At 43.0% G+C, this 71,211-nt stretch overlaps 4 protein-coding genes across 8 annotated transcripts in view; all 4 read left to right on the forward strand.

Moving 5' to 3' along the window:
• The first annotated feature begins 6,257 nt into the window (after window positions 1-6,257).
• Window positions 6,258-42,447, forward strand: LOC118777743 (seizure 6-like protein). 3 transcript variants are annotated; one of them, XR_005004975.1, is made up of 18 exons: window positions 6,258-6,575; window positions 26,121-26,579; window positions 26,772-26,911; window positions 27,785-27,980; window positions 29,096-29,281; window positions 30,132-30,300; window positions 30,430-30,596; window positions 31,406-31,600; window positions 31,943-32,081; window positions 33,631-33,827; window positions 35,605-35,799; window positions 36,250-36,441; window positions 38,462-38,656; window positions 39,517-39,552; window positions 40,479-40,593; window positions 40,974-41,079; window positions 41,661-41,774; window positions 41,877-42,447. XR_005004975.1 is itself a non-coding variant. In XM_036528878.1 (17 exons), the coding sequence occupies exons 1-17, from the start codon at window positions 6,491-6,493 to the stop codon at window positions 41,688-41,690; spliced, it is 2,802 nt and encodes a 933-aa protein (XP_036384771.1). In that variant the 5' UTR covers window positions 6,258-6,490; the 3' UTR covers window positions 41,691-41,810. The 3 variants fall into 3 exon arrangements, 2 of the variants coding, with proteins under 2 accessions (XP_036384771.1, XP_036384772.1); XM_036528878.1 differs by lacking the exon at window positions 41,877-42,447 and having other exon boundaries at window positions 41,661-41,810; XM_036528879.1 differs by lacking the exon at window positions 41,877-42,447 and having other exon boundaries at window positions 40,485-40,593; window positions 41,661-41,810.
• Window positions 42,448-43,304: 857 nt separating this feature from the next.
• Window positions 43,305-52,806, forward strand: tpst2 (tyrosylprotein sulfotransferase 2). Of its 3 annotated transcripts, XM_036530199.1 has the most exons (7): window positions 43,305-43,393; window positions 45,901-45,958; window positions 47,465-48,023; window positions 48,884-49,201; window positions 49,558-49,756; window positions 50,300-50,350; window positions 50,952-52,806. In XM_036530199.1, exons 3-7 carry the CDS (start codon window positions 47,527-47,529, stop codon window positions 50,982-50,984), a joined length of 1,098 nt encoding a protein of 365 aa, XP_036386092.1. In that variant the 5' UTR covers window positions 43,305-43,393; window positions 45,901-45,958; window positions 47,465-47,526; the 3' UTR covers window positions 50,985-52,806. The 3 variants fall into 3 exon arrangements, with proteins under 3 accessions (XP_036386092.1, XP_036386091.1, XP_036386093.1); XM_036530198.1 differs by lacking the exon at window positions 45,901-45,958 and having other exon boundaries at window positions 47,462-48,023; XM_036530200.1 differs by lacking the exon at window positions 45,901-45,958.
• Window positions 52,807-54,886: 2,080 nt separating this feature from the next.
• Window positions 54,887-57,062, forward strand: LOC118777564 (polyubiquitin-B). Its single transcript, XM_036528622.1, has 2 exons — window positions 54,887-54,981; window positions 56,076-57,062. The coding sequence occupies exon 2, from the start codon at window positions 56,083-56,085 to the stop codon at window positions 56,998-57,000; it is 918 nt and encodes a 305-aa protein (XP_036384515.1). The 5' UTR covers window positions 54,887-54,981; window positions 56,076-56,082; the 3' UTR covers window positions 57,001-57,062.
• An 8,904-nt stretch (window positions 57,063-65,966) lies between these two features.
• Window positions 65,967-71,211, forward strand: part of scarb1 (scavenger receptor class B, member 1) — a 15,922-nt gene continuing 10,677 nt past the window's right edge. The window contains exons 1-4 of the mRNA XM_036529434.1: window positions 65,967-66,086; window positions 67,630-67,790; window positions 70,511-70,652; window positions 70,859-71,062. Coding sequence (XP_036385327.1) covers window positions 65,967-66,086; window positions 67,630-67,790; window positions 70,511-70,652; window positions 70,859-71,062 — 627 coding nt within the window. The remainder of the gene's footprint in view (window positions 66,087-67,629; window positions 67,791-70,510; window positions 70,653-70,858; window positions 71,063-71,211) is intronic.

The raw sequence follows: 71,211 nt of genomic DNA on the forward strand, positions 1-71,211 counted from the left end.
AAATCTCTGTACCCCAGAGAGTTGACAGTGGTTTTTCGGGTTTGTTGGCATCACTAACCGACATGTTCCGTGAAGACCCTGAAAACCGTAAAAATACAAGTTACTTGGATTCAACGGTATGCACGTAGAGCAACCGCTCAGATAAACTGCGCCTTACCAGAAAATACGCAGTTTCGTTTAAAAACAACCCGCACAGAGAAAACGGACAACCTTCCAAATTAGATGATTATAAAGGGAGAAGTCAGGTGAGTCTAATCAAAATGACGCGCCACGAAAGCCCCACACCTGAATATAATTTCACCCGGCTTCTGTGAAAAGAGAGACAGCAACGATGTAGTCTATGGTATGCATTAGTAGCCTACTCCGAGCCCAACATCAGTCTATGTTGTGGAGGTGCGTACGACAGTTCGCTAATTTGGGTAATTTTACCAAAACAAAGCATAAATGTTGACGATATGGTAAATGTGTTGTACTTTAAGAAACGTTTGTGGAAATTATTACTTTTACAAAGACGTCATGCATCCATGAAAAGTAAAGCTGTTTTTTTTTTTTTTTTTTTTTTTTTGCGATCTCACCGACAGAAGAGGTCAAGGTGGCCATTCTCATAGATCTGATAGATATGACACTTCCTCTTTCGGCGGGCACTCTGCAAAACCTCGCTCATAGTAAGTAGCTGCGGGCTGTGGGGAAGCGCAAAAGCGGAAATATATTAGCTCACTGTTGAGCTGCTTTTCCCCCTGTTACCCTTGACCAGAATGGCTTGCGAACATCCACTGTAAGGAATGACAGCTTGATGAGTCACCACTTGAAGGCATGTCAAATAACGAGTATTGTGGTATTCGTAATATTTAGCAAACTCACAAAAGTATTACGTTAGATTTTTTAAATATCCTTTTGACTCATGGTTATATTTGAGTTTAAGCTGAAGGGTGACTATCATTTCACAATTTTCCCCTATCTGACGTTACATGTTGCTTGCTTGCACTTTTAAGACGTATCCGTCCTGCAGCTGCCAACAGATGCGGTTAGAGGCGAACATTAAATTACTGACAGGTTTGCCCAAACCTGATGTGCTTTTGAAATTCGTCAAGGAAAAGTATTAAGATGTTCGAAGATTGGAAAACTTCAGAGAAGCTTTTCCTCATAACCGTCGTTTTCTCAACTGTAATCGCTAACTAGCCAGCATAAAGAATGCCGACCTAAAACGCAATGTAGCCTATTTTATTCTGCCTTCCAAGTCTAAAAAATGACCTTGATTAACAACCACAATGTGTAGCTGCATGGTTCACCTTTTATAATGGGGTTATATACGGTTATTCAGACTGCGTTTATGTCAGTGACATAAAAGCAGTCTGACTTAGCCTCATGTAAAATGTTAGGCCAGTAAAGCCACTGATACTTCTTAAAATTAAGGTAATGCTTTGCAATATTGTTACGCATCCTTACTGACATATTCTTTTTCATTTGTCTTGTACAAAATGATGAAAATGTCTTGGGAATGCTTTGTTTTATTGTGCTATTCTCCTTCAGGGTGCAATAGGGAAGATTGTGGCAAAATCGGCATTTTCCATGCGCTCGGCTTGTATTCTAATTTTTCCCATTTATTTTTCAAAAAAAAAAAAAAAAAAAACACCAACTGGATTATTACATTAGGTTACATGCCGGACATGTTTTATTACAAAAAGTGTTCGATTTCTAATGGTCGTGGGCCTAATTACGCACCGCGCGTTACGTTTTATGCTACGGAAAAAATAATGCATAATGCTCACGCTTGTATGTCACCTGAGCAAGTCGCGTTTGCATGCTTTTCAGCGCAGCGGAATGCCGTGGGGACCTTCCTATTCATATATAGTTAAGGACTGCGGCAATTTTGAAAACCTGCTTTTCCTCTTAAACGATCAAGAATTTATATCGCGCGCGACTTCTTGGAGGTTTGAGAATTACCTAACATCTTGATTTGCATAATCTTCGACGATCCTATAAATATCCTTAGACAATTCATAGCTCAAAGTCCCAGCAATGCGAGTCTTAGGCAAGCGTTTGATAAATCTGCCCCACGGTGCTTAGGGTGTTTACGGGGTTGCTTTAGATACCGAGCGAGTCAACACTGAGATCAGACGAGAAGAACTATACACACTGCCGTACACATGGAGGTATAAAGATATTTTTGACAGTGCCATTAAGTTTGAAACATGCGTCAGTGTAAGACAAACGAAGATAACCGGGCAAAATCTGGAAGGGGAACGCAACTGACGAATTTACTCATAAGATGACCACAAATAGAAACGTGGGTAGATGGTTGGACCTATAAATAGATTAACAAAAATTTTGGCTAGAGTAAGTTAGTGGAGAAGCTGGTGTAAGAGTTTGGTTGTATAGATTTACTGTATGGGGTAAATTTCTGTGTGTGGCAGTGTGGCATCTGTGAAATGCTGTTTGTGCGTGTCAGTCGTTCTGCATAGTATTAAGACAATGGCACAGTACCACAATTTTATTCTTCAAAATGACAATTATGCTTATCTGTGTCAGTAGACTGTGTTCTCAAAGTCTTTCACACAACTGCTCCTCTGTATACGGGATTTATGAGTGTGACTGTTTGTGTTGTGTGTGTGTGTGCATGCACGTGTGTGCGTGTGTGCACCGTGACTATAAGTTATTCTGTGTGTGTACTAGACAGCAGTGTGATGTATAATTAATGATACCCTCTGGGTACAGAGCGCTCAGCCCCTGGATATCAGAGTGGGGAGAACATGAGCTGGTAGTGTGACCGCCATTCTCCTGGGGACCAGAGACAGCCCCTGCCTGTCATCAAAGACTAAGAGGCTGAGGATATGAAGAGAGAAGGAGGAGGAGGAGGAGGAGAGAGGGCTGAAAGAGGAGAAAATGAGGATGAGAGGGAAGTAAGGAGAGACGAGAGGAGAGGAGGGAAAGAGGAAGGTATAGGAAAAGTGAAAGTGAGGGGCAAATAATTATTATCTCGTTGACACAGTGAAAGGAGATGAATGCCAAAAGCTGTGTGGCCACCCTCTCATTTCAGGAGAGATATTGCAGCTCCTAACCTAGATTTTACATTTTTCCATATGTAGAGATGTCAAGGAGAAGAGGTGGCACACCTGAAGCTCATGGGTCAGCTAAGGACTCAAAACCACACATCTGATCTGTCGTAAGGGTGCCACAGGTTAGTCCAGCCATTGAACGTGGACGTTCATGGTTGAGCGAGCGACCTATTGATTGCCCTTTCCACAGGGAAAGCTTTGTGGTGTCACCATCCATACCCACAAGTGGGATTACTGCCTCTGGATCTGGGCTACTGATAAAATGTAAATGTATGCTCATGCCCCTTTGGATTACAGGAACGCCTCTGAGCAATTTGACGTTACTGCTTGTTGGATGGATCATACCATTCCTCCCTGGGAGCAAAGGTGAAACAGATTAGATTGTGCCCGCAGATGGAGATCTGATGTTATTTTATTCATTGGGATCTCTTTCTCTCAGCCTTGCTCCCATACGGTTCTCTCTCTCTCTCTCTTTCTTTCTTTCACTCTCTCTCTCGCTCTCTCCCACATTGCTGGTGTGCTAAGAGGTGAATCCAATCTGCTTATAAAGCATGTATGATGACGAGATAAACCCGGCACCGTATGAGCCGTCCGGGCTCTGACAAATCTCCCACATACAGAACTGCACAAGGCACAGAGAAAGAGCTGTGATCCTCTCAGTTTTTCCCAATATTTTTCTTCTCCTTCTTTTTCGTCTCTCAGTGGGTGCCTCTCCTGTGGAGGCTTATTAATGTGTGCTGGGCAATGAGCCAATACGCACGCCATTCGACAGATTCTGTTGCCCATTTTCTCTATTTACCCCCCAGCGAACCCCCCCACCCCCCACCCCAACTCAACATAGTGGTGGAGTTACAGATCAATGGTATGTGTTTGATTTACACACACACTCACACTCACACACACACATACACACACACACACACACTCACACACGGGCACATTCAATCTATATTTATAAACCCCCACTGCATCCCTCCCTGTGTGTGTGAGCGAGAGAGTCTCCCTTCTATCTGTAGACTCATGCAGAGGAAACTCTTCAGCTCTGCCCACGCCGCACTCCACTTCACTGTGTGCTGGGAGGAGGCCGTCAGTGTGTGGGCATGCCCGTGGGATGGATGACTCTAGCTTTATTTTTTTTATTTGTATTATTATGAGTATTATTGTCAGGGGTTTTTTTGGGAGTCGCTTAGAATCTGGCTCCTACTCCAGGAATCGATGGTACCAATCCTAATTCTGCTTCTGGTTTCACAGATGCATGGATTTCTGTCCCCTGGGGCTGCTGGGAACTTTGTGTCTATCAGATGAGGTTAAGAATATGGAATGGCTGTAAAATTATGTAATCAACTGTAATATTTTTGTATCGATTTCATTCAAAGTCTTGGAACTAAGACACATTCAGATTGCTTTTCTTTATACAATTTCAACTTTGGGATTCAAGATGTAGTGGTGTGTCTTCTAATCGTTGTACAGTTAATGATCAAAGCACTGGACTTTACTGAATTCAGTTTGGTTAGATAATACCAAAGGACCTGGTTTTGTTATGTGAACTAACCGATTTGTTTACCCAGGGCTGCCCACTTCTCATCTATCAGCACCATGGACAGATCCATCAGAGCCCCACTCCCCTTTTCTTTTGTTTGTCAGGACCATGGTCAGAACAGTCCAAAAAATCCCTGCTCCTTTCCCTATTAGTACCACAGTGGAATGCTTGTTCTTGGACTTTGTGACAAAATGATTGATCACAACACTATTGGTTTGTTCAAATCAATATGACTTTTTGTTTTGTTTTATCAACAAAATTACACCTATGACAGCATACACTACAGTACCAAACAACATGGGACAATTAGTTATGAATAAAACATGTCTTATTTCAAAACATTAATGACATGTTGGTCCACCTTTGGTCTTAAAGGCTGCCGCCTTGCATCGTAGAAAGCTGTCTACTAATTTCTGGTAGAAAGCTGGTGGTATTGTGATCCACTCCTTTAAAGCATTTGTAGGCTCCACTACTAAATACGGCTTTCTTTGCCTTGTCCTAATTTTGCATAGCACCCCAGAGATGTTCTACTGGGTTGACATTGGGGCTCTGGGCAGGCCACTGTAAAGTCTCAGTGTTATTCTCTTCAAACTATGTGTAGTACAGCCATTTTCCTGCAGTCAGATGGGGTGATCCATTACTTTTGGTGGGACAGTATATACCTGACATAGAGAGTCAAGGGCTGAACTGCTGAAATAGGTCTGCGTGAGTTTGACTGAACATCTCAATCAGCAGTACGAATAAGGAAATGCATTGAAGGGATGTTAGAGCATGACGCAGTTCATGAATAGAGTTGTGAAACCCTCTCAAGCCTGCCCACCTCTACCTCTTCGCATCCCCTGTGAAAACTCCATTCACTATTGTTGTTTGAGGTGACGGCAAGCATCACTTTAACTCCTGCAGAGAACTTATGATTCAAATATTTATGTACATGAAGTTTTCCCCACATAGTAATGGTGAATAAAATTGAATATTTTGCCATCTTATCGCTGGATCCTTTACAAAGAACATTCCCACCTGCTGTATGCAAGCAGTGCTGCAATATATGCAAGCATTTTATTTATAATACACTAAGGCCACCCATCACACTCAGAACAGTGATGTTTAATTCACTGTTGGATGTGAAGGGAAGCCCACAGAGCTATTTGTTTATTTGAGGAAGAGGACAGAAATTGCAGAAATATCTGGCAAATACCAGACGTGGGGAAACGTGTCCCACAATGTTTTTAGATTATATTACTTTTTCCCAGGTTGTAATGTTAAAGGGACTATCATCAATCCAAGCCAGACAGAGCATAAGGCATGTCACCCTAATGACAAGGTCTCTAAAAACTTACAGAAAAATTAGAAGATGCTCTGAGGTTAAGGCTGACCTCTCAAACATGATGTATGATTTAACGTTTCTCTGTAGTACCGCCAAATGTACACACTCTCTGCTACTGGTATTTAAACTGCTGTCAAACTAGTCCATGGTACGAGAGCAATCATAAAAGTGTCCTTCCGCGGCTTACATTTAGACACCACTGAGCTCATGTAGAATACCCCCAAACCGGGTTATCACTGATGGAGCCATAAATAAAGTCAGCATCTTTAGAGGAGGTGGGAGGGAGAGAGAGAGAGAGAGAGAGAGAGAGAGAGGGGCGAGTTGGAAGAGTAAGAGTGTAAGAGAGAAACGCGCACACTGCGGAGTTCAGGCGAGGAGAGGGATGACAGGCAAACAACGGAGAGAATACTGAAGCACAACACGCAGTGAACACGCGATTCAGCGGTTGCTCGCTCCATTACATCTAAGGCTGTAGTGACAGCGACCCACCCGTTGTCCTGATAAATACTGCAGGAATCACCCTTACTTTGCGTGCGTTTCTGGCTGGAGAAATCTGGAGTAGGTTTGACTATGCTGCCGGTACGCTCTGTTCAACGCGGGGCTCCGAGAGCCATCCTCGTGCTGGGGACGCTATGGGGACTTGGATTAGCCCAAGGTAAGAACGATCCACGTTCGTTAATCTGTGAATTAACTTTATATTTAGGGGTTGCAAGTCCTCACAGCGGGCGACTTCACCACGGCTTTGTTTACTGGGGGAACACTTGGTTTGTTGTTGTCGGAGGAGGACGCCATGGGCTTCGAATTAACTTTGATTAAGCAATAACCGCGAGGAGTAGAAGCTGAATGTGACTGCCTCTCGTTATGCAAAGACCTGTACCCAAGTAGACACTTTATCTCACCGCTAACCAAGTCTCTGTGGCGGCTGATAAACTGAAAGAGAACCGCTCAACACGGGAACACTGCAGCCGTTTGTTTATAACAAGGGTTCCCGAGATGCAGGGATTTTAAGTAAACGGAGATATTTTTTGTTTAATAACAATTATACATTTGTCATTTGTATAACTGGTGTGTTTTCGTGACGCGCTGCTGCAAAGCGGTTATGTTTTGTCGCCGTGTCTGCAGCAGGATGCGCACATGAAGAGCAGCGGACACTGCGGGGTCTTAACTCCTCTGCGTGCCTTTGTGCAAGTCAGAGTGTGCATTGAGAGGAGGAGGGCAAACTGAATTATAAATCAGATATCGCCCCACCGAAACAGACCGCCAATGAGATACCGGGCCAGGACCGTTTCACGACCTTTGATTGCGCTTATTTAATTACATATGGGAATACGGCGCGTGGTTAGATTTAATGCTTGGGCTGCATTTTAATTCAAGGCACCTGAATGTTTTAATGGTCATTATTGATGTCGCCGTATCACGGAGAGGTGAAGAGATATGTTCTCATTATGAGTGTGCCAGATTCGTATTTATCACGGCCAAATAGCTCCTGTTGGTTTTGGCCTGGACTGTCGCCTCAGTTGTTTTTCCCATTAATAGCTGCCGAAGTAATAACGAAAAAATGCCAGCGCGTCTCTGAATCAGCCTGTTTTTTTTTTTTTTTTACAACACCGCAGAACTTAATTGTATTGAGAAGGTAAACACAGGTTAATATGGCCCAGCTACGTAAAATAATAATAATCGTTACATTAACCTCTTGTAATGATGAAAAGAATTGTTGATGGGGAATTATAAAGAATGGTTGTGCGCGCTCCCTTGTTAAAAGCCAAGCCAGTATAATTAACTCACAGACTCCTATGGAACCGTCCTCGTCGTTGAACATATCCACCCTGCCTGGTGCGCACACGGTGATCGATTCTCTCTACACTGTCGCCTTGTAAAATCAGTTCTTTCTGGCGCACGGGTACTTGGTAGGAAAAGGCAGCACGCTGAAGCTAACAGTGTGCACGACTGGACTGGCCTCGTTACAGAACACGAGAGATTATGCCACTGCACTCATTTTGTCATTTAACTGAAATTGCCAAACTGCAATTAAAAGCGACAAAACAATGCAGACATTGCAAAATTAAAACATTTTCCATCGCCCGCCGTGTTGAGAAAGGAGACTGTACGATCCCCGCGGCTATCACACGCGGCTCAGAGCTCTCTCTCGGCTATCACGCTGCTCCGTTCCCTAATTACCGAACCCTCGTCGCATCTCAGCGCAACGTGGCCAACCTGTGTGAGACAAATTTGAGCTGAGAGTGCAGTGTCTGGGAAACAGGAGTCTGGTTGGCAAGCGCGTCTTATTATTTGAAATCGCTGCCATGTCGACAAATCCCTGATCCGAAAGGAGTAACTGGTGAGAGACAATCAGATCTCTTTGTGTGAAACCGATAGGACGAAATGCCACGCGGTAGTTGCACTGATTTCGAGAACCCTGGTGTACCACTGTCCTTGTTACTTGTGTTAAATAACGCAGACAGACAGCTTCGTTCTGGATATGTTTAAAACTAGCAAAAACGACAAAATAACAAACGAATATAGACATCAGAGCAAAGGTGCTAGAGTGGATTTCAAGACCTATAAAGTGTTAAGATTTTCCATGTTTACACCAGTTACACACGCTGCCTTGGATGGTCTAGACATCGTTAGTACTGTGTCAGCTGTAGCACACCATGGGAAAGGAGATGCTAACCATCCTGACTGGTTTCACCCTGCTGAGACCACCAGTCTAGAACAGCACCAAAGACTTTCACCGTGAACACCTCAAAATGATTGCTGAGCTCCCAGGAAGCAGTCATTTTCACAGGCCCAGACAGATACCGCTCAAGTGGGTTGGTTTTCTGCGCTGAGCTCTGTAAAGTTTTCTCAGGCGAAATGCGTCTTTTCCCCTCTCATCGCATCATCCTTCTCAGATTCTTATCCATGCCCTCTCCTCGCCTTTCCGAAGCAATGAAATCTGAGAGAAAAAGAATAGAGGAGACAGGCACGGTTTCGGTGAAAAACTCTTCCAACAGGAACGAGGAAAGACAGGCCCTGGAAAGACAGGTCCTGTGTTGATATAGGGAAGAACTAGAACTGCAGTCTTACCCCCTTTCATTTTTAGCACACTCATTTCTAAAGTCACTTTGGCACATTTGTTGTTTTGAATGCTTTGGCCAGGAGAGCAAGACAGTCATGCCGATAAGGGCTATTTTAAGCTGGATAATTGCTGCAGAGGGAGAATTGTGTTTCTCATTTGTCTTTGCAGACAGCAAACACAGGTGTCGCTCCAGGGGGAGGCACAGGGTAGGGACACCACAGGAAGACTGAGCTTTATCGGAATGGTCCACAGAAGCCCCAAATCCTTTCAAATGTCTGAGAATATTCAAAAGAATTTCCTAAAAAAAAAATCTACTGTAATTGACTGACAACAGTTTATCTTAATCCTGATGCTCAGGACTGACTGTGTATGATGGTTCTCATTAAAGATGAGCTCTCAGTTAATGGTTTGAGTGAGCTGTCGATTGAGAACTGATTCAGACTGGGCATGTCTCGACAGGTGTCTGCTGTCAGTCCCCTGTGACTAAAATGCATGGTCAGTGGTGTGTTTGTGCTAATAGAAAGGTACAAGAAAATGTACGACTTCTGCTTCTGTTTATTTGGATATCTTCAACAAACTGGTAGTGCAGATTAGACATCCAGGTAATTGATTAATTGCTCAATTATCTTTTTGGCAGATAGGCCCATTAACCAAAATATACTTAATAAACTCATTTAGTTGTATCTTTGAAGTAGCTCCAGCAGACCTCTAATTTCCATATTTTCTCTGTACTGTTGTGATGAATGTTTATATAGCTATTACAATTGCTTTTGTACAAGTCCTGTGGTTGCTCTTATGATGTCTAAGTGCTATCTAGGTTATGAGATTAGAAAGGTTTTACTTATGGTCACTTTAAGATGTATCAATGCACTTACATCAGAATGGCTGTTTGCTTATCTTGTCTCTGCTGTTTAGCTCTTTGCTTTATCACTTGCTACTTGCTGTTCTGTATCCATGCCCTTGTTCTTGCAGCTCTTACGACAAGTATTAAATGCATCTTGGTATGATGGCCTTTGTAAGTTGCTCTGGGTAAAAGCATCCCCCAAATTAATACATACAAGTAAATAAATATCCAAAAGGAGTCACAGCCAATTAACTGCCTAGAAAGGGCAAGTGCAAGTCAGTTTTACTTAACAACCTGCTCAAATCTTGAAAGCCCATGTTCAGCATGCAGAGTGGGTAAAAAAAAAAAAAAACTGGGCAGTGTGTATGACTATAAAAAATAGGATGCACACATTTAAAGAATTTAAAGATTTAAAGAAATGACTCATTGACTTGAGATTCGTGAACTGGAAATAGCAGACTCACTACTTAATTACAAGATTTACAGTACTGGATGAATTGCTAGCACCTGGACAGATGAAATGTTTACAATATACAGTGGGTGTCGGACTCTGTTTTGCGCATCTCTTGAAATATGCGGAGAGACGGTGGCCATCAGGGGGGCCTAGTTGTTAGTTGTTGATTTATTTGATGTCTTTTTAGTCAGTTCAAGAGGTGCAGAGTGATCTGTATAGCAGGCTGTTCTGCTGTGCCAAATCAATGGTGACTAGGGAATTGATCATGTTGCCGCAGGAAAGATGTGTATTTATCTGGATGCATACTGCAAACTCACCTATCCTCGCCTAGAACCACAGCCTCAGCCCTGATGTTTAAGTATGCATGGGCTTACAGCACATTAGATATTCTTGGATCACATAGTCATTAACAATCCCTTTGTTTGCAAGGACACTGTAAACTCCAGTCACTGAAGAATGTGAATGAACAAATTGCATTTATAGTGCCTCTTGTCGCTTTTTTGAGGAGCTCAAAGTGCTTTAAGATGAAGGGGGTGGGAATGACTCACTTCAACTAACACCAATGCGTAGCACCCACCTACCCTCGGCAGCCATTTTGAACCAGAAGGCACACTACAATCAGCTGAGCTGGAGAGGGAGACAATAATTTAGCCAATTAGAATAGGCTAGGCTAGGTTAGATGACTAGAATGGACAGGACATTGGGGAATCCCATACTCCTGACAGTAAGAGCCGTGAACTCTTTAATGTGCACAGTGAATAAGGACATTGGTTTAATTCCTCATCCAAAAGATGGCACTTCCTACATCACAATCTCCCTGTGGTTTTCTGCTTAGTCCAGAAGGAAGACTGCCCCCTACTGGCCCACCTACACCACTTCCAGCAACAAGATGTTTTTTCTAGAACAGCTTCCAACCAAGTGCCAGCCAAGCAACATAGCCTCAGCCACAATGCTAGAAATGGCTGAACTGATTTCTTGGAGAAAAATTCAAGAATCAGTTATCGAAAGATCATGTAGTTATTGAAGTTGGCAGTGGAAATTAATAGGGCAAAGATCAATTGCAAATACTGATAAATGTTTCAGTTGTAAAAATACACAGGTATAATGGTACACTAGGGTGCTTGAGAATAGTATTAGGCCCACATCTTCTAACAGGATACAGCTAGCTGAAAAGCTACTCTGTCTGATTGAAAGCCCTTTTATACTGAACTGACATTGATTGGATACTGCAAAATACACTTAACAAGTAGGCATTTTATAAAAAAAGTGCCGTCCCTTGTTTTTTGAACAAACTAGCAAGTCTGAGGCCTCTTTTCAGACAAAGTACAGCTTTATTCTCAACACTGAGTGACAAACTTAAGCAAGTGAATCTGCTTTCTTCACAGCCATTTCCATTCAATTCGGAGAATGCTGAAGTCATAATGTTGTGCAAGAAGTTAAAAAATCTTTTGAATGATAATTGTAGTTAGGTTGAATATAGGCCTAATTCTGTGCTTGTATTCTTCACAGCGGCAGTTCGGCAAGTTCAGCATTGGCCAAAATGAAAGAAAAGAGTTTTGTGTGTATTGAAAAGAAGTAACACTCACATTTACTTGTTTGCCAAAGTTAAAAACAAACATTGATTGGCTTGATGAGCTTTCTGCAGTAGCTGTGAAGAATAATTTATGCCTCACAAGTACCAGAGTAGTCAGGTTTCTCCATTACAGCATCAGTCAGTGACACAGCAAATCAAAACAGGCTCCATTTTTGTTTTTCTCCCTTTTTAGTTACTAGCCCCTCCTTGGTTGGAACACCCTTGCACATCCCTTCAGCTTTCTCTCCTAGTTGCATAAGGGTACATATGCGGCTGTTTAACACAGCTGGGTCCACTGTGTCCTGACAGCACTGCAGAACACTGAGTAACTCAAGGCTGCAGGAACAAGTGAATGTGAGCAGCAATTGCTATGCACATCGATGGTTTTCTAGGCAAGTGCGGATGATCAAAGTTGAACAGTATATTTGCTTAATTTGAGGGGCTGTGTTGTACCTGCATTTTCTCTATGCAGTAAAATCACTGATGCAGTACAGCACAGTGCAACTTGATTTTTCCCACAGGGGCCATTTCAGCTTTGGGCTTCAAAAAAATGTTGTCATATTTATTGCTTCCATCTAAAAATGCAATTAATAGATATGGTGAAGCATATGATTAAGGCATATAAAAAATTCACATCAGTGTTATAAAAACAGTGAAGGTGACCTGATAATAATAATCTTCATATTAGGGAAGACAGGCTGAAAGAATAGAAGAGAATATCTTTGTTATGTCACTGGTGTTACAGTCACCTTCCTGGTCTGAAATGTTTTGGATCTGTTACCATGGGTAATGCACAACTCAACGTGGTGTCTCTTCTGAGGTTAGAAGCACTGCTGCCAAATGGAATTAGACATTCCATTTTCAGGCCAAAGTTTGCAGGCTGAAAACAGTGTCATCTTGAAAAGTGATAGTTGGGCATTGTGTCTGTGTGTGTGTGTGTGTTTATGTATCAGTTTTATTGAGGAGATGGCAGTGGTCTGGGAGATCTCACAGTCACCTTTTGAAGGTGCTTGCTTTGTCTGTCCAACAGCAGATTCCTTTAACACAACAGGCACTCTGTCATAAATGCTTATTTTAATTTCATCATGAAATGTTCATGAACATATGAAATTGGATGATGGAGACATTGTGGGAGAGACAGAGATACACTGGTGGCTGGCTACACTGGCTTTGCGGTTCACACTTAACAAATGTGTAGTGTTTTTGTGCTGATGATGGAACGACGTCATTTTACGCTCTCCTGACCCATCGGTCTTTCCACTGTGTACGTTATTCGGATATGCAAACGGGGGGCCAGGGATTCACGGTTTGTTTGCCGCAGCGCAAAGCCGGCGCTGATAAGAATGTGATTTGACGTCCCGTTCACGCTCACTGATTTCCGTTTGAATCCACGCCGACCCTGCCTCTGAGGTGAGGCCTCCGCGTGAGCGCAGCGCCGACGCTCGGGCGTGACTAGCGCGACCGCGGCAGGTGGCGCGGTCATGCCTCGTCACGCAGGTGGGACAAAATGTGTTCAATTCGGCGGGGGCGTCACGCCGCCGCCGGCGCGCGGCTCTGCGCTCGCCGCCTCCGTTCTGATTTGCTTCAAAACCAGAGGCCGCGAGGTCCCTTCTTTGGAAGCGGCGGAGCAGGAGGAGGAAGAGCTTCCCCACAGATCTCATCGCATCGACTTCGGGGGCCCTGTCTACACGGCGATGTCATTTGCGGAGATTAAGTGAGAGCCCCGCTGAGTTTCCAATCTTCACTGCAACTCGCTTCGGCTTGCCTCAGAGTGGCCACGGCTCTTGGTAAAGGCAGGATCGTTACATATTTTCTGCATGGTCGAATAATTTTGTGATATTGGATAGGATTGACCTTTATGAGGCAGTGCTGTGGCAGTCAATGAGTTGCCTAGATGCCCTGAGGTGTGTATTTAGTTTCTTGTCAGATGCGATACCGCAGATAATGGCAGATAACCGTGAGAATGAATTTCATCCCAACTAAACAAAGCTGTTCACAGATACTGCTGTGTGTGGCCCCTTCTCAGAATGCTCAGACCGAACTGTTTTGTTTGCTTAAGGTGGCAGATGTTTGTCACAGGTTGCAGTGTAGTGCAGTGATCAAAGGACTGAACTCTGGACCTGCAGTTAGTGGCTGTCTTGGGTATTCATGGAGAAGGCCCCTGCTATCATTCACTACATACCCACAATACCACACCAGAGTTTATGAGATTATTTAGTACATGACAAGAGGATTGTAGTACTGTAAATTCCTAAAATAAGCTATACTTGTGGGGGTTTTTGTGTGTGTGGAGGGGAACTACCTCATGGAAGCAAATATAACCACAGGTGAAAATCAAGTTAAGAGAGAATCTCAAGCAGTGGTCAAGTTGTGCTTGAGGTGAGCTCCAGTCTAGTCACAGGTGAGGAGCGTGCATGGTTATGGAAATGATGTCAAAAGCGGGACTTTAACTATTCAGTTGCTTAGGGACATAACAGAATTAGTGTCTGGACATGTGATTTGGATGTACATTGTGGTGTGGGATTAAAATGTGGCTAGGAATTTAAATAAAGGTTTAATTCTTGTTTAAAGTCTAAAATCCTCTAAAATTAGGCACACTTTTCACTCCGTTATTATCTGATCCTTCAAGGGCTCTCATAATTGGCAGGTGGTCTGAAAAAGGCTGGCGGAGCTTTTGAAAGTGAATCGAGCCTCTGTTGTAAGTGGCCTAATAAAACAGGTGACAGTTTTCCATTTTCACCTTTGACAGACAGCTGCTCAACAGAATGAGAATCTTACGACAGTCGATCAAGTAAGTGTTTGGCACCTAGCTGGTAATTGCAGACCATATGTACTTGCATTTGGATCACTGTACACCTCTGAAAAATGATGTGAAAACATAATTCATAATTGTTGATACACTATAGAGGATTTTAGGAAAAATGCGCCATACAGAATTTGCTGTTTAATTAACTGTGAATTCCTCTGAAATTCATTCAGTAGTTGATGTACTTGTAAATATTATGGACAGTCTTTTTATATTAGAAGTCATTGATTGGTCCCAGGCTTACTGGACTGAAAAGCCAATGAGAGAGAATCTCATTGGACTTTCACTTACAAAGATGTCCTGAGGCCAGTGGAAAAATCCCAGTAATGAATTAGCCTCCTGTCCCTCAGTTGTGTTAATTGTTTTTGTTATTATTATTAGCTTTGTGGTTGTTAAACGATGTAGTTGCAGAGGTTAAAATAATAATAATAAAAACTCCACAGAACTCATGATGGCTCAGAAACTAGTTCAGTTTTTTTTAGATTTTTAGTATTTTTTTCGCTCAACTCTAAAATTAATTTTTGCTACTCCTCCATGGCACCATGACCCGACTATCTAAACCGCGGGCAATGGGTGTTCTTTGCAGCCACGCCATTTGGCGTAACACACTGGGCCTACAGTCAGGTGCCCAGGAATGCATGGCGGCGGCTCTGTAAACAGGAGGAAATGAGACTGCACACCGTGCCGCGTGAGAGGAGACGGGGATGTGGACAGAGTGCTCGGGATCTGTGCGTGGCTCTGTGCTTTGGCAACACCCTGGTTGTTGTCAGGCCCGGCACAGTTCAGAGTCTGAATGAACTGGCTGATGGGTGTTTGGGGGGGGGGTATGGGGGGAGGTTTCTTGGCAGGGGAAGACAGAGCAGTCTCAGTGCCTCTATGTGGTCAGCAGTCATTGACACACTGATCACACTCCTCCCCTCCTCACAACCACCGGGGGTGGCGGGGGGATTGGAGGAGGGAGCCAGGAGGGGAAAAAAAAGCCTTTGCTGTCTCTATCACCCGCAGGTCCAGATTCATTTCACGTTATTCTGCTCCAAATACCCAGAAATAGAGAACATATTCCCACCGGATTTCAAGATCCGGTGGCCCTCTGTGATTTTCAGGATGGAAGGAAACAGTGCGTCCAGTCTGGGAGAGGAGACGCATTGGCAGGCTTGGCTCTGCCTCCAAGCATACATCTGCCACAGCCACAAAAGCTCTTCACGGTGACCAGATCTGTCAAAAGAATAATAATAAATTAATTAATTCAGAGATAACATTTTAAAGGGGTAGGATCCAGTGCTGGGGAGTGGAGAAGTCAAGAGTGACCTGCACGCAAATGATGTGGTTGTCATGGGAACGCATGTGTCAACACAGAACGCGGCACGCATCACGCATCACAGAGGAAGGAGAGAACGTTGAACTGTCGGGGTACCTAGTACCTACCATGCACACTTTTAATCTTCAGATCAATCATGGATATCAACACTAACAGGTTATGTTTCCATCTATTTGCCAGTTTAACTGTACATCTGTAAATCTATCCATCAATATGTCTAACTGTCTATCTATTTGTCTAGTAGTCAACAATCTGCACAATTGTAAAACTGGGATGTAACTTGCTGGCAAGTTCTTATTGCCATCTTGCTAGAAATATGCTAACATATGGAGTTTGACAATACAAAATGATGTGCTAATGTAGGTTTGCTATCTGTCTGGGTCTGAAAATACAGCAAAAACATGTCATATATTAACAAAATTTCACCTAAAGCAACACTGTCAGCCAGTAGACCACAATATATATGACCACAGTATACAGTATATCAGAATTACAAAATATATCATAGAGCATATTACAAATGCAATGGATACAAATACAAATGAATGTTACTTTAGTATATGTAATCCTGTGCACATATTGTAGCATATTGAGTGAAATTGCATCAACAGCACATCTTGAGATTTTCTCATTTGAGAACGGCATGATACCAAGGTCAAAACTGTTGCAATCTGTTCTGTGCAAAGATGGAAGGTACGGGGGGGGCTGGGGGTGAGTGAGGAGGCGAGATTTGGAAGTGGAGAAAGGGAAGACAGGTGAAGAGGGAGAATGATAGGGGGATGGGTAGAGGACACTGAAAAGAAAGATGGAAAGAAGGAGGGAGAGCAGGGCTGTTGAGGAGAAATGCAAAGGAGGAGAGAGGGAGAGTGGCACAGCTGTGCTGACAGACTGCGCACACCTGTGAGCTGCTGCTGGAGGGAGCCGAGGGGGAAGCAGGCAGCAAGCGCCATCTGTTCCCTGTGTGTGCACCAGTCACTGCCCAGGGTACCGAGAGCTCAGCTGGGACACGGGGCCCTGAAACGCAGGGGCCTGGAATGCAAGAGACTGTGACTTAGAGCTGTCAGAGCACACAGAGCCTAGAGATCCAGCCCAGACTGCTTGGACAGAGAGACATGGGCCATTAACACAGGCCAAGGGCACAGAGACCAGAATGTAGAGCCGTGGACTTGGAACACTGAGATCAAAACACAGAACCCAAGAACCCGGAACACAGTGTCAGCAATCAAGAGCACAGTAAACAAGAACATAGGGATTTGGAACACAGAGAACAGGTTTTACGAATACAGAAAAGCAGATCATCGATTACAGATAATGTTGTTGAAGGTATTGGCACCCCTTAGCAAAATGTCAGAAGAAGATGCATCCATGGCTGTTTTTCTGAATCGCTGCATATGAGGGCCCATTCCATCAGCTGACCTGGCACTCATGAGATGGGGGTTTCCAGCTCCATCGACCCTCTGGCGCTAGCCGACACGCTTTAGCTGGCCCCGTTTGCTTACACAGGAAATCGTTATGCCAGCACTGCACCCCCCCCCCCCCCCCACAGTCCTGCCGGCGCCAGCAATAGTCTTTTTTTTTAATAACAGTCATCAGAAGTAGATGTGCGGCTGACAGCTCAGTCCAATCACTGAGGGCACTGGAGGCTTGGCTGTGTGCCAGGGGTTACCGACCTACTGAATACTGAAGTGTTAAAAAAAAAACAGAGTGGAGCTCTACCAAAATGAGAGAAATGGTAGGAGTGGCATTATCTCTCATCCACAGTTACTGGGGGGAAAAAGGCCACCAGCATCTCTCACATTACTAATAATGATTAAGAGGCTGTTGTGTGAATGCTACTCTAAACACTCTTGTAATGATGCCAAAAGCCTGTGCATGCACTGTTTCCCATGGAAATCCTCATGGATGTAGATTTGCCACCTTAGACATAGCAAATCTATAACTAGCAATGTAAATCATAACGTACACACAGTGTGTATTTTGGCCAGAACGGTATATTTAAAACAGCTGAAGGAAAACTAAATAAATACTTTTATATATAAATTAATATATACTTTATAAATGATATAATTTATACATTAATATGTATTTATGTACACCATATATAAATCATTCAGTAAACCTGGAAGCAACCATTAGCAGAGAGAGCCACAACAAAACCAACTGCATATTTTCCCTTCTCTCTCTCTCTCTCTCTCTCTCTCTCTCTCATACATACACTGACATACACACATACCCTCTTCACAGGCACATTTACATAGACATTAAAAATTATAATTAACTAGTTGGTTTCATCAAAAAAGACCTTGATTAAAAGAGGTCTTAGTGACAAGATGGTAACCTGCTGAACATTGAAAGGATCCTCAATTATATTTTAAAACTTATTCCCATTCCCATAAAAAGATTCAAACAAAAAGATTTTAGTGACTATTTAACTAAATATCCTTAAAACCAGTGCAGTTATAGGGGACAAGTGAAGGTTAATCCTCCATACAGACTTCAGGAAACCAAGCATTTTGACACGGATTTGTGGAAGCATTTCTTTAAGTAGTTTATTACCCTTTCACAGCCCTCTCTCTTTCTCCCCTTCTCTGTTTCGCTGTATCTTTTACTTCCCCCCTCTCTCTCTCCGTCGTTCTCATTCCCTGTCTCCCTCTCCCCCTCTTTATTTCACTCCCTCTCTTTCTCCATCCTCTCCCTCTCTCACCGTCTCTCTGTAGTGTGACTCTTCACACTCCTAATGAGTCATTCAGTTGTGCTAATTGTGATAATGGAGTGAGGTGTGGAGCAGGGGATGTAGGATGACTGGAGCAGTGTGTAATTGTGAGGGGGTGTAGGGGAGCTGGGATGACTGCAGCAGTGTGTAATTGTGAGGGGGTGTAGGGGAGCTGGGATGACTGCAGCAGTGTGTAATTGTGAGGGGGTGTAGGGGAGCTGGGATGGTTGGAGCAGTGTGTAATTGTGAGGGGGTGTAGGGGAGCTGGGATGACTGCAGCAGTGTGTAATTGTGAGGGGGTGTAGGGGAGCTGGGATGACTGCAGCAGTGTGTAATTGTAGAGGGGTGTAGGGGAGGTGAGTAAAGGTAGTGTGTAATCGTGATGGTGTACTTGTGTGGTTTCTGGGAGTGTGATTATTTCATGCACACCCTTAACTGGGCAAGGTCTGTTCATATTGACTCTATCTCTCTGTGTCACTCTCTGTGTCTTTTGTATTCATGAAAAATTTTAGATGCTTTGTTTTAGTTCAGCATTTCATCTCATGTTCACGGCGTTTCTCTCCATTCACTCCACTGCTCTGTGTCAGTCTGTCTTTTGTATTCATAAAAATCCAGGTTGCTTTGTTTTAATTTACTTTTTCATCTCACACTCAGAACGCTAAAGGCTGAAGTGTGCCCTTTTCACAGCATGGGGCGACAGCTTTCTCACGCAGTTTAATCAAAATCCTCTTGCACTGTCACTGGTTAACGTGCAGCGATGTGACAACCAAGGTTATCGCCATGTACACTTAGCACAAGTCCATTACAATGTTGACCTTGTGAAAGCGGTGTATCTCGCTTTTTGTAAGAGTAGCTGAAGATTTAGTGGAAGTGTCAGTTGGTGTATCAGTTAGGGGAGGGGACTGCCTTCCTCATTTGTTGGCTGTGGTCTGTAGCCGCAATCAATAGGTGTCAGTTGTTCTGTTGTTCAAAGTTAGGATCAACTGGTGTCAGTTGTTCGGATGTTGGGCCTTGTGACCCAATAAACTTTGGCAAAGTATGATGTCATTTCCTGAGCTCACCCCCCACTCCATGCTTTCAATAAACAATCAATGTTTGGTGGGGCTTCTGAATTCAATGAGAGGTCAAAGTTTGCAAAGGCTGGTATGTCTCCCCTTTGTAATTCTCCGCGGAGGCTGGATTAAGCTCTTTCACTATGATGCTGCAGAAAGCACTGGCAACTCCACTATCTACTGCCTCTGAACTGCAGCCCTTGACTCCGCTGTAGCACCCCGTAATAAAAAAGTGATAAACTCAAAAGCGCACATAAGGTCATCAGCCATTGTTCTTACTGATTGTTTACTACTGATGCCTGTGGTGTCTCAATAACCAGGTTGTTTATGGCTGTGCAAAGCCTGATGGGATTTTTTAATATTATTTAGACTCCTAATAGATGAAAAACTCATTGCTTCCCCCTGCTGTAATGGAGTACTTTTTGTTGATGCAGTGTGCACCATAAATATGGAGCACCATAAAATCATCTCATGGGGGATGTCAGTTCAGTGTGCAGGTCCCTTTAAGGGTGTCAGACGACTGGACCTCTTCAACTATAAAGCAAAAGCTTTGGCTGGCCATTAAGCAAATTACACTCAACAGAGTTGTGAGGGCTACAGAGATTGAAACTGAGCAAGTAAGTCATAATCCAACAAAAACCTTTTTACCCCCAAAATGAGAATCTTCCCATCCCAATGTTGACCCAATGAAAAGGAAAACCATCGGGATGAAATCACTGTGAGTCTCATAGCAAGAACGTCACGGGTCGTAAGGCATTTTAACAAATATAGGATCAATCATGAAATGTATTTGGGAAACAAACTAAAGGAACATAGTTTGTTTCATCCCCCTCTTCCAAATCCTACTCTTGGAATTGGCTTGGGTGTGAACTCCCTACATTGTTTACAGTTATAGCAGCCAGTGGCAGAGCAGCCCTGGACTGACCTAACCTCCTGATCTGTTGCTGGTGTAGTTCTGAGGGTGTGTTTCCTGCAGGTTATCCCTGTGATCTAGTGATAGCCCTCACACACACACACACACACACATCTTAGGTCCTGCACACCTCCCTATAGCACAGTCTCCCCCTCCTACTCCTTGCCTTTACAGCCCTCTCTTATGTAGCTCCTGACAGAATTTTCTGTTTGTATAAGTAAGTGAATCTCCAGAGAGACATTTGTATTGGTGCTGGGTGGATTATGAATGTTCAGAGGAGAGACAGAGGAATAGGGAATGAGAGAGGTGGGGGGTGGGGTGGTGGCTAGAGAGAGAGAGAGAACAGACTGAGTGATCAAAGGGATGATGTAAGGAATAGAATAGGGGAATCTCAGCTGAGTTTTCCCTCTCTCTTTCTCTCTCTCTCTCTCTCTTTCTGTCTCTCCACTGTATCTGTGATGGCTGGTGTGCTATAATAAAGGAAAGCCTGGATCCTTCCTTTGTTTGATAGCTATCCTGAACCTGCCTCATTAACGAGCACACCAGTTTTTGTATGGATCACCAATTAGCAGCTGATTCCTTTTTACTTGATTCCATCAGTGGTAGTGTCTCCACTGCCGATTTCACTTGACACAATTGTAGTTGAAATGGGAAAAAAACAAATCCCAGACCGCTTTGATATAATCTAAATTATTTAATGTAACCCAATCTCTTTGTCATAATTAAAATGATTTAATGTGAAACTCACAAAGGCCTTATGCAAAGGCACTTTGCTACAACATTAGACATGAATAAGTCAAAGGAGCCAGGCGCAGATGGGCAAGCCTTATTTTAATTGGTAATCTTGTTAATTATGGAAAACAGTCAAAAACATGTTCAGGGCTGTTATCAGTTAAAAGGTGAGTTCTATGACTCCCCTGTTTCTAGTTTACGGGCTGGTTTCATGCTGTATTAATTATATCATAAACACAGTGTATCACTGACATGGTTTGAGTACACCTTGTACTTAACTGATAAACCAGCAGGGTTGGGAGGGTTACTTTTAATATGTATTCCACTACAGATTGCAGGATACTTGCCCTGAAATGTAATTTGTAACGTATTCTGTTAGATTACTCAAGGTAAGTAACGTAATCAAAATACTCTGAATTACTTTCTGAACACTGTTTTTAATTTTTAAAAGTATGTAGCCTAAATAAAAGTGTGAATGGTGCATATACTGGTTGGGTGATTCTCATGAACTGTGTCCAAGTGATGTCAAAATCTAAATAGCTAAACTTGAGTGATTTTTTTTTACTGCAATACATAAAATACAGTCAATTATTATAACATTTTTTAAAGAATGTTCATCCAACTAATGTTCTGAATGGTTATTTTTAGAATGTTCACTTAGCATTGTTGTGGCTAACATTTTGGCACCCCCAAGTCTGTGGGCATTTAATCGCAGTTTCTTCAGAATTGTAAATGTTAATTCAAAAACTGTACATTACACAAAAACATGAGATAGAAAAGGCACGAGCCATCCTAAATACATTGTGAGTGAGAAAGAAGTAACTTAACAATTTAATGTATAATATGCATAGTGTAAAATTGTTAGAGTAATCGCAGTTTTGAGCATGTGAAATTTCACTTGTTTTGTCACTGTATCTACTCATTAGCTAGTTAGCTTTAATACTACTAGCCTACTACCTAGCTGAATAGCTAATCCAGTGCAGCCAAACTATGTAAGATAGCTAGCTGGTGATCAACATTAGCTTAAATAATGAAAAAGAGAACTTACTTCAAGATGCTTCTTCAGGTTAGAGGTCGACTCTTTTGAAGCGGATAGCAGTTTGGTTGCTAGCAAACACAGCGTGCATTGTACTGTTATGTTGCAACCTTTGCCGAGTTTGAAAGTAAAATGGTCCCGGTATTTCCATGACATAAACGCGTTGCGCTGGTTGCTGCACGCTTTTTTCTTCTTTTTTCTTCGTGAGGGGCATATGGGATATACACCCCGGAGATGCCTATCATTGGATAGATTTTCCAACTGAATAAACATTAAATGAAAAAAATCCAATTTAATCCCTTCAATAATCTAAATATTTTTAAAATGTAACTGTAATTTGATTACCATCCATTTAAGTGGTAACTGTATTGGAATACAGTTACTCATATTTTGTATTTTAAATACATAACGCCGTTACATGCATTCTGTTACTCCCCAATCCTGTAAATCAGTTACCAAATGTCATAATTCTATGACACCAAATTGTCTGTCTCAAAGTTATTAGTCCTGGACTTCAGTGAAATGAATTAAGAAGGCTGACATTTCAGGCTGGATCCCAGATTCTGGGGCATTCAGAATGACTATCAGAATGCTGCTGGTAATATAATCATTATGTTATGAGCATATCTCCATATCTAGGGGAGCTTACATACTGTGGATTTCATTTAAAATAACCATTTTTACAGCTGGAAATTCACTGAGGCAATTGGGGCTTCGGCTTCTTTGTTCAGGGTTAACAACAGCAATGTCTCACCAGGGTTTTAAACCTACAACATTATGATTACAGAATTACACCCACCAGAATTCCACATTACATGAGTATGAAGGGTATTTATTTGTCTGAGGCATAAATGAATGTCCTTAAAAACTACAGGTGATCTCATTTTTCCTTTAGTAACAGACCTATCAGATCAGATGATTAATATATGAAAAATTAAAGCTGCTGCTACTGTGGTATGATTTTTGGTTACCAGGGGTAGTGAAAGTGAGAAAAAATATGTATATATACAGCAAGAGTGTGTATGTGTGCATGTGTGTTTGTGTGTGTGTGTGTGTGTGTGTGAGAGAGAGAGAGAGAGAGAGAGAGAGAGAGAACTTATGGCAACATCATATAGCAATAATAACAAGCAATAACCACAACTGTGCACTAATACTGTAGAATGTTAAGAGTCTTGACACAGAAATGCTTTGATATGCTTTGACTATATTTTCCAGACGCTCCCACTACAGAAAAATCCTGTTTTGAGTCTCTGCAGTGTCAGGAATATTTACAATTTTCTGCCCCCCTTTTATTTATTGATATTCCAGCGTTTCTCATCTCGTTGACGTGAGTAGTGTGATGGCTTCTTAGACTCGGTGGATTGGAAAATTGAGGGATTCGGAGCCAGGGAGAAGAGAGGAGTCGGGGGTGGTGGTGGTGGTGGTGGTGGCGGGGGGGTGGATGAGTAGAAGAAGAAAAAGAATCCGAAGACAGAGATGAAAGCGAGAGAAAGAGGTTTAACACTGTGACCTGATCGCCAGTAATACCCTCCGTGTATGCTGTCATGCAAGGGATCGCGCAGCCGGAGTCAACTGGTGAATCACCGAGATGCTCTAATTACGTGTCCGCTCTATTCCGCTCTCCCTCCACGCAACTCGGGCCTCGCTCCTGCTTAACGCTCTGAGTCACACTCAGCGCGCAGACCCTATTAGCATGAAGCGCACTCTGCTTCACGGGGATGCTCGGGATAAACAGCCTCGCCGTGAAATAAAACACCCATCCGCGCGATGACACGGCGGTGCAGCGACAGATACCTCTCTGCGAGCGATGCGGGGAGGTTTTCAAGTGAGATTGCGTTGGCTCTGTCTGACCCAGTTGCTATAAATAAATAGGGACCGGGGGTACGGTAGCTGTGGAGCAGGGAGACACAACATACACAAGAAAGTGTGGCGCGATGGGAGTTTTCTGACACGGGCGCATGCAGCAGTCACGTGCTTTCTCTTGAAGGGAAATCCCGATGGGAAGCCTCACCTAAAAAATAATAACAATAGTATGTGGGAATTAATATACTATGTCAGGAAGTCTACAGATGTGCGGACAGTTTGGATGGCAGCAATGTGTAGTTTGCGTCTGCTGCATTTTCAAATCTGCGGCACTTGTCTTAGGGGAAGACTTGAGGTCGATTTGTGTCTATAATTGCTGACAGGCTCTGTGTTTGGTGAACTTTAATCTCGCTAGATTTTTTGATGTTGAATTGGTTCGATGGGGGGGGGGGGGGGGGGGGGGGGGCGGGATGCAGTGTCGTCTGACATAAATGTTCGTTTCACATTGTGTTCTTGGGCGCGGACGTAGAGGAACATTGGGTAATTGGGTCACCCATATGCCAAATCAATGAAAGTCCAAAAAATATCCCATGACCAGATTTTTGATCCCTGCAACATGGATTGATGTTAAGAGCGCCAGTTAAATTAGACTGTAAATTCTCCTTATTATATAAAATTCGACTGTAAATATTTCCACAATTATACGGAATGCAAATAGCACTATTAACATGATAAAACGGATTGAGAGGCCCTTTCGTAAATTATTTGCAAAATTGGTATCATCACTTCAGTAGTTCTGAAGACAGTCATATTTTGTAAACCGACAGGAAATATTTCCAAACTACTGAGCTGAGGTGTAAAAAATGTCTCAATAGTCACTCAGGAATTGAAGGTACACTGTGTATTGTGCTGGCTTTCTTCAAAAAGCACTTTTAAGCCAATTGACAAATTAATTTCAACCACACAGATGTAATGCCCGGGTAGCAGTTTTTTGCTTTAAGAAGATGATCTGTCTGGTTGCCTTTCTTCGTAGGTATCCTTGCATCAAAAAAAAAAAAAAAAAAAAACCTTGCAGCCTGTGAGCGTACTGTACTATGCTTTTTAAGGGGTGGGTTTTGTGTTAAAGCGCGGGTGGCGTGAGAGATTTCATTTTGGCATGCGTGGGAGCGACCGTGTCTGCGCATCTCTCTTCCCGGATCTCCGTCACGCTTGAGCGCTTTCCATCCCTTCCTCCCTCTGAAAAACTCATGCCTGTCTGAATCAGCTTTGAGAAGCTGTGTTATTAACAAGTCGATCAGGATGCGCGGGATTAACTGTGAGGGACAGACTCGTGGCAGCGTCGTGAAAAAATACCCTCAATACGCGTGAAGCTCAACCCCGGAAATATCGTTTTCTCAGACTGAGCATTATTAACAGAATCGATGAAAAAACATAATCCCGTTTCTTTTCTAAATGACCCCGGGTTTTACATTCAGATTCACGTTTGCCTGGATAGGAAATGAATCTGTTTATTGCAAATTCGAATCCGAACAAATTGTACAAATGATGTGCCAAGCTCCCTAGCCAGTTATTCAACTACAGAAATTAATATGGGTATTGCTTTATGTCACTTGACCCGAGAACAGAAAAGACTTTTTTCTGTAATACATAGTTCTATGAAAAGACGTAACACATTAATTGATAGCATGCACATCACATCTTTGAAGTAGTTGTAAGTGCAGGACTGAAAAATAACAATCTGCTCTTTCTGTAGAAAGCCCTGTCTGCCCTTATTTTTGGTCTAATCACTTCTTTTCAGTGGGAATGAGACTGTTAGGTCACCATTAAAGCAGATAATGAGTACTGAGCATAATTAAACCTGCCTCAGTGTTGTTAATCTCCTCTCTGCTTTCCAGGTGACATATTGGCCACTCCCCCTCCCTCGGCCCCATCTTCACCTCCTCCTCAACCTACAGAAGGTGCTCCAGCACAGGGTGTGCGGGGAATGCCCTCTAGGGGTCAAGGTATCCTGGAGTCTGTCCTGGCACAGAAGGACCACCTGCTTTCCCAGAAGGGGGCGGTGTTCCCCACAGCCTTGCCTGCGGACCTGCTGCCTATCCTGGGCAAGGGGCTGGGGGCAGGAGTTCTTTCCCCCGAGCAAGAGATCCGGAAAAGATTGCGCCCCCTTCACAGCAGTGGCGCCCTCCCCACCTCTGCCCCACCCACAGGCAGCCCCACCAATCCAGAATCCCCCTCCCTCACTGTCCCATCGAAGACAGACCCCCCGACGACCCCCCCAGTGTTGGATGATGGCCTCTCTCTCACTCCCACCCTGACCACCACAGTGGAGACGGACACAGACACACCGACACCAGGTGACAGGGAGCATGGGCATCCATTGCTGACAGTCTGTAAAAAATCACCTGTCTGTTTAGTTTTGGCTTAGTTTTCATTTTTGTCTTTTCTTTTGATTCTGCCTCTCTGTGATTCTGATGCCTTTCAGCTTATGACTCCAAGTATCTCTTTCCCTCTCTGTCTGTCTCTCTCTCTCTTTATCTCTCTTTTAGCCGCGTCACGCTGCATGGTCAATTTCTCTGACCCAGAGGGGTATATTGATTCTTCAGATGACCCCCCTTTGCCAGATGGGGCCTTCCTGCAGTGCATTTACACTGTCACTGTTTATACCGGCTATGGAGTTGAGCTGCAGGTATGCCACACAGTGTTTGCCACACACCTTTTCACAAAGCTGCGGTGTCAGCATGTGCATCGCCCCTGTAATTTAACTCATCAGAACCAGACCTGATCATTTCACTGTGTGAAAATGAATACAAATGCTTCACATTATGGCTTGTTTCTAATTCAATGAGGCCACACTCCCAACCTGGGCCCCTCGATCAATTTTAAGATGGACTCTGACATCTAGTGGTCATTTGTGGTATAGTATGCAGTCATTTACGGTAAACATGATACTAGAGCACCTTAGAGAAGCCCTCTAAATTGCTAAGATGTCTAAATGTCACTCTGAAGGCCAGGTCGTCATAATATAAAAGCTAAAAAGACCTTGTTACAAAAGCAGTAGTACTCCAAGGATTCAAACAGACAACATTCTGATTATGAACCTCCTTAACTGCTACTCCACAGTTCTCACTGCTCATACTTACTAAGCATTTAACTGCTACTTAAAACATTAAATTTCCATTAACCTCAATAGCACATTTCCATACATGCAGTTGGCTGACAAAGTCAGAGCTCAGACCTCAAAATATTTTCCATTCATGAAAGCAGAAGGGCCTTGTGACTCTTATAAAGTCCTGGGGTAACAGTGTAGCACAGTGGTAAGGAGAGGGACTCATAACCAAAAGGCTTGCCCGGTTCGATTCCCCACTGGGGGCACTGCTGTTGCACCCTTGGGCAAGAAACTTAACCCACATTTTCCTCAGTAAATATCCAGCTGTATGTATGAGTAACATGTAAAAAAATGTAACCAATGTAAGTCACTCCAGATAAGAGCATCTGCTAAATGCCAATACTGTAATGTAATGAATGCTTCCATTGCACCCACCACCATTGTTCTTCACAGGTAAAGAATGTCAATCTGTCTGAGGGAGAGCAGCTGTCAATCAGAGGAGTGGATGAGGGCGGGGCTCTGCTAGTGCTGGCCAATGAGACGCTACTCGTTGAGGGCCAGGTGATCCGCAGCCCAACCAATACCATCTCTGTGTTTTTCCGCTCCTTCGTGGAGGGTGGCATGGGGACCTTCCAGCTACACTACCAGAGTGAGTCTGAATGCACACCACTTAAATGAGATTGCAAACACTCTGTATACACACTGCTCATCAGACCCAATACAAACTGTGCTGATAAGACAACAGAACATTGTATACACACTGCTCATCAGCCTGAATTCAAACTGTATTAATAATGTTACAAAACACTGTATACTCTATGTTCATCCAACCAAATGCAATCTGTATTTATGGTCTCATGTTGCTACAATTACACTGTATACACTGCTCATCCAGCTGAATACAATCTGTATTTATCGTACTATTAATACACTATACTACTCAGCAGACTGAATGCAGTCTGCACTTATGATACTACAAACACGCTGTACATAAACTGCTCATCAGACTGAACATAACCTGTACTGATAAGACTTCACAGGCATGGTACTGTATTAATGTGCAACATATTTATACATCTATCATACACATGGTATCGACCGGTACTACAGTATACACTCTCCCGATCATCACGTTAATTGTGAGTCTTCACAGTCTCTATTGGAAATGATCATTTAAGAACATGGCAGTGGATCAGAAGACCAGAGCTGGATGATTTTTTTCACGTCAACCTTGCACTTAAAAAGTAAAAGCTATAAAGACATTATGCCCACATGGTGATCATTTTGTCATTGTTTTTAGTGCTGCTTTTTATTAGCAGTTCTTTAATGTACCACTTAAATGTTTATATTCCATTCAGAAAGGAATAATTGTATAAAGGTGTTTTAAATAATGTATTCGATTTAATAATCTGGAGTAGTATTCCTTTTGGGTATTATACATAAGGGTTGATATTACTGTTGAATCGTGACTGTTTCAGACATTTTTCATATTCACAGGATCATTGTGCTTTATTCCCCTTACAGATATGCCTTGAGGCTCCCTCCGGCCACCCTTTATGAACCGGTTATTTTTTGTTAGAGATTAGAAAGTAATATTCTTTCTGTGTTATTGATCTGAAACCCATGATAAACAGCAGATTAAAACTTTTAGTTGGTTCATTAATTACTGTGGCCCCTGAAAGAGACCTGCAGTCCCTGTGATATGATTGGCTCAGAGGCAGGAGGCGATGAGGGATAACCCGGCTTCCCTTTCCTCGTTTCCAGTCTTCCGGCTCAGCTGTGCGCTGCCGCGCCGCCCACACTTCGGGGAGGTGTCAGTGCAGGACCTGCACCCCGGCGGCAAGGCGCGTTTCCACTGCCACATGGGCTACCACCTGCAGGGGGCGCCGGAGCTCACCTGCCTTAACGCCTCCCTGCCCACCTGGAGCGGCCGGGAGCCCAGCTGCAGGGGTGAGAGGCGGTGACAGATTAAGCTCTGTGTGGGAGGGTGGCGTAATTCGCAGCACAGTAGCGTCCAGCATGGTGTTGTGTTGCGCTGTACAACAGTTGCTACCACCAGGGCCTGTGTAATAAAATAGGCTGTATAAACACTTTTTTATTCATCCAGCTTACAGCCTTATCCAGAGGGATATTGCATAGTGTACATATCATCCATTTCTACAGCCAGATATTTACCCAAGCGATCTGAGTTAAGTGTCATGCCCAAGGGCAATGCAGCAGTACACCATCTGGGAATAAAACCAGCAATCTGCGGTTTACAAGATTTGCTCCTTACCACTACACCACGCACACTGCTGCCCTATCAGAAAAGATAGTGCAGCTATAGGGAATATTACACTGCAGTGCAGTGCATGACAGTGCTACACAGCATGGTACAGGGTGTGAACGGGTAGAATGCCACAGTGCAGAACACTATAGCGCAGCACTTCACAATGTAAAACAGCGTATTAGCTTGTTGCCTATAAAAGTCAGTGTAGAGTAAGACCATAGGCATTTTATGCATTGACCAGATAGTCAGCTCTGTCTGCTTCACACATAAGCCATTGTTGAAGCTACAGGTGCAGAAGCTGAATATATGGTCTTAATATTGAACATCTGCGTTAAGAATGTACAAGTAGAGGTAAGAGGATGCGGCTTTTACACAGAAAAGTTTGAGATGCCCTGTTTTAGAGCAGTATGGCATGGTAATGTGAGAGAATGACACAATACAGAGCTCCCCAAATCCTGTGTCGGTCTTTGTAAGTGTAGGTCACAGGTGTAATGAACAGATATGACCCCGTTCCCCACCTTCCATACACAGCTCTGTGTGGGGGCTCAGTGAAAAACGCCACGGTGGGCAGGGTGCTGTCCCCGTCCCCCCAGCCTGCCAACAGCACTCAAGGCCGCAGCTGCTCCTGGTCCCTGGAGGCCCCCGTGGGACAAAGGCTGCACCTGCACCTGGAGAGACTGGCGCTGGGACCCACGGACAGGTCAGTGTCTGTGTGCGTGTGTGTGTGCGTGTGTGTGTGTGTGAGAGAGAGAGAGAGTTTGAGTGCGCTGTATAGTGGCTGCTGTATACAGAGCATCATTTTGTTCCCCCACTTGTCACCCTGAAACAGGCTGGTACTGTGGAGTGGTCTTGACGCTGGCTCTGTGGTTCTGTTTGATTCGGGGCGGGGAACGCCCATCCCATTTGAGGGGGTAATCAGCGAGGGCCCAGCCGTCAGAGTCCAGTTCATCACTGATCTCCCGAACCACACCACTGGCTTCAATATCCGCTATGAGGGTGAGATACCCATGTGCGCGCGTGCACACACACACACACACACACACTCACACACACACAGATAATATGCTTTTGTGTTTTAAAAAGGATTGCATATCCACCTTGAAGCAAGATCATACATCTTCATTCATTGTGGCTCTCAGCTGAAAGTCAATGATCAGTTGGCTGCCTGGCATTATCACTGCTGATGTTTATCTGTGCAACATTTCAGGCATACAGTCACGGAGAAAAATGTCAGTCTTTTGTTAGACTGAGGAAGGAGAGATGGATCACAACAGTATTGAGACATGAAGGCTCATCTCCATAGGAAAAAAAACTGCAGTGTAGATTGGGAATCCTTTTAGTTCTTGTAATCTGTCAGTCATGGCTGGAGCAGATAACAAATGCCTGCGAGCTTTTATAATTCAGTCAAATTCAAGAGCATCTCTTTGTTCATTTTAAAAAGATGAGAGATGAACACATGAGCCATGATTGCTGCTGGCCCACAGGACCTATGATGTATTTGAGTGGACATTTTTAATGCAAACCTGGGGTATGGTGTCTGTATACATTATATTTTAGACATGTTTGCCATGTTTGAGTGTATTTTGATTTGAATATTTCATACTGTTTCCTCATAAGTCACTGTTAGTTTAACCAACTTCTAAAGCTGTTTGTGTTGCGAAGGTTCAGTGTACATATTTTGTACTTTTAAACATTGAATATGTTATTGCCTACAATGAAATATGCAGGCCATGCCAACCACAGTTTATAAACAGGGCTTAGTGCCTCGGTTTTAGTGATGTTTCCTTCTCTATCACGCTCCGTAGCATTCGAGAAGGGGCACTGCTATGAGCCCTACCTCCAGAATGGGAACTTCAGCACCTCAGACCCCACCTATGGCGTCGGGGCAGTGGTCCAGTTCAGCTGCGACCCGGGCCACTCGCTGGAGCAGGGGCCACCTGTCATTGAGTGCATCAACGCCCGAGACCCTTACTGGAATGACACAGAGCCGCTGTGCAAAGGTAACGGCAGAGTGTTCGGGGCATCACCGTGCCACTCACAGCCTCGCTGATTCTAAGTGTTTGTTTGTGTGAGTATGTGTGTGTGTGCGTGCATGAGAAAGCCACACATGCCTGCATCATTTCCTGTTATTTGGGCCCTTGGCAGATGTCCTCATTCAAGACCATGTGCACAACCCACATTTCACACGTTATCTGCTTTGGGTTACAAGCCTAAACCCTTAACCGCAGCTCCACACTGCTATCCTAACTCGAGCGAGTCTAAACTGTGAAAATAACCACGGCAGTCTCCTGATGGCCTCCCAACATTTTTGTCACTCTGTGTCTTACTCATCACCCCTTCAGCGCTCTGTGGGGGGGACCTGTCCGGCCCTAGTGGGGTGATCCTGTCCCCTAACTGGCCTGAGTGGTACGGGGAGGGGGAGGACTGCAGCTGGAGGATCCACGTCGGGGAGGACAAGCGCGTGCTGCTGGATGTACAGCTGTGAGTCACATCGCCCCCTGCTGGTGACCTGAGGCAGTGCCTTACTGGTTGATACCAATCATGAGAGTGATGCCTCATGAACCCCCTAATGGGTGGAGCTATCCTGTGCTACCAAAGACTCGCTGATCTGAACCAGCTGTATTGTTTTGTTATGCAAACCGAAATGATTTGATTGGGGCATAGGAGTCAGGAATTGACAGCATATGAAAGCTCAACCCAGAGTGTGGTTCAAAAGGGAAGTTTGTAGAGCGAGAGCACAAAACCAAAAATCCCTGCTGAGCTAGCATGTACATGTGAAATTCTGCCTAACAGTGGGGGATGGGTGGGGGAGGACTGGGGTCATTTTTCTCAGGGTGGGCAGCCCCTCACGCACCCCCATACAAATCAGCGTGACTGGTTAAAGCTGGACACACACTTGATGGTGGGTCAAGACACTCCAATGGTAGAATCAGTAAGGGTTGCCAGACATTTTTCAATGCTGGACCACTTAGCCCAGGCCATGCCATACAAATAAATTCAAATGGACTCTGTGCATCAATAACAAACTCCAGACCAGGAGGGTTACAGTGTATGCTATCATAGCTAACCTCTCCTCTAGTAGCTAGTAGACTCCTTATATGACTTTTTTGCTTGTGTTGTACTTGACCTAACTAAGTCACTTTGGATAAAAGTATCTGCCAAATGAATAAATGTAAATGTAGTAAACAGCACACGCTGGCTACTTTCTCCAGTTCTCTTCATAAATTGTTTAGTAATAATGTAACTAGCTAACTAGCATGGGACAAATAACTTCAGTTTAGCAAAAGAATGCTAGTTAGGTGGTTCTCTATGTCTTGCCAGAGACTGGATTTCATGAGTTTGATGCAGTATAGTTTCTCTGATATGTTCTCTGTATAGTTTCTTCTTAGCTAAGATTATCAATTTGTCCATGTCCAAATCGCCACCATAACTGCAGTTAAGAAGTGTCTTTTTCTCTTCACCTTGGGTTTACAGGAAGCTTAGGCCTCTTCCTCATTCTTGTTGTTTATGTCTGTTCTCCTGTGGGGATGTTCCCTGCACTGCAACTCAGGGTTGAAATACTGATGCTGGTTCTACATGATAAGCGACACATGACTACAGACTATACCGAGGACACAGGAAAGTTGGTCAATGACATTTTTTGACTGACTGTCGCATGCGTGTATCCCCATTGCAACACAAATATGTGAAGACCACTGATAGCCTGCACAGAACAGAGACAGAACAGAGATGTATAGGTCTGAGAAGGTATCGGGGTCTGAGGAGGTACTCGTGAAATTGAACGGGAGCTACGTTAATCCACTGTACATTTGCATAGGAGAGACCGAAACCAATGTACCGGTCACAGATTGGCCATGGCACACCCACAGCGATGAGACGATGTGGGTCAGCAACAAAAGAACAAGGCAGGGGGTTAGCGCTACACCCTCTCCTTCTTTAATAAGCCTCGGGTTCACCAACCCAAAGCCCCTCACGGCTAGCGTCCTCCATCTCATGCTCCTCTCCTCCTCCCGGTCTCCTCACTCATCAGGCTGAACCTGAGCGACAGTGACATGCTGACCATCCTGGACGGCGACGAGGTCACCACCCGCATCCTGGGCCAGTACGTCGGGGGCACCAGTCCCTTCAAGCTGTCCTCCTCCTCCCCAGACCTCACCATCACCTTCCACTCCGACCCAGCTGGACTGGTCTTCGGCAAGGGGGAGGGATTCATCATCAACTACATGGGTGAGGGATAGAGGGAGGGAGAGAAAGAGGGACGAGAGAGCAAAAATAATAACAATTAGAATATGAATACTACCACTATGGCTAAGCCCACTACTACTGCTACTGCTACCACTAATAATAATTTAATATAGAATAAAACTGTATATAGGTACCCTCCTAAGAAAAAACATTTTAACAGAACAGAAACATAGAAGCCAACAAAAGAGAAATGAGAGTAGATAGGAAGAAGTGAGACAGAGAGGAAGAGAGAGAGAGACAGAGTGTGTGTGTGAGTGAGTGAGACAGAGAGAAAGAAATAGAGGTATAGGGAGGAATGGCAAATCTACAGGAAGACGATATTGCACGCTTTAAAACAATATAAAAACTGTGGATGGTAATGTTGAAACTGAGAGTCATTCTGCAGACCCTTGTCATTCTTCTCTCCAGTATTTCATCTAATCTGACTTTTTTCCTTTCTCCCCTTTCCCGCTCCTTATCCCCCTCCACCTCTTTCTGGCTCCCTCTCCCCCTCTACCTCCTGTTCTATCTGTCCTCATTCACTCACTTCCCATTTGTCTCGCTTTCCCATGAGAGCCACGCGGTCAAATGCACATCCAATCATTTACGTACGCACACACACACACACAAACACAAAGCACACATATACATCCTCCTGAATAGCGAAACACACTCGTATACACAAACTCACACACACAAACATAAATGAGAGGACACACAGATACATGCACACGCACAGGCATGTGCGCACACAGATACAGACTCATATCCCATCACATCCAGCTGTATAGATGGAAGAAATTGTAACCTGTGTAAGTCGCACTTGATAAGAACATCTCTCACAAAGGCAAGGGCAAATGTGCATACGCACACATACAAGGAAGAAACAAGCAGGTTGTCCATGTGCACACAGTGTACTCATTGCATACATGTGTGAGCACACACCACTTGCTGAAGAATGTAATGCAAATACAGTCTTTAGCAAGACTGCAGTCATAGCACATTCATTTCCCGTCTGAACAAGAGGGAACCTAATATGAGGCCAATCAATACTATATGAATAATTGATTATTCTGTCCACAATTAGAAAACCTATGGGGGCAATTGCAGTCAGCTATATCGACATGTTGCTGAAAATTGATCCTCCTGTTTTATGTATACACATAAAGCCACTTGTGCTGATAATTTAACCAAAAGTGTGAACTTGTTGTGTGCTTGAGAACCGGTAGGTGGAGGTGTATTTTACTTAAACAACAGATTAAACTGAATTGCAGCAAATTCTACTTATTTTATGCCAGTTGGCTGAATCCAGCACAAACACATACAACTTGAGGTTTTACCATCTTTGATTTGATTTCATGAGCATGGAAAAAGAAACCAGTTAACATGAACGCAACATTTCAGCAATGTGTGAGAGCCATTTTAACACTGTTTTCAGAGTGACAAGTTCCATCTCAGCATCTTCCTGTTTTGCCATGGTTTTATGGACATTTTGCTCTAAAAGTTTTATCTCTGCATTATGAGTGAATTCTGTGTTGAAAACAAAGTAGCTGACTATGAAGTCATTCAAAGGTGTGTTTGATTGATTAATGACAGTGTTATGTAACTCTGTTTTCAATGATTTCAAGCTATGAATGGTATGTTTTTTTTTTTTTTGTCATCATAACTGTGTGAAGACAAACTGCTAATTGAAGACAAACTGTTTATTTTTGTGAATTTTCATGAAATCACTCTTTCCACTCCACCCGACTGATCGGCTGGCTTCTCTTCCTGGTACCAGAGGTGTCCCGGAACGATTCCTGCTCAGACCTGCCCGAGATCCAGAACGGCTGGAAGACCACCTCCCACACTGCCCTGGTCCGAGGGGCCCGCATCACGTACCAGTGCGACCCGGGGTACGACCTGGTGGGCAGGGAGACGCTTATCTGCCAGCTGGACCTCAGTTGGAGCACCCAGCCGCCCTTCTGTGAGAAGAGTGAGTCAGAGGGGAAGCAGGGAATGTGTGCACGTGTGGAGGTTTGTGTGCGTTTGCGTACACGTGCGTGCACAGGCACATCCGAGATCTTATTAGTGAAGTAGACGTATCATTTCGCATGGCTGAACTGCACAAAATGACATTTCTTCTTCCCCGCCCCACTTGCCATCCCCAGAATAATTCATCTGCGTGACTGTGGTGCACTGCAGTGCTGAACGAGATTCAGTGCCCTCCCTCTGTAACATAACCACTTTACTTTTCTCTCCCTCCTCTCTCACTCTTTTTTCTCTTCATCTCTTCCCCTGTCTCCCTCTTTTTTCCATCTCCTTCCTTTTTCCCCTTCCGTATCCCCTTCCATCTCTCCCTCTCTTCTCCCTCCTTTTCTCTCCCCTTTCTCTCCCCTCTCCCCCTGCCCTCCCGCCATTTTCGTCACTACTCTTTCTTTCTCAGTTATGTACTGCTCTGACCCCGGCCACGTCGAGCACTCCACCCGATCCCTGTCTGACCCCAAGCTGCTGGTGGGGACCACCATCCAGTACAGCTGCAATCCCGGTTATGTCCTGCAGGGCAGCGCCATACTCACCTGCTATGGCCGCGAACCCGGGACGCCAGTCTGGACCTCCCGCCTGCCTCACTGTGTCTGTGAGTGACTGAGAGAAGCGTGCGCTGCATACAGACCCGAGAGGACCCAGCTCTTTCCTTTACGCTCATCCTTGTTCACAGCCAGTTTCTGTTTGTTTTCCCTGATTAACAAGGATGCCAATTAGATGTAATTATCCCTCCTCATTAGCAGGTAATTCCCTTCCTCTTAATTGTATCTCGTGCAGTGTTGTTCTTTTTCTTCACACCATGGTAACGGTATTTGAGTGAAGGGACCAAGTTCAATTTAGTCAAATCAATTTGGTCATTGCAAGGGCAGTGCTTATAACCTAAAGCGGTCAGTCTTCTTTCAAATGCAGATCACACAGACCATGAGGCAGAGGCACGACAAAGACTAGTGAACAAACTCCTTTCAGGAAATCAGTGCATTTTCATGTCTTCGCCCATCTTCACATTGTTACCAGTGTGTCCAGGGTGCTGGCAAAGAGAACACAGAGTAATCTGGTAAAAATCATCATTGAAAATAGGCAATTCCTGATTGTCAGTCAAGCAATACAGAGTAAAAGAAGGCTGAAAGAAAAACGTGAAAATTGGAGCCTCCTCTGTTTCAAGCCCAGTGACACTGCAGGGCAAACAGGAACCAGAGGTGTGTCCTGCCATTACTTTGGGCTGGGATAATGCCGTGAATCAAAACATTTTTATTAACTCTGTTGTGTATGCAGCTTGTAGCATACAGAAAAGCTCTTGCTTGTATGGGAGAGTATTGTTATGAAGGAGACGCGTGTTAATTCAAATGCTTTGAATGCATTACTGCATAAGAGTCGCAGTCCGCCTACTTTACCACGTGTGTTCCTGGCTATGAACTGAATCGTTTTCTGCCTCATCAGGATTGTACTCAGAGAAAGAGAGAAATTTGCTGCAGAGCCACCAGGGCAGCTCTTTCCTTTGACAAAACATGAACTAAAGCCATAAATAAGGCTTACAAATTACATCACACATTCAATTTTAAATGTATTCAAATCACATTGAAGGGTAAGGTCACAGTAAATTTAAAATTGAATGTGTTGTTTCTTGGCTATAGTGGATATTACCTAAGAAGCGGATATTGTCTGCCTTTTCTGCAATAACCTGTTTTGTGTCTTTCTGTGTAGAATGTGAATTCATATGCATTTTAGCAATGCAGTAGCCTCTGGCTAACAGACACATGTGGTGAGACCAGCTGCACAGTGGATTCTGGGAAAGGAGGGTAGACAGGAAGTGAGATAGTGAACACGCTGTATCAACTGCATTAAAAAAACGCATGAATTAACACGTCAGGACGGAAGATAAATAACTTATTCCAGGACAGCCACCTGTACATGCTTCGAAGGCTTATCTGGAGATAAGAAAAATCTAAGCTGTTGCAAGAAGATAGACATCAAGTGCCCTTTATCGCTTTTTCATTTGAAAATCACATGCTGTCCCACATTTCTCCACTGTGAAACCAGTTCCTTTCTTTTCAAAATGCATACATACTTGACTCTGTGGTAAGAAGTGACATGTAATATTATAGATTTTCAGAGCTTGTCAAAAAATCAGAGGCTGTGCTGTCAGTGCAATAACCAAAATGCAAAGAATTAAAAATGCTTGATAGGCATAACACCTTTACAATGCACAAACCTCCTCTGTAATTTTATTCAGAAGAAGGGAATATGGTGTTTAGATGTAAAATTAGTATGAGAATTTGATCTGGGATGCCTGGAAGCATGGAAGCGGAATATCCACAAGTCAGTATTATAGCATGCCAATATTTGGCTGCTTTCATGCTGTCCCCCTTTGCCATGGCACATTGATAACAGCACGCTGACTGTAGTATAGTGTTACATAATGACAACATTTTCAGTTCTGCTATGAACAATTTTTTCCCTTATACCACTGGTCCTCCACCTAACTCTGTACATTGTGTAAGTCCATCTGGTTTGGATAGTCTGCTCAAAGGTTCTGTGTGTGTAAATCTTACTGTCTGTCATAGCATCACATCCTGAAACCTTTATCCTTTATGCCTCTCACCTCCGTATGCCAGCTGAAGACTCGGTTTCATGTGAGAACCCAGGCCTGCCCGAGAATGGTTACCAGATCCTGTACAAGAGGCTGTACCTACCTGGAGAGTCTCTCACCTTTATGTGCTACCAGGGCTACGAGCTGATCGGAGAGATTGCCATCAAGTGCATCCTGGGAAACCCAAGCTTTTGGAGTGGGCCCTTGCCGCTCTGTCGGGGTGAGGCCTGTGGATAGGAGGGATGTTAGTCGGGGGGGGTCAGTGGCAGGGTTAATGAGTAAGTGTCATACCTGCTCAAATAGGAGCTTCTCTCTACTCTGAATTCTGCCCCACCCACTAGGAAGAGCATTGCCTCGTCCAATGGGATAGATGTGATAAACAGACACAGATAAATCTCTAATTTCAGGTGATTCCCCTCTCCTGAGATAGAACTAAGGTGTGATGGTAAGGAGCAGGTACTTAAAGCTGCATACAGCAGATGAAGTAAATATCCAGCTGTGTAAATGGATGATATATAAACTATGTAAGTCGCCTTGGGTGAGGGATAAGCAGGTAATTTAAATGTAAAAAGCACAGCAGGGAATAGGCAGTCAGGAAAAAAGCAGAGAAGATCACTCCAAAAAAGATGTGGAATCACAAAGACAGTTGGGGGAGGGGAAAATAAAAATAAGCTATTGTTCATTGATTTGGCTTGTCATGATTTAAAGAAAACAAGAGTTTCCAAATGCCGGGATGCCACTCACGGAGAAACCCTTATGATGCTGCCACTCAGCCTTGGTCCTGGAGGGCCGCATTGTCTGCAGGTTTTTGTTCTATTGATGCATGCAGTACACAAATTGGCAGGCGTTGTGAGTATATGCCACACATAAATTTGGCAAAAGAAGCTCAGTTGGCCAAGCTAAAACACCAAAATGTGTCACTTGGGAGACAAAAGATGCTGCTGGTAAGAGCCACCGTTGAATAAACGAGCCCTGTTACAAAGTGAGCAATTCACACAAGGCATGACACATTCGTTTGTGCACAAGAGAATGCACACAAGAGTGGGAGGCAGGTCACTGATGAAATGTGCTCTTTTGCAGCCAACCATGACTGCTTTGGCAACCATGCTCTAGAGGGTGAGTCCACCCGTCTGTCTGTATGTCTGTTTCTCTGGTGCTGAGTCTCTGCCACATTGGTTTATATACAAGTGCATGCTTAAGTTAGTGTTTGTAATCTGTCTCTCACTACTGTCCATCTGTCTCTCCGATTGGTTGGCTGATAGGTGGTTGTGTTGAAGTTTTGTTATGCATTTGTTATGCAAGCATATTCTGTCCTGCATCATAGCAGTCAGGAGGTATGAAACTAGTTTCTGTCTTTTCATCTAAAAAAAAAATAGTTCCCTATAAATCTAACCCGTAACATATCCCAGTTTAACATTTTCAAACACCTCTCTATCCGTCTGTCTTGTTCTCATTCTTTTCTCCCCCTCTCCCCTATCTCCCTCCTCCTCCCCTCTCTTCCTCTTCCTCTCCCTCCCCCACTCTACTCCCCCCCCTTCTGCCTCTCCCGCCAAATTCTTGGTGACTGCTCCCACCCACTTAACTCGTCATTTCAAGAGCTGCCATCAGCCCACAGACTGAAATTTCCACTCACACTGAAATACGGCTGTGAAAAAAATAATTTATTCCATCTGCAGTGCCAGTTGAAAACAAAGAACTGACATGAACTGGCCTGAGGTGCTGGATTAGCACAGTATATGTGAGAGGGTGTGTTGCTGGCTGGCATAAGGTTCTTTGGAAGATGAAACACAATATGTTGTTTGGTTGGCTGTCTGTTCGCACTGTCTGAAGTCATAGGATGTTGTTATATATTGAAGTCATTTTTTTCCCCCTGTAAGTTGACGAGATGAAAGAAAGTGTCAAAAGAGTTTGATGTAACATGCAATGCATGATTGTTTCTTTTCTATTCAATCTTCTCTCACTCCCTTTCTCTCTCTCTCTCACCCCCATTCCTTTCTCTCACTTCCTTCTTCTCTCCTTCTCGCTCATTCCTTCTCCCCTAGTGGCAGAGGCGGCAGCAGACTCTTCATTGGATGGAGGAAATATGGCTCTGGCCATTTTTATTCTAGTGCTGCTGCTGTCTGTCCTGCTGGGGGGAGCCTATGTCTATGTCACAAGGTCAGTACCTTTTGACTGAGCCCTCCAGTTTGGGGTGAATGCACACTTAGAGCTACACATCTCACTACACATCTTAGAACCTGTCTGTGAAATGTTTGTGCCTTAATTGCAGCACTGCTCAAAGAGGTTGCCAGTTCATTCAAAATAACGGACCAGCTTTAGCGTTTCAGGCTTTGGCTTCTCTTTGAAGCATGTCAGACATTATTATAATTTTATAATTTATAATTTATAAGCCTACATCATCTAGGAAAGGTGCATTTGCTAAATGAATAAAGACAGAATTAAAAGGTCTATGGGATTTTTCAGTAGGCTATAGCTTTAGCTCTACTTATATCTGTCCTGTTTTTCTCAAGCTTTGCATTTTCACCCCCACTCTCTAGGTGTCGCTATCATTCCAACTTGCGCCTACCTCTGATGTACCCCCATCCTTACAGCCAGATCACTGTGGAGACAGAGTTCGACAACCCCCTTTATGAGACTGGGGGGGTGAGCGCACTTTCTGTTCAACTCTTTCCACAGCTAGAATTGTTGGGTCATGTATAGAAACTCACATTACAAAAAATCAGGATTATCTGTGATCATCATCTGTCTCTTTCTCGTTCTGTCTATCTCTGTCTGCCTCTAATAACTTCTCGGTCATGAAATGAGTAATGCAGAACATCTCAGATCATACAAAATACATTGTTAATCACATTCTTGTACATGTCTAAAAACTCAGCACTCTCAAACACACACAGCCACACTCCAGTATTGTTAAGGAATGGTCTATAAAGAGGGCTGAAGGAAAAAAGCAGGTGGTCAAAGCGGTGGGTGATCCTAGCAGAAAGAAAGCAGAGGCCCAGGCATAGACACAGCTTCAGATGGGTCCAAAGGCAGACAAGATGAGACATTTGAATAAGAAATGCAGAACATTCAACATTAACATTAGAACACTCAGTTAAAGTTCAAAGCGAGTTGCAGTATGCCAGTAGACAGCAAAGCCACAGAATGGAAATAATTTCTCTCTATCTATCTATCTACCTCTGTCTTTCTGTGTTTTTCCCCTCTCTGGTCATTTTCTGCTCCAGGACACAAGGGAATATGAGGTGTCGATATGAGGACCACTCACAACCCCAGAGGAACACCCCTGATCTAGCCCCAACCTCCCCCAAACTCGAACCTCTTGAGAAAGAGGAATCAATGTAAATATCCCCTGAGATAACCCCTGCGATGACCCCCCCCCCCCCCCCCCCCCAACCCAATGCCACCCTAACTCCCACCCCACCCATGAATCTGTCCGCCAGGCGCAGGAACGGCAGGGCCCGAGGACCAGAGAGACAGACGGACCTGCAGCGACGAAGAAAATGAGAAACCGCTTGCACCTTTACTGAGAGGGGTGGGAAGAGGGGGCAGGAGGCTAAAGGAGTGGAGAGGGAGGAGACGGAGAGGAGAATGACACGGGCCGAAAAAGAGAAGCGCTGTGTGCGGGAAGCAGGTAGCGATAGTCACAGCAAGAGGGACAGATGTTAATGACACCGTCCTTTCACCTGTGGTGCCACCCATTCTCCAGGCTGAGAGAGTCAGGGAGCAAGAGAGAGTGGCCAGGCGCGGAAAGCGACGGCTTGCGTCATGAGTCTGCCCAGAGTCTGAGAGATTCTGGAGTCTGGGATCACAAAAGAGGAGGGTGAACTGGCAATGCCTGTGCGTCTAAAGGCCGTAGACACACAGGCAGAGAGAGGAAGCTGAGTATCTGTCTGTTTCCCCCCCCTCTCCCTGCCTGCTCTCATTTTTACAGCTTTGTACTTGGACAGTTTTAGTACAGGTTATATTGTAGTATCTGACTTTCCCCCATGCAACTAAGTACAGAAAACAGAGGAAATCAGATGAAGTATTTATTTTGATGTATATGTGATGTTTTATGCTGAGTAATGTACATTTTCATTTAAAAAAGAGAAACATGTTACGATTTCCCTAAATAAATGGTAAAATGAAATAAAAATAACAATAAATCTTTTTAAAAATATACGTGCCCTGTTGTTACTTGTAGCGTCGAGTGGAAGCAGTAACAGTGGTATATTACTTATTGTCTTAAAATATGACTGTGACACCGTGCAGGATTGTGTAGACACTTTAAGTATACCAGTCAGCATTGTGGTCAATTACACGTTATATAAACTAGAATGACAAGTGAAGAATAACATATCAATAACACGGAGTGTGGGAATTTTCAGTAGAACTGAGCTGTAGTCTGCGTAAGAGATCTTGTGACAAGGTTTTTTTCAGAGGGCTTTTTCGCAGTGGCCGGTGTGAACTGAGCCAGTGTGTGGACCCGAAAACAAAAGTACACGTTGAAAAACACATTAAATGTCGTTTGCGAAAAAAGGGAGAAGTTCTATTTTCCACGAGGACTACGGTACTTACTGTGTACGGAGTGCAAATTACAATTTAGGCGTCACACTGTTCCCAAGATTGGATAAAGGTATCCTTTGGTCTAAATGCCGTGGCCAATTTCCCTGCGCACCAAGTTGCCTGTATAGAATCAGATACCTTGCAAATACATTCGCATAACCTATACAAGCCAATTAACTCACTTGCGTGATCCGTTTTTTTTTTTTTTAATTTTATTTAGTAGCACCTATCGAAATTCAGTCTTCGTGGGGGGCTGTTTACGTCACTAAGCTAAAAGCACTATACTCCACCCCTTACTTTGCATTGAAGGCGAGAGTAACGCGTACGCGTTTTGTGGTGTAAACGGTGTCTTCCTGGTAGACGCGCGTAGTCAGCCAAAGCTGGATACGGTCTTGCGAGGGAAGGAGAGATTGTAAGTGCAGCATTTGCGCATGTTCTTTTATTTTTTTATTTTTAGCTAGTTATATCGTTTGTGTGTTTTATTATACTAGATTCGTTGGTCTTGGACAATGATTGCTGTTGCGGTTCCCTGCACAATTAGCTCCAGTACATTGCCGCAGATAGACAGTTCTGCTTTCGTGTAGATAGTGACTGGTGAGCTCTGAGGACGACACACGATCTTTCTTCGTTCGCTCGCAGCTTTCGTGCAAAGTATTTCTTGAGCTGGCAGAGCCGTCGATAAGCGGTTACCCCCTGAACGACGAAGTGCCCTCGCATGCAGTATCGGTATAGTTTTCAGCCTGTAACACAGACGAGGCAGCAGGGCATCGCATTGCACGCACCTCAATCCACGTAAGCTAAGCAAGGCAATTACTGCGTTAAATACAATAATGCTTCACGTTTACACTTTCGTGTGTCAAGCGGTCGGACGAGAAATGTGTGTGGTAGTATCGGTTTTTGTCAGATCAGTATGCGCAATTCATCACTTTAGTAATAAGCAATTGATCGTCAGTAGTCAGGGTACGTTATGTGCTTCTGTGCTGGCGGACTCGGCACGAGTCTTGCGACATGGACAAAAATGAAAGCTAAAATATATGCACCCTTAATCACGTGATTGCACGAAGTAGACTTAACGGTGATAATCTGGTTAATTTTTTGTGTCAATAACTTGCTTTGCTCAGCAAATTGATGTCTTCTTCCCTCTGGGCCTGGCGTGTCTTTTAAGTTCTTTTCGTGTGTGATGTTTTTGCAGATCTGCAGCACTTCTACATGGTAGTACAGATCTACCAATATGTAATACATACAGGCAAAACTTCCTAAATCACGTTTATGCACATTTGCAAAAATTGCTCAAATGCTTTCGTATTAATCTGAAGGTTTCTGTGCAGGTGTGTTGTATTTTCCATTATAATTTTTGCATGGGGTGATGGTACAGAACATTTACATTTCATAATTCTGAAGGCATTCATATCCAGAACGACTAGTAGAAGAATGCATGGGCAAGATGGTATTTGGTGGAAAACACACAGAATTAACCTGAGCTCCTGGCACATAATTGTGGAATGGTTGAGCACTGAAGAGGCCGACTGGTTTCTGTAATGAAGAGGCAGAGGCAACCAACAACAAGGAAGGGCCAAGACAGGCCTCAGGAACAGTTCCTAACAAAGTGGGGCACTAGTTTGGTATAGTGATAAAGCGTGGTGCTTGTACCCCAGAGGTTGAAGGTTTCGTTTCCTGTAGGCCACTGCTGTCATAGCCTTGGACAAGGTACTTAACCTGAATTGCTGTAGTAAATATCAAGCTTTACAAATGTTAAAAATGGAAAGATTTATAAGTCCCTTCTGGATGATACCATCTAAGGAAAATGTGATATTATTTAGGGCACCAGGGTTTGGTTACTGCAGTCCCAAAATATGACATATTATAAAATTATTACTGTTTTTTCAAATGGAAACATTGTGTGCTTATAAGGGAAAAGGCCTTTTCGGGGTCAATGAATACTGTCACGTGAGCAATCAGTCGACCTGGGGTGAGCCACACTGCACTTTCACACTGCTGGATGTTCAGTTCACGGTGTTTCCTCAAGCTGCGTACGCTGTAGCTTAATTGGTTGAATTACTCTGTAAACTCAAGAGACTAAAAATATATATTCCAAAGCTATTTTTCCAATGCTCTTTAGGGAATTGTTCGTTTATGCATGCATTCCTGTACTTCCCCCAAAGTGCTCAGTTGCAACAGAGGCAAAATTGTAGATGTTGCGATGGCACATTACTGGTTTTCCTGAAGTCGTGTACATGAACTGGCAGTAGTGTGGTGTAGTCAGTGAGGGGAGAGATCTGCAGCCTGATGGTGTTGCTGCCTAAGTTTCCACTTGCACAGCCTTGAGCGATCCAAGTTTATTATTTGTTTATATATGCATTTGTATGTGAAATCAAATTTACACTTGACATGACGAGGATGCCATCAAATGCATGTTCTGCTAAGAATACGTTGCAGTTCCACAGGTGTTATGCTTTAGATGAGAGAAAGGGCAAAATGAATATTCCTAGCTCAAGAGCACCCTCAAGTTTGTCTGTGTTGAAACAGCATTTAATGTATTTCACAGGAGCCAACAATAACATTTTTAAACATTACCTCTTAAAGGATTTTTAACCCTTTACCTTCAAGCTTTTAAGAGCTGCAGGTTGTCCACCTCTGGCCTATTTATAGAAAATGCTGAATCATGTAGTCCTTTTAGGTTAACCCCTCACCGTCTGTTGTAACGGTTGAATTAAATTAAATTGATTGGAGCGGTCAGTGTCACCCAGGGTCTTCATCCCACAATCTCAGCGCATGCCTGTTGTATATTTACCTGTTGTACATTTCTCTTCACTCTTTGCTTTCCTGTGCAGTGGCCTTTTCTAGTCTCTGGTACACCCTCTGTCTTTATCTGGCTCTGGCTTTGCCTGTGTGATTTTATTATCTTTCTTATCTCTGCAGTGTGGCATCTGTGACTGCAGTTGTGTCTTTGCACAGTCTGGCCAACTTTTTCAGTCAGGTGAAGTGCAATCTTTCTCTCTCTGTCTGTTTCTCCCATATATGCAAACTTTGTTTACAAGTCAGATGTGCAGTAGTGATCAGGCTGTCCAATTTAAATCATATGAAAATCAGATGGAAAATTTGTTTGGAATAATCTGATGTCATCTGTAAACAAGTCATTGAGCTCTAAAAATGGATGTTTCCTGTTTTTCCTCATTGCTTCATGAAGATGCATCTTAAGGATATTTTTCAACTTGTTTTCTTTTTAAGAAATACAGGGTCAAATAGACTGTAAGGTTTTTTTAAGTCAATCCACTTGTTTTATAGTTACTTTCAGCTGTAGTAAAATTGATAACAGCACTAGGGTTGGAAATCCCGCCCATGGCAGAGAAGTTTTCTTTGTTGTAGAGGGGTGGAGGGGAAGTTGATATCTAAAGGGAAATGGGCCTTGAGGTTTCTTCAGTGTAGAAGGAAGCTTGTTTTCTCATACCGTCTGTTCTGCCCTGTTTCTGGACGGTGCAGTGTTGCTGTGGTAGGTTTCATATCAGTCGCAAAGTTTGCACCCAGGCCTGCTTCCTCCATACACAGTGTGCGCGCTGATGGTCTACCTTAATACAACAGTGTGAAATTAGATATCCTCTGTCTGCACTGGCCCGTAATTTAGTGTTTGTGGTGACTGAGCAATCGAACTGCTTCTCAGGGGAACTCGATGCACTTACTGTGGTTTGAAGTGCTCCCTGGGAAGGGTCCTATCTTTGCACATTGTCCACTCTCTCAGAGTACACGCGCACACACACACACACACACACACACACACATGCACACAGACTCTTACAACCACACACAGCACACACACATACACAACGCACACACACACACTCTCTCACAAACACACCCACACTCGCGAATGAAAAGAAAAATAGTAACGCAAATCCAAACAGGATATACAGAGTGATACAAACACACACACACACACACACACACACACACACACATACACCGACATACCATCCTCGCTACTATGTGGACATTTTGTCATGAAGACTGCATGTATGCAAATAAAATAAAACATGCAAATAAAAGACACATACCTATATAAAATGCAAAGTTTTCATTATGTGTGTTTGCATAGCTGGCTGACTGCATGTTTGTATTTAAAAATGTGTTTTGAAAATGAGCTGGATACTTAGAAAATGGGTTTTTTTTGTCAGAGGGTTTATTGGTTCTCTTTGAGCAGTTTCCTATTTGCGTAGGTTCCGTTATCGATGATGTAATTACCACACATGAGCTTAGGGGATCACTCACACGGCAGAAGTCAAGATCAACAACATTGTGTCAGTCTTGTTGCAGTTGGTCTTAAGGTGGGAATGGTGGTTGTCTTTGGGCTTTATTTCCACACTGCCACCTGTAAAGCCTTCTCTTTATGTTTGGCGCTTTGATTTGTACATGAAGAAACGGCATTCGCTGTTTTGCTCTTTCTCTTTCTTTCCATCTCCCCTCACTCCTCCCCCTCTCTCCCCAGCAGAGCATGTGTCTGAGGCCCCTCTGCACCGGCTCTTTCCCCCTCTCTGCACCCTGGTGAGGGGGATGCGGCTGTCGGCGCGGCGGGCAGTGTGGGGGCTGCTGTGCCTGGCGGGCGCCTGCGTCCTGGTCCGGCTCTGCCAGCGGGCGCTAGACTGCCCGGGCGGGGGCCCCAGGGGGCAGGGGGTGTCGGTGCTGGTGCGGGACTGGCGCAGGGTGGAGTACCGCTACGGCCGGGACGCCCCGCTGGTGTTCGTGGGCGGCGTGCCCCGCTCCGGGACCACCCTGATGAGGGCCATGCTGGACGCCCACCCGGACATCCGCTGCGGGGAGGAGACGCGGGTCATCCCCCGGCTGCTGGCCCTGCGGCAGGCCTGGAGCCGATCCGGACAGGAGAGGCAGCGGCTGGAGGAGGCGGGGGTCAGCCAGGAGGTCCTGGACTCGGCCGTCACCGCCTTCCTGCTGGAGATCATCGCCCGCCATGGGGAGCCAGCCCCTCTGCTGTGCAACAAGGACCCCTTCACGCTCAAGAGCGCCCTCTACCTCTCTGAAATCTTCCCCAAGTAAGACCTGGGTGTGGAGTGGGCCATGTGATATTGTGGGACATCTTCCCTTAACTTGAATCTTGTTGCAGCAGGTACCAGTGTATTTATGGACACTTTAGTTATGTTACATTTGTGTTACATTGTTACAACATTTTTAGTAAAGTCTCTCTTTTCAGTATGGTACTGATTATTGTAGCAGTGTTCTACATCTATTCAAATGTGGCCTAGTCTTATATACCTTGCATCTCAGGTCACTCTGGATAAGACCAGATGAATACACATAAATTGTAAAGGCTTGTCAAAAAATTTAAAAGTGGGTATTTATTTCTTTAACTGGGCCTTCATTTAGGCTATTTTCTGTCTGTCCAAATTCCTGTTGTGTTTATCTCCTCTGTAGTACAAATTCCTCTGCTTTTTCACCCTCTCTTGTAATCTTACCCTCTTCCTGTTTACTTGGCCTTTCTCCCTCTGTGGCCTTTCCTGGTGACGGCTGTCTCACCTTTCTGCTTCACCTCTGCTTCTTCCATTCACATGATCCTCTCCTTCCTTCCTTCTCTCTTCCCTTCCTCTTCCTCTTTGGCTTCCTCCACCACCTTTCCCCCTGCCCTCAATCTCTGTCTGTATTTTGGATTCTGTGACACTGTGTAGTGTACCTGGCTTCTGTTGTCTAGTCAAGTTGCTCAAGCTAAGTTGTGGTAGGGCTTGACTGGTGTTATGCACACACTCACTGGTCTGTGAGTGTTGTTAGCCTGGTCTGACACTGTTGCTCATTTAACTTGAATGAATACACTTTTGTTCTGTTGTGCTGGACTTCACTCTGGATAAGTGTCTGCTAAATTAATGTAATGTAATGTATCCTTCTCGGCCCTCTTCCTCAGCTCAAAGTTCTTGCTGATGTTGCGTGACGGCCGGGCAGCAGTGCACTCCATGATCTCTCGGCGCGTCACCATAGCGGGCTTCGACCTGTCCAGCTACCGGGACTGCCTGACCAAGTGGAGCCGGGCGGTGGAGTCCATGCTGGCACAGTGCGTGCAGGTGGGGTCGAAACGCTGCCTGACCGTGCGCTACGAGAGCCTGGTGCTGCAGCCCCGCGCTACCATGGAGGGCGTGCTGCGCTTCCTGGAAGTACCCTGGCATGAGGGGGTGCTCCACCACGAGGATGCCATTGGACAGCTGGGAGGCGTGTCCTTGTCCAAGTGCGTCCTTGCGTATCTGTGCGTGTGTCTGGGTGTGTGTTTGTGTGTGCATGTTCATGGACATGCAGTGTTTGGTCTGTCATCATCTGTGTGCGTGTGTGTGTGCGTGCGTGTGTGCGCGTGTGCGTGTGCGTGTGCGTGTGCGTGTGCGTGCGCGCGCGCGTGTGTGTGCGCTTGCATGTGTGTGCGTGTGCGTGCGTGCACGCGATGAGAGAGAGTGAATGTGTGCAAATGTATGTTTCTGTTCTTTTCATGCATGTGAAGTGTCTTTAAAAACGTGCAAAGAAATCCAATGCTTGCTCTCTTTCTTTTTCTCTCTCCTTCTCTTGCTTCCTTCCTTCCTTCCTTCTTTCCAGGATTGAGCGCTCCACAGATCAGGTCATCAAGCCAGTGAACTTGGAAGCCCTGACCCGCTGGGTGGGTCACATTCCGGATGATGTTCTGGCAGACATGGCCAAGATCGCCCCCATGTTGAGTAGGCTGGGCTACGACCCCAACGCCAACCCACCCCAGTACGGCCAACCTGATCCTGCTGTTGTGAACAACACAGAGAGGGTACTGACACCTCACTCATCTCCCTGCCATACCTCTGCATTCTATTCGCAGTAACACTCTGCACACATTCTGTAAACAAGCTGTTGCAGACACTGTATATAAATTTCCACACACATTAAATACTGTCTGACTCAGCAATGAAGCTATAATGAACGTATACATTATCAACTTATAATGAATATGGACATTATTAAAAGCTGCAGAATGTGATTGTCTTAGGAAAAAGTCACAGGCAAAATGTTGGTCTAGATGTGCCAAGCAGTTATAATTATTCCTTGTTTGCACCTTTGACTTGTGCGTTTGATACATCCACGTAGACTTTCCCTGGGGATCATTTTTAAATCCTTATTAGCTTTTTTCTGGAAAACGTATGAATTTCTGGAAAACAAACTAATTTCAAATTCCAGTTGGATATAGAGTGAACTACTCTAAAGTCTTCTAGAGGACTTTAAGATTCAATGCAGAAGCACAAGGACAGGAAGTTGGTGACAGCGTTGTGCCTGACTTCCTTTTTCGTTCCCTTCTCTTTCCTTTTATTGGCAGGTTCTGAGGGGAGAGTTTAAAACTCCGGCCAATCTGAAGGGGCAGCCACCAGTAAGTGTATGAGAATGTGTGGTTTTCTGTGGTTGACAAAGAGGGCATTACCTAACTAAGACACAAGTTACTGCCATACATGTGCATTTGGCTAATGCTTCAAACGTGCAAGAACTTTGTTTGCGTCATCTTGTGAAAGCACTGTGAGGGAAACTGCAGTGAAGTACACGTTAAAACTTTCTGTGTTAAATTCCCGTGTGTAGTTTTCTCTGTAAACCAAAGAAAAGGGTACTGGTGCTGTCTCCTAGTTCCATACAGGTATAACAATAAAGATAAAAAGGTTCAGCGTCACTTAGGGGATTGTAGAAGTGTATATTAAGTTGCATTTTTTAATAAAAAATGCATTCTTTTTCTCTTACACTTCCATTATCACCTAAGCAGTGCTTTTTTAGATTTACAGTCTTTTCTCCATTACAGTCAGTAACGTCTTCAGTGAGATGATGATGATGTGTCAGGATTGGATTTCGAGAACCAGTGTGGCAGGATGCTTGTGTGCTTCTCAGTGTGACCAGCTCAGCCTGTGAAAATGTCACAGCATCACTGGGGACAAATTGCACATGTTATAAACCTCATCACCTGTTACTGTGTTTGTGACCCTCAGGCATTCCTAAATGGCTCTGGCACAGATAGGTGAAACAGGTCAACGCCTCAGAACATGATCCACATCACAAAGTTGGACTGCTCCACATCAGAGAGGGGTATGCCAAGCACAGTCCAGCACCTTGCAGCCTGTTCACAGCCACCTGTGTGCAAGAGCACCCACCCCATCATGTGAAAGAATGGAACATTCCAGACTGTTATATTGTTTTATATGTGGATTTCTACTGTATAGGTGCTCCCTTCCCCATGAAACCTCTTACCACATCTCTTGTCTTATCCACTTGCACTTTGCTTACTGGTGTCTTTTTGCCTTTTCTCTTTGTGATTAGCCTTGGCAAAGAGAGATAAATACCCTAGGGCATATGCACACCACAGCAGAGTTTTGGATTTCATCTTGTGTAAATTTATGCTGAAGTAACGTTTTGTGCACCCAGATTAGTTGTTCTCCTTTTTCTTTCCTGCCAATCTCACTGGCTATGCCCATTAGAGGCACTTGCATCAACTCTGGGAAGTCCCTGTTATATATATTTAAAAAAAGTACAGCAAGTGCAGTGGAAGCAGGTGTAGCTTACATTTGCTGCTGAGAGGATTGACTTTACAACTCTACACACTGATGGAAGCTGGCGATTTTACATACGGAAGGAATGCACATTTGCGTGTTTTGCTGTGTGGTTAATGTAATGAAAACATAAGTACCAATGTGCAGCTCCCTTTTTCTCCTCTGTTCTCATGGGGAAACAATACTGGAACAAGGTCTCTCAGTGTAGATGCTCAGTCCATCTATTCATTTGTGGCCATGTGGCCACAGTCTGGCACCAGCCGTAGTGTAGTCTTTCATTCACTGTAGCCCAAAAAAAATGAATAAGCCAATGGAACATTTGTAATAGGAACATGTTTTGTGGCAGATAGCCCAAACATGCCACAAAAAAAGTGGTCAGAAATGTTGAGGAATGGCTATGGGCAGGGGAATGATCATCTCCCAGTTATGGGCATGCATTATAATGCATGGTCATTGTGTCCATATGGCTATATTTAGAGGAGAATATTGAGAGGAAGATTTACAATTGAAGACACATTGGCATGCATATAACTGAAGATGTAAGTTGATTACTCCCACTTTCAGTATAAGGGTTTATTGTTACATAATTAGTTTCAGACTAAATTTACGGAAGACATCACACGAATAGTCCTTTAGGATAAGTGTACCTGAATGTGATTAGAACAGAGTGACTATTTACAGGACAGTAGTTGTATCCATTACATGTTCCAGAAAATCATCACCATCTTGATCACTTATGGACCACACTGCAAGGAAGCATTGACTAATGCTTGTATGTCATTACTGTGAATCATTGCAGCCAAGAATGCTTTTTGGTTGGAAGACTCTTGACTTGTTGGTCAAGCACCTCTTGAAGCTAACTTAAATGGTGCTTCAACACACTTTCTTTTAAAGACAATCGTAGTGAAATCGGTGCCCGCCTTGAAAGGCAGCTAGTTTGGATTTTAGTGGATATCTTTGAAGTGTTTCTTCCCCTGAATATTCTCCCAAAAGTACAGTGTGGTGTCAAGTCATCAAAGTGGCTTCATTGCATCAGTCAACATCGTATGTTGTGCAGGTAGATTTTTCTAGGACTAAATTTATGGACTTGTTTTGGACTTGAAACAGTTTTTCCTTGCTAATGTTTATCCTCTCCCCAAATTGCAAATTCCAGTTTGGCCATCCCGTAACCCAACAAATGGATGGTGATTTTTAATGCACAAGGTGACTGAGTGACGTGTGTGTATGCTTGTGTATATGACAAGGATGAAGCACTAGTCAGGACTTTAGAAATTTTCTGTTTACATGTTCACTTGTGAAGCACATTAATTAAAACTGATTTTTATATATATCAAAAAGACTTTCCTTGCTTGTGTTCCTTTTACAGAATGAACCAAAACCATTGACCAAATGAAAAATTGATTTTATAAAGAAAGTACTTTGCTGCAAACTAACAATACTTTATTTTCAGTCTTTAACAGGCAAGTCGGTATAGTTTTATTTTGTGTAGCTCTTAAATAGTCACAGACAGTGCATATTTCATTTAATCAATATGTTCCGTAATGGATATAACATGAAAGGAAGAACGCTGATGCTTTGGAAGAGTACTATTGTTTAATGTGATATACCGAATTTAAACTGATGGTTTATACATAGAAAAAATCTTGACGTCATGATATACCATGAGAACACACACAGGAAGATATTCCTCGGTCTACCAGAGGTGCCGAAATAACACCAGATCTGCTATGGCTGTTGATCATAGAACTGGGCTAACCTGAGAGGAAATGAAACTGCTACAGTTTTAACCTATACTAGTCCCAGTATATTATCAGCTATTGACAGATAAAACAGAGAAAGGCAGGTTAAGGCCAATTAAAAAATATAATGAAAATTTTCAAGAACGTCAAGAAATCTGTGACTCCTAAATGGCACTAAGTGAAAAGATTAGAACATCAATGTATTTTCCATGACCAACTGCTTCACATAATCATCATAACCATAATAATAAACATTTCTAAAAACTAGACCTACAAATAAAATAGCACGTTGATGCAGGCCCGGCGCTATGGGGATGCTTAGGGGTGACACTTGTGACAGATGATAAAACTGTCATGTTATTCTACAGGAAAAGTCAGACCCAACCCCTATATCGACTGACTTTTACAATTCACTCTGTTTTGTTTTTGACGACGGCTACGTCGTGGTTGACAGATCTTCTCAAAAAAAAAAAAAAAATCAGTCTGCTGATGACGATTGCTGGAACCTTTGAACCTTTTTTTTCAGTTTGGAAACCTGGGACATATAAGACCCATTTTCTTCCTGTCTAACTGAAAAATGTCAACCCATCAAAACAGACGTAAACTGCAGATATAGCCACAATGTAAGCACAAAAAGAGAAAATACTGTTTGACTAGCTGACGATGGTACTTCGCAGGTTAGCGCATATTAGTCGTAATAAGGTCTTTTCCCCTCCTACGCAACTATGGCCAAATATCCATTACAAAGTTTAGTTTTTATCAGATAGTTTGCGAATATTAAAACATTTTGTAATATTGTAACATTTGTTTAGCTAAGGGCCAAAATCACAGTGTTTTGTTAGAGAAAAAAACTATTTATATATACGTGCTGTCGCTTCCGTATACACTTTTGACAGATGATAAAACTGTCATGTGACGATTCGGAAACGCTCATATCCAATTACAGAGCCGTTGCTATGTTGTCGCAAGCTGCCTAGCCCACTCATCAGCCGGCAGCTTTCAACAGGCGAAAGTACAGGAATTAGGCCGTCTCCCAGGTGATGATATATGCCTGGGTTATTGCGCAGCCCTGAAAAAACACCCATTGTTTAATTACATAATGATATAGTTAACTGTGCATTAGATATGCATATAGGCAGTTAATTAGAAAGGGAAAAGCATATTCTCTTTGTAGCCCCAGAAAAATGGCATAGTTGATTTATATCCACGTTTCTTTCTCTTTTAGAGATAATAGATTAAACAGTATTCATGCGTTTTGTTTGCCATTATTATGTAGTTATGTGTCGTTAGAAAGATTGCTATTTGAATTGAGTGGAAAGTGCCAAAAGATTCTTCCAAAAAGGTAAACATGCCATGACTACCACAATGCCCCCCCCCTCCTGTCATTATCCGCCGCCGCCCGCCACTGCTTTCTTTTCTACTTCCGCGTTTCCAGAGTAATGATTCTCTCACTATAGCATTTTGTTAGTGACAACAGCTGCCGCTCAGTAGTTATTCTTAAAAATATTGTGTGTAAAATTTACCATGTCCCTGTTTGTGTGGGATAATTGGCACAAAAATCGGCAAACTAGTCAAAATCCGCAGTTTCTAGTCCCTCCTGGGTGTAACGGTGGAGGGATACGCAAGCACCTCTGTATAAAAACCACAGCCCTTTGTTCCACTGCTGACTTGTTTCGTAGAAGAAAGAAGTGACTGTCAGAAGACGCTGGGTTTACAGAAATTTTTAATTATTCGTAAGTATTTGTGGCACACTGTCGAATTATACTTTATATAAGTCCATGACGGATATTTGCTGTGGTAGCATTTGTCAGTACAACTCCAGATTAAAGATGCTTACGGTCAGTGAGCTAGCTACGTTGACTTTACAGTTTGGCGCATAGCAAGGCCAGTCTAATTATCCGACGTTACAAAATTTAAACACTAACGAAGTAGCAGTATAAGTTTTTTAGCTAATCTTACTTGTACTTAAGTTGGTTAACTACATCACTGTACGTTTTAAGTTGTAATTATGGGTTAGCTCTATTTTCGCTGAAAGATGTCGTTATGACTAGTTCTATATTCCTAAACGGCGATGTTTTCGAAATTAGGCTAAATTTGTTGACGTGACTGACTAGACATTCAGTTGGCTAGACTAACCCATTTACGTTAATTAGTCCGCGCTCTCAACTGGTTGACCCGCCTTCAAGGCTGAGTACAAAGAAAAACTAAAATTCCTAAAAGCGACTGATACCGGCCAGCATTAGAGAGATGGTTAATTATTTTAGCGATTGACACGAGGGACCGTACTGAAGAAATGTATGTGTGGTCTGCTGTTGACATACATTTCTACTGTTAGATGGCTATCAAGTTGGTCTTGTTGCAAAATGGATGCAGCTGCAACCTAGTTGGCCGGCTAGCTAGCGCTACTGTAATAACGTCTGCAGCTCGCAGCTCTTCACGGGAGGGGCTAGGCATCATTGCGTAGTTAGTCGACGCCTCTTGCAGATTGTTACTGCTCCGGAACTACTTTTCATGAGCTTCAACACTGGCAAATTTAGCAAACTCCCCAGAGAACGATAGCAAGACGGTAGTTTTGGTTCCACTATCACCAGCGGGTGTTGCCCCCTCCCCCCCTTTTTTTTGGTCACTTGGACTGTAGTTGTCCAGAAAATGGAACTAAAGTGAGAGGACTCGACAACCCATGACTCCGGATCTTTGGTTTACAGACATCGACATGCATTTGTTTACATGTGTGGCTGTGTAAATTGTGCATTGATGAGTTACTGACAAAATGAGACTGTGGTTGAATTTAAGGTTATATCTTAAATCTCTCACCCCTGTTGTGTAGTGTGACAATGCAGATTTTCGTGAAGACCCTTACTGGCAAGACCATCACCCTGGAGGTGGAGCCCAGCGACACCATTGAGAATGTCAAGGCCAAGATCCAGGACAAGGAAGGCATTCCCCCTGACCAACAGAGGCTGATCTTTGCTGGCAAGCAGCTGGAAGATGGCCGCACCCTGTCTGACTACAACATCCAGAAGGAGTCCACCCTTCACCTGGTGTTGCGTCTGAGGGGAGGCATGCAGATCTTCGTGAAGACCCTGACTGGCAAGACCATCACCTTGGAGGTGGAGCCCAGCGACACCATTGAGAATGTCAAGGCCAAGATCCAGGACAAAGAAGGCATTCCCCCCGACCAACAGAGGCTGATCTTTGCTGGCAAGCAGCTGGAAGATGGCCGCACCCTGTCTGACTACAACATCCAGAAGGAGTCCACCCTTCACCTGGTGTTGCGTCTGAGGGGAGGCATGCAGATCTTCGTGAAGACCCTTACTGGCAAGACCATCACCTTGGAGGTGGAGCCCAGCGACACCATTGAGAATGTCAAGGCCAAGATCCAGGACAAAGAAGGCATTCCCCCCGACCAGCAGAGGCTGATCTTTGCTGGCAAGCAGCTGGAAGATGGCCGCACCCTGTCTGACTACAACATCCAGAAGGAGTCCACCCTTCACCTGGTGTTGCGTCTGAGGGGAGGCATGCAGATCTTCGTGAAGACCCTTACTGGCAAGACCATCACCTTGGAGGTGGAGCCCAGCGACACCATTGAGAATGTCAAGGCCAAGATCCAGGACAAAGAAGGCATTCCCCCCGACCAGCAGAGGCTGATCTTTGCTGGCAAGCAGCTGGAAGATGGCCGCACCCTGTCTGACTACAACATCCAGAAGGAGTCAACTCTTCACCTGGTCCTGCGACTCCGTGGTGGCAACTAATCAAGTGCAGCTCTATACTTGCTGTTTTCAGTCTTTAACCATTGTTCCCCACCCCCCCCCCCCCCTCTTTCCTTAAATGTTTTCAATTCAATAAAGTTCAAGCATTCCTGAAATGGTGTCCTAGTGTCTGATCTTGTGAGTTGATTTTGATCTTGATACAGGGTTTAGTATATAGGCTTAACACATTTCAGTACCAGCCATTTGGTTTAAACTTACATTTTATGAAACATTGAGGTATAGTAACTGGCAATAAACTGGAGAAGATACTGAAATTGCTGTCCTGTCAAAATCTTCAAATTTGGAAAGATGATGTGCAGCAATGGGTTATCTGCTTGTTTTTCAATGCCTAATTCCTTAATACATTACAAGGGCACCCAAAGTTTGCAGTTTCTGCATACCATTACTACTTAAAAGCAAAGCTTTTTAAAGTGCACTGTTCAGTGTGTAGACTGTAATGATACTCATTTTGTTTCTGTAACAGGTTTGGATGTTTGAGTTAGAATGTTTATATACTGTTTTGCATGGTATGCATTTCCTATGTAGGTGAAAGGTTGTTTATCATTTCAGTTCAGGAGTTTTTGCCCAGTTACTCAAAGCACTCCCCTAGATTCTCCACATTTTATGTGCTGTACAATACTTCCTAAAAAGCCCTGTTTCCCTTTAGATACAGATTAAATGAGCTCACAGGGTCCTTGTTTCATATGAGTGACACCACTAGATGTCACTGCAGTGTCAACTTTTCCTCAAGCCTTGATGTCCAGCCTCAGATGTCAGCCGCATGATGCACGGTACCTAAGGATCTGTGACAGTGCGTCTTAGGTGGTAATTAATGTTGCCAGACTCAGTTGATTACGGCTCATAGGCTCTCTGTCATGTCTTTGTGTAATTCTAGTTCAGCCATAGATGGGCTCAGCTGCACTATGGTAGTCTTGTACTGGGAGTTAGTGCAGCTGACAGTGCATCTGACAGAGTTTGGAAAATAGTGTAGAAATAAACCGCTGTAGTGGCAGGGGACATTGGTCACAAACCTAATGCTGAAGAACAAGAACGTTGCCAGATGTACTCTGTTATGAAAAGAATATAGGAATGCTTGCTCTATATATACGATATGACAATAACCATCCCTTTTGAATTATTCTTTATTGTGAAAAAAATCTGTCTCGCTTTTTTCTGTCAAGGTGAGAATGTCAGTAAAACTTGTAATGGAAGGTTCTCATAATGTTAGGTTCCTGTACATTTTGTTCATTGTGTTTGGGCAATACTGAGATATTTATGTTGAATATTGTGGTGGGACAGCAGACAATCCCTCAGATTTTATAAAAAGTACTTCCTTCCTTGTTTTTTGTTTTTGCCAACAGAATGAATGCTAGAGCATGCCTAAATTAAATTTAATTTAACTGCAAACACAAGAGGTAGGGTGTCCGTGACACACCAACATTGAGACCGTATCTCCATGGTGTGTACTTTTCAAGATATTAGACTTTATTTAACAGTAGTTAAAAAACAGGCAAAAAATGCCTTTTTAGTGTCCAGTTGTAAGAAGTTCAGGTGAGTCTGCAAAATGCCAGCACCACAGGCATACATCATTTCTCAATAATTATCCTGTCCTCAAGTAAGTACTCTTGTCCCACTTTTGATGTATGCCTAAGGGTCCTGGCATGTTACAGGTTGTTTAAGATTATCCAAATACCAGAGCAGGTGCGTGCTCCTATTTTCAGACAAAACAGTGGTAATATTGACCCATCTGTACTGATAAATAAGTGATTTCGGTGCACCGAGTTCCAATACTTTTGATGGCAAATAACATTTAATTTTAAAGTTTCTTTCATTTCTTCCAGTCTTTGCAGTTCTTTCGGAAATCAGCAAGGAACTTTGAATTTTGAATACTTGAGGTTACTCTGTGCATTTTCTTGCATATCATTTCCTTTGTTGTCTTTTAACATATATCACGTAACAGACCATAAATTTAGAGTATGCCTGCTATGATGATATTCTGCACTATACATTCAATCCCATTTGATTAGCAAGTTTGTTTTCCCTAGAGCTTTCATTAAAATGTCTTGTTCACTTTCATTCAGAATGCAAAATAGTTCAGTTCAACTGATTTGACCTCTATTCTCAACAGCACTTTGCTGTGCATCCTCTTATTGACAGGCATCCGTGGCTTGGTGGCTGGCCATGTGACATAGGACGGCTGCCAACCTCCGAATCACGCCTTTATGCACAAGCCTAGCCCTTTCTCATTTAAAAAAAAAAGGATGGAGGGTGACAGCATAGGAGGATTTTACACCAGTCATCTGATGATTATTGAGGAGCCTTGTGTGGGTCAGGCCCTGAGTTCAGTGGAGTCTGTGAGAGAATCATGTGCTCGCACGCTGAAAGGAAGTGCGTTTACGCCTTAAGATCTGCCACATCCGTGGATAAAGATGCAGACATTTCCAAATATCAAACACCATTTGTGGTCTGTTGTAAACCTAATCAGAGGTTACTGACAGACCAAAATAAGCCAAATAGCACACAGCCTGCCTTCAGTTCTTTTTCCCATTACATTTTCTGAATAGTTCACAGTCAGGATTTGTTCTGGATTTTATTTTGGATGATATGAAAAATTACAGATATGAATGATTAAAGTATGAATCCCACTTTTTCAGTTTGTTCTGCTGAGAGTATCTTGATTTGACAGTTTACAAAAGTAGGATTTGTTACCTAAATAGTGCTGGTTCAATTCCCAGAAAAAGGACTGTATACTTTGTGCTATTACATATTGTGTTAATCTGGTTAAATATACTTCCTGGTTAAATAATCTAAACCTACTTATAAACCCAAACCTTTTTTTCTTGAATGTTTTATATATATACATACTCTTCTGTGAAGGGCTTTTCATACAGAGGGAGGCCTGCTATGTAACAGCTATGGTGTGTTTATCCATAATTCCACTGGAAAAATTGAAGCAACTATTAAATTTTTTTCAATCCTCACACATCATCATGAGTTTTGTGGTTACTTAGATGAAAGAAAAAATACTTGTTTCCATGGTGGGTTGCACACCTATATTGCTACTAAGCAAATTCAGACATGGGGTGAATTTTCCCCAAAATGAGGGTGCTTTGTTCTAAATGAGGGTGTGTCTCATTATTTCCAAGATACTCATATTCTGACTCGAATTAAGTCTGTTTTCTCTGCCTAACTCTTATGCACACGAACAGGTCATATAAGTTGTGCCTCAAAGTGGCTATCATGTGTTACAACATTTTTGGTAACTAGACCGAAAAGGTTCAATTAAAATACAAATCAAAAACTTATAAATATTGCATTTCATCACATTTGATAGTATTATACATAAAATTATGGTCATTGACTTTCTTTGAAAATTGCATAACAGAGATTTGAAATTTGGAAGCACACAAGGCAAATGGAATATGTGTTCATTGGTCATACATGCATGCACATACAGTATGTACCCATAACTAACATCCCCTGTCATATTGTGCTCTGTAAGAATAAATCATCATGTGTTCCAGCCACTAGGTGGTCTTATATTCCTGAAGCAAGAGAATTAGCGGTAAGATCTCAGGTTACATCTGGGAACAATAACTAGCTAGGTAGCAAATGAAAAAGGAGGTCATTTTATTGTAACACAATGTACTTTAATGCTGTCATTTGAAAAGGGAGATAAGTGTGATGATTCTGTCATGTGTTTGACAACAGCATTTCCTACAACAGCAGCTAATATTTTGTTTTGTATAAAGAATTCAACAATACATGTCAATGTTATAATACATAGGGCTGGCATGTAGGCCATATAAATATATAAATATTGTTTATTAATTTTGCTGTATTTTATATATATTTTAAGATGAATAATGTGAAAAAACTAAACCACTTTTTGAAAAATCACTAACTACACTGCGTTGTTTTTGATTTTTAAAATAACAATATTTCATACTGATGTTTAACATACTCTGTTTTATGCAAAAGCATTGAAAAGTTGATCTTGCTTCCAGAACCACTGTAATTTCTCAGAAGTATCTGCTCTGCTTTTATAATTAACATTGTGAGTGTCTTCCATCCCCATTCTTCAATGAAGACTCATTACTCCATGACAAAACCTGTTGGCAACCAGGTTCCAAACAGGGATGTGTGATTTATTTACATTTATTTACTGTGGGCAATTTGTACCACCCTTTTCAGACAACTCAGATAGCACCTGAGTTGTCTGAATTGGCCCCTTAATAGCCTCACAGGACTGACACAAACACAGAAACACAAAGCCAGTTTAAAAGTTGTCTGTGCAAAGTACAGTGATTAGGTATTCTAATACTAATCTAATACTAATCTCAGAGGAAATAGATATAGATATAGTAGGTCTGGTAGTTGGTGATAAAGATGTTACAGGGGAAATAAACTGCTAATGACAAGGGAAGGACAAAGGGAATGACAAAGGCCCTGTTCACACTTGGCCTTAACATGCATCTTGGGTGATCCGATCACAAGCGGACAGCTGATCTAGGGGAAAGGCAGATAGATTAGAATTGGAGCAGTTTTGGAAGGTAGACGGGAAGCTAGATAGGAAAAAATTTAAATAGAGCAAAACATGGCTTTAAAAACATTAATGTTTGAAAGAAGAATGTTGAAATAATCCAACAAAATTGTGTGAGTGGAAGACGAAGAAGCAGAGGGGAGGGCTGAAGTTAGTAAGAGATTTACATGCCCTGATTGATGAGTGAACACAGATACACAGACAGAAGAGAGTGGAAAAGATGGTGAAAAAGCCAAGTCCAGATCTGCCATGAATGACATCTAAAAATATCAGGAGTGAGAGAGGAAATACATTGAAAAAGAATAAATAATAAATAAATGTACTTTGTGTGTTCCTGTGCAAGCAGCATCTCTGTTAGAGAAAGAAAATCTGTGAAGAGATAACTTAAATATATATTCTTATGGTACTTCATGTTAACTTCATATTTGAACAAGGGGGCAACTCACCAGCTGATTAAGGTACTGCATAAATAAGCTGTAAATGAAAAACTTGCTCACCCCCACTGATCTTTAACATCTGTGCATTTATCAATAAACTGTTTTGGAATACAATAACATGCATAATAAATTTCAACAAAACCCTGAACACAGGGTGTAAATAGAATATGTTTAATAAAACAAGATGCAAAAAAATAATTCAAATAGATTAGAAGCAAGACTTGGACAGGCTTTATGCAGCAGCCTTGACTGCTTTGCTGGCCATTTGCCCATTTCCATTTTCTAGTTCCGTATCTGGTGTTTGTAGGACAGCCAGTCACAACCAATGAGGGAAGTGGTGACTGTTGAAGGCAGATGCGTGCGTTTGCGTCTTTGGAAGTAGTGATGTTAAAATCTGCCTATCAAATATCTCAAATCTGACTCCATTTTATTCCAACCTGCGTTTTAGTTCCCCAATTCCCAATTCTACTTAGCATCCCAGGAATTCTTAGTTCGCTTTGGCTTGTAGGTGATCAGGCTACATAGTCCACGACGTAGGATACCGTACCAGCACATTTAATATAACTCGCTGCCTAATTATATTCTAAGTTATAGAATATACATTAGGCGGCCCACCTAGGGACTGCAGACTCGTCAGAATAGAGCAATACTTAAGACTGACTATGAGCGTAAGTATCAGTGGGTTTCGAGAGGTACGGCAAGAACATACGGAAAAACCTCGAATCCTGCTACGTGCGTCGTTAGAAATGGCCAAATGAGAAGTCACAAACAAAGGTTAAGGCTAATATTTTTATTAATCCAAACTGTTCCAATTAAAAGTATTCCAATCAAGTAGAAATTCCCGCATTACAGTAAACAGTATGGCAGAGTGCAAATTATGGCAAATATACACAGCTTACCAATGCGGAGTCACGTGGCTATACGCTTGATGCGCAGGAGTCCGTGCTAACGGTGCTCCCTGAGTGAAGAAATCTTTCCCTTTATATACCCAAACCACAAGGAGTTGGTCAGCACATGAGGTGGGGTCATGGAGAGAGCCCCACTAGGTTGTGTCCTTAATATTATTCTTGTCCCGTTATTTGGGGCATGTGCATTGCTGTTCATTCTTTCATCTTGCTGAGCGGTTTTTTAGACTAAGGGTTAGGAGACCCTCTACTGTTATAGAACTATCACCCCTTTGCTACTCGCATTGTATGGATCAAAATGAGACCAAACAAGACATGTGTACCTTGAACCAAACAGAATATACAGAAATAATAGTTGATAGTTGCAGGTTGGGATTTCACTACTGGTCAGGAGGAAGGGTCCCTGAGAGTTTTGGGATCATCAAGATCCTGTGCCCTCTGACTCTCCCTACCCCCTGGTGACCCATCCTGTTGTATAGTTCCTTGGTGTGGAGGAGCGGGGACGCATTCCTTGTCTTTTATGGCCCAAGAATGCTTACTTGAGCAACAGTCCCTTATTTTAGTGTGCCACAGTCCATATGTTGTCAGGCGTCTCCCATTCCCACCTTACATGTTACTTCATCCTCCAGTCACACCCTATGAGTAGGAGACAGTCACTAACAGAGCACATGTCAGCCGTGTTGAAGCCATCCTTACAAATGTTGCTGACCAGTGTTGTCCTATTTACATTTTTTAATCATTTTAATTTATTTTTTTAAATAAATGGTGTTCCTGTCATTCTATTTTTGTGTTTTTATTTTTGTATTGTGTTGTGTTTTAATTTATTATGTGCTCACCTAGACATCACTGTGGCCAGAACCATGGCTGGGTTCAAGGAAGCAGGCTCTTTAGAAGCTAAGGCACAACAAGAGACAACTAGAATGTGATTTGTCACATCTGAATGGCAATTGATTACATGTTTCATGGTCAGATGAAATGAAAATTGTGCTATATGGAAATACTCATCAGATTTGTGTTAAGGATAAAATGGTGAAGCTTATGCTGAGAAAGATTTTTCCACAATTTGATGGAGGGTAATTATTTTTTTGGGGTTGTTTTGCATGTATAGGTCATGTGGCCCTTCTTAAAGGTAGCTATTAACTCCTGCTTACAGAAGGACATTTGGCCTAAAGCCTGGTTCTCTCTGCCAAGAAGCTCAAATGAAATGCTTAACTATGCACAAAATGAATGTTCTCAATTTATCATCTCAATCATCAGACTTCAGTCCAATCAAACCTTCAGAGTTCAATCTTAGGTAGGTTCATAAATGAAAGTCCAAACATCCGAAGACCCCAGAACAATTCTGCCAGGAGGAATGGACAGAAATCCCTCTCAACATTGTCAGAACCTCATACAAGTTTAGAGGAACTGTCTTGTCATCCACGCTTACAAAATACTAATTACATGGGGTGTGAACAAATGTGACCCTCATGTTTGTAGGGTGTTACAAGCAATCCCTTGGTTAAAAAAGATTCTTCCTTTAAGTCACACCTAAGCACATGTTTATTGCATAATTTATTGTTTCAGACCACGTGGAAAACCATAAACCCTATTTATGTCAACAGTGTAGCATAGTGGTGAGGAACGATATAAATGGATAACATGTAAAAATTGTAAGCGATGTAAGTCACTCTGGATGAGAGCCTCTACTAAATGCCAATAAAATAATGTAATGAAATGAACCCTTTGGCTAAGTGTGAGAGGACCGATTGACAGCAAATGCTGTACCCTTTGTACTTGGAAACACCTTTGTAGATAGTTGTAGCCACTTTGTACTTCCTGGCAGACACAAATTACCATGTGTTTGTGTGGTTTCGAGTTGAGGGTATACATTGTTTTTATCATGGTGTAGTGATAAGGGAACTTTTTTTCTCAAATTTGCAGACTTGAAACGCAGAGTGTTCTAGTAGCAATAGGATAAAATAGCAATAGCAAAATTTACCCAAAAGCTTTTGTCAAGATAAGGCTAACTTTAATTCTGTATTATAGGGTAGTCTTTTGGATATTGAAAATACTCTGCCAAGGAGGCGCACTATAAAGATGGACACAGCATTGGTTAACCCCGCGGCACAGTCGAGTTACCACCGGCAAAAATCGTTTTTTCACAAAACGTCTTTGTCGCCATGTTAGTAAAAAGTAACAATAAAAATACATTTTGTAAAAATAAATAAAAGTAATGAGCAATTAAAATGAATTAATTAAGAAATTAACAAATAAAACATAAAATAGCCTGAACGTAAAAATCTTCTACACATATAATGGAGACAACCGCCATCCTCCACATAAACTGTTAATCTCGAATCTGACAAAGCAATTCCTATTTATACTCTTTGCGAGCATGAAAATAATTATAACTGCGAGCATTCCTGTTCTTGTTCCATTTTAACCATAATCATGATTATAAACGTTTTTATTAAAAATAATGGAAAAAACTTAACCTGTTTTACTAATTGTTCTCACATCAGTTGCGCTATCAAATATTGGACAGTTAAAACAGTGTAACGTAAGTCCAGGTGGTGCTATGAGCTACCTATATGGTGTTTTACATAAACTTTAATAATATACTGTATTAAAATACCAGCTATAAGATAAAATACAAGCTATAATTATGTACTAGTCTTTACTAACATCTTCTGTGCAGACGTAACTGTAAAGATAACCACTATACGTAAACGTGGAACACTTTGCACGAAAACTACGTCTCCCACAATGCCTTGGTCAGACGTGCGGCCAGATATAATACGACTTCTAATCTAGGGTCTGAAGCGCCCTCTATAAAGCGGGCTTTATCTGTAGAACGCTGGACTTTAAAATCAGTTCCAGGTGTGACAGAAAGATAGACTTGTTAGCTCAACGAAGTCAGAAGGGTGTTGGTGTTTTCACGCCGTTGCAGCCTAAACTAAGTAGTCATCCAGTTTATAGATAGTGTTTTTTAAAGGAAGGAATTGTCCGTTTTTTACTTGTGTGTTTTTGTAGCTCATAGAATTATTTTGCACTAGCTACCTACCTACTACAGCATAGAGCAGTCTAGCTGTAGCCTACGTTATGGCTATTTCTAAATCGAAGGTAGCGGCAGGACTTGCAGTTGCAGGGATCCTCACAGTTGCTTTTGGGACAGTTCTAGTATTCTTGGGACCAATAATAATCGATGATCAAATTGTTAAGGTGAGTGAACTCTCCGGACTTCGAAATTCTCAAATACGAATTTTATCGGAAAGCTCTGCGTTTAGCCGCAGGTGTAGCCTACATTCATAGGTATAAATAGATAGGTATATCTAGCTATATGTTTGTCTTTACATTTATACAGTAGCTGATTTTGATCAAATAATTTAGTAATGTTTTCTCAATAAAAACCCGACGTCTTGACAAAGTGCTTTTCAGTTCGTTATACATAATGGAGGTATTTGCACTAATTTCGAATTGTATCATAAAACATTTGACATCTTTATCAATAAATCGTATCCTAATATAGATGCGATAGTGGAGTAATAAGTAATGCCATTTCGACTAGTTGACATTGTAGGCATGCGGTAGCAGACGTGCTCAGCAAGTCAGTTTACAAGCAACAGTTTGCCCTGTAATCGTCATATGAGACCTGTTTAAATTCGTCCATGGAGGAATCCGCTATCCGCTGTCAAATGCATGAACACAGGGCTACTGTTTGTGTTACAGAATCCAACACTTCTCAATTGTTTCTTAATCACAACCTCTTCCGATGTTAACCTTCAGATATGTGCATAATAATGAAAAGACGTTCCGAAGAAGTGCGATGTGGCATTACTTGCAGACCGAGGCAAAGAAATGTGGCAATTTTTAAGTGTGTTTTTTGAGGGACAAATGTTGTCTTAAGGGGAATTAGTCATTTTAAAGCAATACGTTATGCTTAGCAGATGCTTTTCAGATTAACAATATAACCATGACCTACGGAGAAAATACACAGCAACAGTTGAAAAATAACTGTTTAGATGAGTTATAACCGTCATATAGCCTATATTAAACTCTGTTCTCAAAACAGATGAAGAATAATTTCCTTCGCGAGAAATGTCAGTAATCGTGTGTTTTGAGCAGCAAAATATCCCTGAACGACCATGCATTAAGAAATACAGTGTGAATCTTCTGGATATTAAAACTGGTGTCGTTAGAATTGAGAATGTTTTGTACGTGATCTTGCATTTACTGTTGGTGGAGTATCAAATGAATTCGAAGCTGGCTAAGACATACGGTTGTGGAGTTAACGATTTAAACTTTAGAATGAAAAACGGCGATATGCACTGCTTTGCGGCGGAAAGAATCCTAAACCGGCGACCAGTTACAACTGTCCTATCATATCATGGAGAAAATCCTATTGTTATCAAGTTCCTCATTTCTCCACGTTGGCCACGCGAGAAAGGTGTATATATTTCAGCTGTCTTTGAGGTCATTGCACATCCTAGTGAGGAGCATGGTGCCAGACTGATTGAATATTACATATGGGTAATATTAAATATTACATAATGCGCTGATTCAGTCACGTGACCATGTTATTTTCATGGAGCTCCTGTCACAAGCAGTCTGTGCAGCTTCCCATGAGGGTGTGGTAAAAGCACAGCACATTTAAATACTACATGCCTGTCCTGCAAGTATATGTGTGTGGATGTGTGGCCATGCACAGTACGGTTAGCATAGTAAATCAGCTGACCTCCACTTCCACCCCTTTTGCTCATTGTAGAACGTGGAGATCAACCCAAAGAACGAGCTGTCCTACACCATGTGGAAGGACATCCCTGTGCCGTTCTTCATGTCTGTCTACTTCTTCCACGTGCTCAACCCAAATGAGATCCTGCAGGGTGAGAGGCCAATGCTGGAGCAGCGGGGGCCCTATGTCTACAAGTAAGGGCCGTAACTCGAACACACCCCCCACAGGGTCACCACCACGCCTTTGCACATCAAGAGCTTATATACTTCTTATAAATGCTGTGACCTATTTTAATATGTTTGTGCGTCTTGCGTAGTGAAACATTTCATCCAATATGCATTCACAAGTCCTTATGAACGACAAACTTTATTGATTTTGTTGTTGTAACTAGGCCTATTTAATTTAGTGAATTTTTATTTATAGTTCTGCTGCCAATCAAAACATGAATACTGTGATTAGAGTAGCGAGCATATCTCTGATCTGCCCACCTCTGCGCTGTGTAATACTCTTGACACATGCATACACTTAAATGAGATGCTGCTTAAATGATCAACTTGCTATTCTCAGCCTTGTCATCAAGTAAACAAAAAGTCCTTGCCAGCAACACCTTTCATGTATTTTCTGTGTACCTTGCCATATCAAATCTATGTTATTATAAGGACAGCGCTGTGTCTGTTGCCTTGTGCTGATAGCTTTGAGGCATGGCATGAGTCATGGCAACTTTATCTAAAACAAGCTGCTAACAGCTAGCAAGTAAGTTTATATATATATATGTGTGTGTGTGTGTGCAAAATGAGTGACATTTGTTCAGCTAGTCTGTGAATTGTTATTTGCAAACTCGTCTTTTGATCTTTGTTTTGGCCTTGTTCTTGGTCTCAGTATGTCAAGTCTCTCATCTCTGTGACATCGGCATTTGTGCTCGAAGTTGATCCGGGTCAGCTGTAGGTTACATGTTTCAGTGAAAAATTAAGTACTAAAGGTGAAGGTCAGCCTTTGCCAAGGACAGCATGCAGCTGTGTTTCTGAAAGGGGTCCTCACTCTGCACGCTTTCCCTAAGAGATCTCACACAGAGCATTCCTCCTGTCCTGGTGCTAAGGCTGGGCGGCAGGATGTAGGAGTGGGTTTTCAGCCCTCTGCAAGCCCGCCAGCATTTCCCACATGTTTCCTTGTAAGAATTGCAGTTCCCTGGAATCCACTGAGGGGGACCCTGTATACCCTATAGGGGGAGCATGGATGGGATTTCTCTCTCCTGTTCACCTAAACCCGTCTGCTGATGGTGCAAGTGTTGAGTGGTGGTGTGACAGGCTGTTGCATAAGTCTTCCTGTGCAAAAGGGGGAATGAGCATATCATTCAGAGGGGAGAATGCTGACTTTGTGTTTGCCCTGGATTTTCTCTGAAACTGTGTCAGTGGTGTTATGGAGCTGGACCCTCCACATTAATCTCTCCTGCACTTGGCCGTACGCATCAGGGCTGTTTGCTTGATTATAATCTGAAGCAATGCATGACAAAGTGAGGGGAAATATAAACCAGACTCAGATTCCATTCAGAATCAATAGGACGGGTTCACCAGAGACAAAACATTGCTCCTTTTCCACACCTTTTGACTGGTATACATCCAATTTTTTAATATGTTTGAAATGTAGTCAGTTTAGCTATGTTTCTCCTAACCTTCCTTGGCCTACTTTTCCTCTGTATGTGTGTATGTGTGTGAGAGGTTTCCTGTCACACTGAAGGCTTCTGATTTCTGTCCCATGGTCCCTACTCCTTGGGTCATTCCGCCAAGCACGTGGCAGCACTACAAAGCCAGTTCAAACACAGAACATTTTCTAATTGTGGGGGGTATGGAGCATATTACTTCATTTGGGGCAGTAATGGAAGCTATCGCCCTCTTTCCCCCCAAAGGCCCCATGCTGCGGTGGTTTGATGGTAATTAAGCAGAACAACTTGTTATGTACCCCCTCCCCATGTATTTTCCTTGTACTTTGTAAAAAAGACTTTTATTCTCATTTTTTAGTTAGTTCTGGAGCCCAGTAAGTAATCGCTTGAAATGCACACAAGGCCACTCTCACTCGTGAATGTTAGAGCTGGGTTGTTGTTAGTGCAATTGTTGGGTGTTTTAGCCATGGATAAATTGCTGGGATTTTTCATAGTTTATTTCTGCACTCAGCCAGTGGTCAGTGGAGGGCTGTTGAAGCAGGCCTGAGTTGCCATGTTCAAATGTTTAACAAAAGCTTTATTTTTGTCTTAACCTGACTTCTCCCATCTCTACTGTCTTGTGAATGTTTTTGTTTATTTTTTTCCCCACTTGAAATGGATGTAATGAGGGCATGCCACCATGCTGCATATATAGAGCAAGACCAATCCTATTGGAGCTGGCTCTACACTGTTACCTCCCCACAGCTTCCTGTTGTGGCTGAGGTACACATGACTAATGGAAGCCCCTCAAACACCCCCCCCCCCCCCCATTTTATGCCTATCAAGTCATGTGTCTTCACAGAGACAGAAAACAGATGACTTGCTCTTTGCATGCGCATTCCAAAAATACAGATTGAGTGATCATTTTTTGCTGACGTGGTGTTGAAAGGAGGTTCCTCAAATAATTGTATGTGGGAAAAGAGCAGACTGTGGAGTGGTGTTGCGAAAAGTCAAAAATGAAAACATTGCTTCTGCTGTATTTAGATGGTGAGTGTATGGACTAAAATATGCCTTGGTAGTCCAGAAATGCGGGACTGTGCCATCTTTCTTTTCCCTGCACTAATCTATGTATGTGTGTGCTTTCCCCCCTCACAACACCTTCTCTCCCTTTCTTGGGACCCTGTGGTGGAGCTCTGTGTACTTCAGTGCTTTAGGATCAAGGGGCCTCTTTCTAATACAACATTTCTCCCCCTTATGTTGTCTTTTTTTCTGTCACAGGGAATATCGTCAGAAGGACAACATCACATTCCACGCCAACAAGACAGTGTCATACCGGGAGTACCGTCAGTACCACTTCATGAGGAACATGTCCGTGGGCAATGAGTCAGACGTGGTCACTATCCCCAACATGCTTGTGCTGGTATGAGGGTTTGGACTCCTATTAGCTTAATTCAGTTCCAGGTTTAAATAATCACTCATTATAGCATCTGTGCAGTGGCATGGCCATTGTGTAAAGCAGTGTTTTTCCGACTGGTTTGTCTGCATGGCCACCTGCCTGTGACCCTGTCTGTCTGTCTGTCTGCATGGCCATCTACCTGTTCATTACCCTGTGTTTATGGTTCCCAGGGCGCGGCAGTGATGATGGAGAAAATGCCCTTCGCTATACGGCTACTGATGAGTGCAACATTCAAGACCTTCAACGAGGGTCCATTCTTGACTAAACCAGTGGGTGAACTGATGTGGGGCTATGACAGCAAGCTTGTGGAATTCCTCAACACCTACCTCCCAGGCATGCTGCCCACCAGTGGCAAGTTTGGCCTCTTTGCTGAGGTGAGCACTGGCTACCTTTCCTGCTCTGGTGGCCGTTCTGATAATCAGATTTTCTCTGCTTTCCTGTTTTATAAAGGCAAGCAGCAGCAGTGATGGCTGTAATCTGTTAGTGTCAGTCTAACACCACCGCATGAATTGGTTATGTTAGT

Source organism: Megalops cyprinoides, chromosome 5 (genome assembly GCF_013368585.1).
Source record: "Megalops cyprinoides isolate fMegCyp1 chromosome 5, fMegCyp1.pri, whole genome shotgun sequence".
NCBI lineage: Eukaryota > Metazoa > Chordata > Actinopteri > Elopiformes > Megalopidae > Megalops > Megalops cyprinoides.

Excerpts from the sequence above, each read along its gene's own strand:
- tpst2 (XM_036530199.1), top strand. The coding sequence starts at position 47,527 with ATGCGGCTGTCGGCGCGGCGGGCAGTGTGGGGGCTGCTGTGCCTGGCG. Across the intron at positions 49,202-49,557 it reads GGAGGCGTGTCCTTGTCCAA|GATTGAGCGCTCCACAGATC; the intron begins GTGCGTCCTTGC and ends CCTTCTTTCCAG. Across the intron at positions 50,351-50,951 it reads ATCTGAAGGGGCAGCCACCA|GCATTCCTAAATGGCTCTGG; the intron begins GTAAGTGTATGA and ends TGTGACCCTCAG.
- LOC118777564 (XM_036528622.1), top strand. The coding sequence starts at position 56,083 with ATGCAGATTTTCGTGAAGACCCTTACTGGCAAGACCATCACCCTGGAG.
- LOC118777743 (XM_036528878.1), top strand. The coding sequence starts at position 6,491 with ATGCTGCCGGTACGCTCTGTTCAACGCGGGGCTCCGAGAGCCATCCTC. Across the intron at positions 30,301-30,429 it reads GCGCTGGGACCCACGGACAG|GCTGGTACTGTGGAGTGGTC; the intron begins GTCAGTGTCTGT and ends ACCCTGAAACAG. Across the intron at positions 39,553-40,478 it reads TGGCAACCATGCTCTAGAGG|TGGCAGAGGCGGCAGCAGAC; the intron begins GTGAGTCCACCC and ends CTTCTCCCCTAG.